At 39.3% G+C, this 72,089-nt stretch overlaps 2 protein-coding genes across 2 annotated transcripts; one reads left to right on the forward strand and one right to left on the reverse strand.

Annotated features, from left to right (window-relative positions):
* Positions 1–45,721: 45,721 nt before the first annotated feature.
* On the reverse strand, positions 45,722–53,527 carry LOC147619318 (fe(II)/2-oxoglutarate-dependent dioxygenase 4-like). Its single transcript, XM_086773428.1, has 5 exons — positions 53,275–53,527; positions 48,150–48,173; positions 46,797–46,998; positions 46,180–46,495; positions 45,722–46,011 (listed from the first exon to the last, which is right to left on the reverse strand). The coding sequence occupies exons 1-5, from the start codon at positions 53,525–53,527 to the stop codon at positions 45,748–45,750; spliced, it is 1,059 nt and encodes a 352-aa protein (XP_086629554.1). The 3' UTR covers positions 45,722–45,747.
* On the forward strand, positions 48,281–50,954 carry LOC147619319 (uncharacterized). The gene is made up of 5 exons (XM_086773508.1): positions 48,281–48,309; positions 48,392–49,199; positions 49,277–49,476; positions 49,569–49,837; positions 50,625–50,954. Exons 2-5 carry the CDS (start codon positions 48,657–48,659, stop codon positions 50,627–50,629), a joined length of 1,017 nt encoding a protein of 338 aa, XP_086629634.1. The 5' UTR covers positions 48,281–48,309; positions 48,392–48,656; the 3' UTR covers positions 50,630–50,954.
* Positions 53,528–72,089: the final 18,562 nt, after the last annotated feature.

Raw genomic sequence — 72,089 nt, forward strand, 5'->3', positions numbered from 1 at the left:
TCGTATGGGAAAGGCCCAGATTTTCCTTGGCCTCTTAAGCACCAAGAGACTTCAAAAACCCACACTGGGCGCTAATTACCAATCCAAACATGCTCCGATGGGGACCAAACTTTGCAAGCATGTGGGGGTGGGTTCCCACCCCCATGCTTGCAAAGTTTGGTCCCCATCGGAGCATGTTTGGGTACGATGGTATGGGGAAGGCCCGAATTTTCCATGGCCTCTTAAGCACCAAGAGACTTCAAAAAAATGGACTGGGCGCTAATTTCACTACAAGAGCTTGAGGGCATACTGACGCTAAAATACCAACGCAAATGTCGAACGTCGGTATGTCCGTCGTAATGTTGGAGGAGTATTGTAGGGCGGGGTTTTTTCAAATTTTCGTGTCCCGACGCGTATACCGACGACTATACCGACGCATATTCCGATGCGTATACCGACGCACATTCCGTGGCATATACGGACGTATATTCCGACGCATATTCCGTAGCATATACCGGCGCTAGTAAGTTTTTCACAGCCGAGAGCTTATTTTTTGATTTTTTCGCACAGGAGGGCGCGTTACAGCTAGAGAAGGTCTCTTTCTCTCCCTCTTCTCTTTCTCTCCCTCTCCTCTTTTTTCCTCTCTCCTCTTTTCTCCTTCTTTCTTCTTTTCTCCTCTTCTCCTTCTCTTAATATGTTCTTGCAATTGCTTTTACTTTTTAATTTAAGAATTAGGATGTTTAGGGTTTTGTGTTTTTTTGGCTCTCTATGCATGTTGAGAGCTCTCTATGTATGCATAGATCTCCTAATGTATGCATAGAGATTTTAGGGTTTTGTATTAGTTCTTTTTCTTGTATTTAATTTACTAATTAGTTTGTTTAATATTTTGTTTTGCAGCTCTTTCACCTCACCAATCTTTCACCAATCCTCTCCTTCAGCTTTGCAAAAAAGAGGTAGATCCTCTTTCGATTTTTCTTGTTTATGCTATTTTCTATGAATTATTGCATCCCTGTTTTATGGTTTAAGGTTAGTTTTGGGTTCTTGTAAGCTTACACATAGGATTAATTTAATATCTATGCATAAAACCTATCATAAGCTTGCAATCTCTATGCATAGCCTTCTTGCAAGCTTTATGCATAAGCTCTATTCATAGAGCTTGTGAGCTTGTGAAATCTCTATGCATAAGCTCTATGCATAGGCTTTATGCATAGAGTTTGCAAGCTTATAAAATCTCTATGCATAGGTTTCTTACAAGCTTATAAAATCTCTATGCATAGGTTTCTTGAAAGCTTGCATGGACATTGTACATAGAGCTTGCGTAGCCTTCTTGTTGAAATCTTTTTGAATGTTTTTACTCTCTTATACATATAACATATAAGTCTTATGCTCTGTTTTTCTATGCATAAGGTATTCTCTTTATTCATAGAGTTTATATATGTTATCAAGGTAAGATCTATTATCCATGTAAAACAAGATCATGTTTATTACACCATTGGGTGATGGGATTAAGAGTTAGCATAGTGCATAAGGCATATAGCATAGAGCTTATGCATAAGTCTTGCATAGAGCGTATGCATAAGACTTATGCATATGGCTTATGCATAGAGCTTATGCATATAGCTTATGCATAGAGCGTACGCATAAGACTTATGCATATGGCTTATGCATAAGACTTATGCATATGGCTTATGCATAGAGCTTATGCATAAGGCTTATGCATAGAGCGTGTGCATATGGCTTATGCATAGAGCGTGTGCATAAGGCTTATGCATAGAGCGTAATTGCATAGAGCGTGTGCATAAGACTTATGGCTTAGGGATTGTTGGAATGCAATTGCAAATGCCTTGATTGTGGTTAACAAATGCTTATGCAAATGCCATGGTGAGGGCATTGTGAATTGTTGGTTTGTGTTGGAGCTTTTGGATGATGGATTGAGGCATGAGTCCATGCTTTATTGATGAGTTCTAAATTGTAAAAGGGCATGAGTCATGCTCAATACTTGTAAGCCAACAAACTTGTTCTATCATTTGATAGTATCCACATCATTTTGTACCTACACTCACCATTGCTACCACTTCAAGTTTCTATAGAATCTAGCAATGTGTGAGGGTACCTTGGCATTGGTTGGAGAGGCCAAGGGGAGAATGGCTTGAACTCTTTGTGCGGTGATTGCTTGGTAAAGCGGTACAAAGGGGGATTAGGTACACCGGTGTGAAGAAATGGCCTCAACCTTCACCTTGGAGGAAAACTCGGTGAAGGGGTGAGAAGAGCTTGGCCGGGAGATCGGCAAGCTTCAACGCGCGTCCTCAACAATCCTCACCATCAACTTTGTGGATGCATTTGGGCAATGGGGCCCCTTTTCCGTCATATTGTGTGGATATTGCAAATGCTTTGATGGACAAAGAGTGCATATGATCTTTCATGACATTGTGGGATACAAAGAGTATTGCATTGTGATTTGAGAAGTTGCATTTTCATTTGAGATTTGGTTCCAATTACAAAGGAGACTCTGGCGGAATTTTTCCAACAAGGGAGCCAAACAAGCTTATTGATTGGAGATTTACCCCATGGATACACTTGAAGAGTTATTCACAACTACCAAGGGGAGAAACACCAATCATTTGTAGCCGGATTGAGCTTTGGGACCGAATTTTGGGAATTTCTGGGATTTTACAAAACCCTAATTCAGTCCTAGGGTTTTTGGGATTAGGTCCGAGTGATTACACGACTCTATTCTACTCCTTGAGAGTTTTCAAATGAGCCATAGAACCCCTTAATCGGATATCACAATCTCGGTCAAAGTAGTCATGTTGACTTTCTGGTCAAAGTCAAACAGAATATACTTTCACTTTGACTGAATCAAAATGCTTTTAGGGGTAGGTTCTATCTTCCGTTAGCTTTCTATAGAGCCGTCAAAATCCTAATTCCGACATATATTTTGCGTTTTAGAGCCAAATTACTACTTTCAGCTGTCTCGCACAGAAAAGAATTATGGTGACTACGAGCAAAGAAAAGGCAAGGGCATCTTGAATGAGGGTTTAGGGTTTATGCATAGAGCTTATGGCTTATGCATAAGACTTATGCATAGAGCGTGTGCATATGGCTTATGCATAAGACTTATGCATAGAGCGTGTGCATAAGACTTATGCATATGGCTTATGCATAGAGCTTATGCATATGGCTTATGCATAAGACTTATGCATAAGGCTTATGCATAGAGCTTATGCATAAGTCTTGCAGCCTTATTACGTACAACCAAGCAAGTGTGTAGCCGCATCTTGATAACATTGTGCCTGTGAATTCTCGTCCCCAACAAAGGATGAGGATATCGCAGGAGGGAGTGACAGATGGAGCTCAATTAACAGCACCCGAGGGAATGGAAGAAGGTCAGGAAATGGAAGAAGGTCCAATGGAAGAAATGTTGGATGCCTTCATCGAGCAACAAGAAGCTCTCTTCGAGGAGCATGAACATGAAGATCATCAACCACGACATTCTCAACGGTCAAATTATGAACCAGAGGAAGAGGCCATGCGTAAACTTGCACGCCTTCCATTATACAATGGTGCCAACATATCTGTATTGCGTGCATCTCTTACGATGCTAAATTTGCAGTCAATTTTTGGATGGTCTAATACAAGTGTCACTAAACTATTCAAGTAAGGTCTTTTTTTGGAGATTACACCTACTGTTGAAATGATAAATTATCAACTTGTATTTGAGAAAATCTTAATAGTAACGATCAGATATTGCCATACTTGCAGGCTTTTGAAAGATCAGATATTGTCCCCTGGCAACGAGATGCCTCCATCTTGTGCAGATGCGAAGAAGTTATTGAAATCCATAGGCATGGATTACAATAATATTCATGCTTGTCGCAATGATTGTTGCCTCTTCCGCCATGAATATGAGCATTTGCAAGAATGTCCCCATTGTGGCTCTAACAGATATAGAGAAGATGTTCAGGGGAAAGCTGTCCCGGTAAAGGTTCTCAGGCACTTTCCAATCATCCCAAGGATAAAAAGCATGTTCAGGTGCAAATCAATAGCAAGCTTGATGACATGGCATGCCACAACTCGATCCACAGATGAAGTGATGCGTGTGCCTGCTGACTCACCCGCATGGAGACACATTGAAGAGAAATGGCCGGCTTTTAAGGAAGAACCTCGAAACCTCCGTCTTGGCCTGGTGTAAACCCTTTTGGTTTAAGGAGCTCTTCATGGAGCACATGGCCTGTTTGCCTTGTGAATTATAATCTTCCGCCATGGTTAGCAATAAAGAAAGGTCATCTGTTGCTCTCATTAATAGTTCCAGGAAAGTACAAGGTGAAGAACATGGATGTATATTTGGCACCACTTATTGATGAGTTACGCACCTTGTGGAACGGAATTGAAGTGAAGGACATGTCAAAGCAGCAGAGTGGCCAAAGACTTACAACTGTGCAAGGTATTCTCATGTGGACAATGCATGATTGGCCTGGCTATGGAGAATGCTCAGGTTTGTCTATATCGGGTTACAATGCATGTCCTGTATGTGGTCCTCGACTTGATTCAAGATACTCAAAAGCATTACGAAAGAATGTCTACCAAGGACATGTTAGGTATCTTCCAGAAAATCATGAATTGCGGGATGGTAATCTAGGAAGACCTCCTCCAAGTGCATTGAAGGCAAGCGATTGGAAGATCAAATGGGAAGAATGTGGCAACTCGGCATGTCCTGGGATGAAGAGGCTCTCTATCTTTCACCAACTCCCCTATTGGGGTGATCTCCTTATAAACCATTTGCTTGACCCGATGCATATTTTCAAGAATGTAGCTGACATTCTGTGGAAGACCATGACAGGAAAAAAGGATACTAAAGGCCAAAGGGATGACTTGGAAGAGATTGGTTGCATGCAAGAGTTGTGGGCTCGCACTAGACCCAATGGAAAGGTACTACTTCCAAGAGTCCCATGGGTTCTTAGCAAGATGGAGGAACAACAAGTCAAGAGGACAATTTCAGAGTTTCGGACTCCTACAGGTTGTATGCATTGCTTGAAAAGTGCATTTACAAAGGATGATGATCTTAGTGGTCTCAAGAGTCATGATTGGCACAAGTTTCTACAATTTGTGCTACCCATAGCAATAAAAGATTGCCTTACTGAAGACATTAGAGCTACTATCTATAAGATTGGCACATTGGTGCGCTGGATTTCTTCAAAAGAGATAAAGAGAGACACTTTGGAGACAGCGCGTTTAAACTCCATAGAGGCAGTTTGCATGGTAGAGAAGTTTTTCCCTACAAGTTTATTAACAATCCAGATGCATCTGCTAGTTCATGTTGTAGATGAGGTTGCAGTTGCTGGAACAGTCCATTCAAGATGGATGTTCTTTTTGGAGAGGTTTATGAAGACATTAAAGGGATTTGTTCGCCAAATGGCTCGCCCAGAGGGTAGTATGTCAGAAGGGTGGCTGATACAAGAGTCCCTTGTTTACATCACTGAATATTTAAGTTCCTCAGATCCAGAGATACCTCGACTATGGTCTCAAGAGTCCAATAGGCGAGTCATTGGTGAGGAACCTCAAGGCCAAGGCATTAAGAGAAAGATGGATAACACTTTGAGGAAAAAAATCAACAAATTTTGCATCTTGAACTCTCATGTAATGGAGAAGTGGATTGAGACATATGAAGCTCTCAAGCGACAGCGAGTACAAGATCGTTTAAGTTTCAGAAGGAATCGCACTACAAGAAATCTCCCATATCCAGAAGGTATGCAAGCTCTTCCGGACTTTCCCACAGGTAGATGGCTAGAAGCTACAATTTTAGAAGCCAAACGTGTTGGTTTACCTATAACAGAGGAGGAGGAGGAGCTTACAAAAGGATGCGATTGGCATGTAAGTGTTTAAGTTCTACATGTCTCTCTTTTTTTTCTCTACATGTCTCAGTGTTTGATTCTCCATCAACAAACTTTTTGTGCTATTTGTAGTATCACAAATATGGGGCGTTTTGGTCACATGGACGTCATTTTCGAGTAGAACGAATAGACCAAAGAAGAGCAACCTTTGATTGTGGTGTCACAGCACAGTTTGTTCAAGAAAGTCATGCAAGTGCAAGTGATGATAACACAATTACTGGAATGCTTGATTACTTTGGAACCATTCAAGATATATTAAAGGTTGGCTTCAGAAGTTTTGAGTTGTTTATCTTTGATGTGAAGTGGTTCAAGGTAATCATGAATGGGCCACATGCAACTGTACGTAGAGACAAGAGTGGCCTCATCTAAGTGGACTCCACAAAGGTATGGACCGATCAGCAAGATACTTTTGTGTGCCCAGAGCATTGTGAGCAGGTTGTCTTTAAAGCAGATCCAAAAGATCCACGCTGGCTGTTTGTGGTTCAAGTCGCCCCCCGCAGTAAGCAAATTTTTGAAGAATTTGAGCTACAACATGGTGATGTGGATGCACAGGGTAATGGAGAGTAGCAAGAACAAGCTGATATCAACAATGAAGAGGAGCAACTAGAGCAAGATCCAAATGAAGAGGTGCAAACCAAGGAAGCTGAAAAACAAGTTGAGGAAGAAGACATAGATGATGAAGACATCCTTCATCAAGGGACTTTTAATGATGAGGATGCTGAAATGTACATAGACATAGATCTCTTTGGGGCTACTGATCTTAATGAGGATGATAGAATAGATAATGATTTTTAAAATGATGTATCTTAATGATTATGCAAATAGTTATGACATATTTGTAATGGTTTTATGACATTGGAGGTCCTTTCATTGTTTACCATTGTTAATGTTTACCATCATAATCACTACTGTAGGAGCAAGTTGATATATTTTTACCAATGTTGTTTATCATTGTTAATGTTTGTCTTATGGTTCTTTCATTCATTGTTTACCGTGTAATTTTCATTTCGCACAAGTTTGTCATATGGTTTTTTGTCCAACAGGCCATGGGTGACTCACCGCCCTACGACTACAGTCCAGATTTCTCATTTAATCCTACACTGCAGGGCATGAGTCCCCAGCAGTTATATGGTTTTCTTTCGTCCATGACTCCAGAGCAGAGAGCCATGGCTCAGAGTTATTGGGGTTCTGGAGCAGGGACATCTGCCTCACCATCTGGCTTCCCGACGCCAGTTCCCACACCCGTGGGTACGACAGCAGCTCCCACACCTCATACCACACAGCCTTCCACTCCTCTTACAGCTCGATCTACCACCTCTTCACATAGACGGCGCTCACGTAGTAGGTCTTCAGGGGGAGGTTGTTGTGGTGGTAGTGCCACAGATGCTGTGACACCACCACCACGTGAGCGTCGTCCTTCACTCTCATCTGTTGATAGCACACCCATAGGGTCACCTTCCACTCCCTGGGGTGCACATGACCATGACAACAGCAAGATTTACACAATTAGGGATGGGGCACCAATAATGGATAGTGCAGGGAAGGCAATGAAGACACGCATTCGACAATTGTGCACTATACAGTTTCATGACTCTGTCATGACTAAATGGGATCAGCAAGACAAGGGGAAGAAAAATTATATAAACACAAAGATAAAGCAAGAGTTCCAGCCATCTGACCCTATGAATGTCGTCTCTAATGAGTGGATACAGTATACAGCTCGCATTTTGATGGGGCATCGTAGGTCAGAGGCGAGGGACGCATTTAAAGAGGGGAAGGAGAAACCTGTTTGGCTAGATGACAGGGAGTGGGCAGCCATTGCTCAGGAGCTCACCGAGACACCAGACAGGTTTCAACAACAAAGAGAGGCGGCAAGGGCAAGACTCCAAACAGTAGGGGCTTCTCATCTCGGGAGTGGTGGTTACGAAACCATGCGCCATGAATTCGTAAGTGTTTGTAGCAATTTTATTTATTTAAATGTATGTATGTGGGCTAAATGTTGATTTCTAAAAGTTATAATTGTTAATCGTGTGTACAGGAGTTGGCCATGAATCGCCCACCAAGTAGGCGAGAGGAGAAGTATGCTCACAAACATGGCCTTGTGGCCTTGTTTGAGATGCTTGAAGAAGAAGGAGAGACCGTCAATTGGGAGGCATTACCATGATGTAAGATGACCTTCAAACTAATGAAATATGATCAAAACATTCTTGAGTATTAATGTTTAATTTAATTTCTTGTTTGTCGATCAGGAAAATATGCAAACGAGCACGGTTGTTTTTGTGCTCTATTTTAGACAGAATGGTGCTGTCTGTTTGCTGTTGTTGATCCTGCTCATTGCAGGCAGCTAGGCAACAGCCAGGCAGCACTATTCTGCCCAAAAAAAAATTTCTGCTACAGCGTCGGTATATACCCCGGTACTGACGTCGGTATATACAGTGGTATTTTTCTCGGTATTAAAGTCGGTATACACCCCGGTATTGACCCCGGTATATAACACGGTATATGCACCGGTATAGACGCCGGTTTATGCGTCGGTACTACCCCCGGTGAGCGTCGGTATATTAACCGGTATAGGCGCCGGTATTACCACCCGACGCTTATACCGACGCTACTGTTCCGGCGCTTATACCGGCGCTTATACCGATGACGAGGCTTTTTTAGACCCCGTTAAATAGCGCCGGTATAAGCCCCGGTATTAGGCTAACATGTAGTAGTGTTTCCAATCCAAACATGCTCCGATGGGGACCAAACTTTGCAAGCATGTGGGGGGGACCCACATGCTTGCAAAGTTTGGTCCCCATCGGAGCATGTTTGGATTGGTAATTAGTGCCCAGTCTGGATTTTTGAAGTCTCTTGGTGCTTAAGAGGCCAAGGAAAATCCGGGCCTTCCCCATACCATACCCACCCCCACATGCTTGCAAAGTTTGGTCCCCATCGGAGTATGTTTGGGTACGATGGTATGGGGAAGGCCCGGATTTTCCATGGCCTCTTAAGCACCAAGAGACTTCAAAAATCCGGATTGGGCGCTAATTTCCAATCCAAACATGCTCCGATGGGGACCAAACTTTGCAAGCATGTGGGGGGGGGGTCCCCCCCACATGCTTGCAAAGACCCCCCCCATATGCTTGCAAAGTTTGGTCCCCATCGGAGCATGTTTGGATTGGAAATTAGCGCCCAATCCGGATTTTTGAAGTCTCTTGGTGCTTAAGAGGCCATGGAAAATCCGGGCCTTCCCCATACCATCGTACCCAAACATGCTCCGATGGTGGGGACCAAACTTTGCAAACATGTGGGGGTGGGTCCCCTCCACATGCTTGCAAAGTTTGGTTCCCATCGGAGCATGTTTGGATTGGTAATTAGTGCCCAGTCCGGATTTTTGAAGTCTCTTGGTGCTTAAGAGGCCAAGGAAAATCCGGGCCTTCCCCATACCATCGTACCCAAACATGCTCCGATGGGGACCAAACTTTGCAAGCATGTGGGGGTGGGTATGGTATGGGGAAGCTCGGATTTTCCTTGGCCTCTTAAGCACCAAGAGACTTCAAAAATCTGGACTGGGCACAATCCAAACATGCTCCGATGGGGACCAAACTTTGCAAGCATGTGGGTCCCCCCCACATGCTTGCAAAGTTTGGTCCCCATCGGAGCATGTTTGGATTGGAAATTAGCGCCCAGTCCATTTTTTTGAAGTCTCTTGGTGCTTAAGAGGCCATGGAAAATTCTGGCCTTCCCCATACCATCGTACCCAAACATGCTCCGATGGGGACCGAGAACTTTGCAAGCATGCGGGGAGGACCCACCCCCACATGCTTGCAAAGTTTGGTCCCCATCGGAGCATGTTTGATTGGTAATTAGCGCCCAGTGTGGGTTTTTGAAGTCTCTTGGTGCTTAAGAGGCCAAGGAAAATCCGGGCCTTTCCCATACGATCGTACCAAACATGCTCCGATGTGGGGACCAAACTTTGCAAGCATGGGGGGGGACCCACCCCCACATGCTTGCAAAGTTTGGTCCCCATCGGAGCATGTTTGGATTGGAAATTAGCGCCCAGTCTGGATTTTTGAAGTCTCTTGGTGCTTAAGAGGCCAAGGAAAATCCGGGCCTGTTGCATGCAAATGAAGATCAATACAAGGATGCAACAAAAAAAGACACTTAGGGCTCTTGAAAAGAGTTCAAAGTTGTAGATGAATGTGGGAGGGGGCTTGACAATAATCCCACATGGGAACTTTTGAGAGTTCTAGAATTTTTGTATAAAAGGTAGCTCTTTTGAGAGCTAGAGGACACTCTTTGGTCATTTGGTTGAGAGGCTCATAGAGAGAGCTTGCTCCATAGCTCCTTCTCAAGTGCTCTCCCAAGGCTCTCCATCTCCATTCTTGTTTCAATCATGTACTTTCTATTCTTTACATTTTCAATGATATGAGGTTTTGGTCTACACTCTTGCTAATCTAGATTTCTTAATGATGTTTTGATTTGTGAGTTATAGAGTGCTTGTGATGAAGCTTGTGCTTGAAATAATGTGTAGTTGAGGCTTGTGTGATAGCTCTTTGCATATTAGGTTCCTTGCATAAGTTGCATTTGTGTGCTTAAGTGTAGCCTAATCTTGATGCTTTGATTATGTAAGATTGATTGCTTGAGTGTTGAGAAGGATTGAGTAGGACTAGAGGTCATTAGTGTGTGGTTAACTCTTCTTCTCCCATTCGGGATAGCCTCTATGCGCTAACCGGGTTGCATTCACGGATTGACAAGTGTGTGGGTTGGAGTGTAGCCTCCGCTATGCTATGATGTCCCAAACAATGGCGCCGCTGCCGGGGAACGCACACCTAAGTTAGTGAAGGGTGTTAACCATTACTTCTTACTAAGTGCTCCATTGATTGCAAAATCGTGGATTAGGGTAGATTAGAGTAGAGTTTGCAAGGGCATTGAGTGTGTGATCTCAAGGGCACCTTGTGTGTTTTCATTTTTTTGATGAGAAGCAAGAAAAAAATTTAAACCCCATTGCGGTTGAGTAATCCCGCCATTAATCAGAATTTAAGTACTTTCTATTTTTGTATTTTTGCAAGTTGGCAAGAGGTAGGTTGAAAGCATAGGAGGCGACCTTTCTTTTGATGTTTTGTTGTGTTGTTATCGTGTGGGGAGGCATCTCCAGAATTGCAGCAAAGAAAAAATAAATAGATATATATATATATATATATATATATCTATTTATACACATATATATACATTGGAGAGGCTGTGGGCGGCCAGTTGGAGTGAAGGTGGCCGTGTGGCGTTGGAGATGGAGTGAGGGCGGCCTTGTGAAAACGAAGGCTGCATCGAAGGTGGCTTAAAATATATATATATATATATATATATATATATATATAATGCATTAATGTTGGCGTTGGCTGTGCAGAAGCGCTGAAGCGCTGTGGAAGAAAGAAAATATAAATCTATATATATATATATATATATATATTTCAACTGCATCAAAAGCTACAACGTGGAAAGGCTGCTGAAAGAAGACGAGAGGCGCTGGTCGTTTACATCGAAGGCATCGTCTGCAACCTTGGCCGGTGTGGAGCTGCATCGTGGAGGGGGTCGTCTGCCTTGAGCGTTGCATTGAGAGGCTGCAGGCTGTCGACAGTGTGGGGGCGGCCAGCTGGACGTGGAAGTGTGGTAAGCTGCTGGCGGGGGCTGCGGCTGTAGTAGCTGGCGAAGAAGCAGTGGCGAGGGTTAGCGTGGAGGTAAAGCGAGCGCAGAAAAAAAATAATAATAAAAAAACAGAAAAGGAATTGCTGCCGGCGAGAGTGCGTCGAACGTTGCATCGTGGAGGAAAGGCGGCGTACGGGAGCAACGTGCGTCTGCAGTGGGCGTAGACTGCTCATACGACGGCACAACAAAGGCGGCCGGCTGCGTACATCTGCGGTGTGCGCCTGCATTAGGAGTGAGACGGTGTGCGCCTGCATTAGGAGTGAGACGGGCGTCGCCTGCAGCCGACAGCAGAGGACGGGCAGACGGTAGAAAGTGCAGCGAGTAGAAGCACTGGTTGAAGGCGGTGAAGACGAAGCATTGAAGGCGCACCTGCAGCGAGAAAGTCGGCGAGCGGCGAGCGGCGAGCGGCGAGCGCCGAAGCGGCGGATAAGGTTAGTGGATTTTCCTTTTTTTTAAATTTATTTTTTTTATTTTTTTTCATGTTTTTTTTGTATTTTTAAATAAAAAACAAAAAAAATATATTTTTTATTTAAAAAAAAAGAAAAAGAGATTAAAAAAGAAAAAAAAGAAAAAAAAGAAAAACAATTAAATTGAGAAAAAGAAATTAAAAAAAATAAAAAAAATAAAAAAATAAAAATAAAAAAAATTAAATTATTTCTTTAGGAGTCCATATTGTTTGCATATTTTTTATTTTTCATTTCTGTAATTTTTAGCATAATTAGAGTGATTTGCATTGTTTTAACTTTTTGTTATAAAAAAAAGACAAAAACAAAAACAAAACAAAACAAAAACACATTAAAAAAAAAGAAGAAGAAAAAAATAATTTTTATTTTTTTGTATTTTGAAACCATTGTTCATCATTTAAATTTTTGCATAATTAAGGTAGCTTGCATTTTTTATTTTTTATTTTTTTAGAATTTTTGTAAATGATGCAGAATTAGTAAATTCATATTTTTTATATTTGGCACGAAATTTATAAGTTAAAAAAAAACACAAAAACAAAAACAGACAAAAACAAAAACAAAACAAAACAAAAGGAGAAAAAAACAAAAGAAAATTTAAAAAAAAAGATAAAATTGAGTGTTTTTTAGGAGTCTACTTTTTTGCATAATTTGTAATTCTTCATTCTTTAATTTTTTGCATAATTAGTTTAACTTGCATTTTTTAAATTTTTGTAACTTTGTGCATAATTAGTATTTTTTTAGTGTGATTCATAATTTTTGTGTTAAAAAAAAGTAAAAATCATAAAATCATAAAATCATTAAAAAAACATTTAAAAAAACAAATAATAAAAAAAAATAGGGTAGATAGTACACTACACATATTCTTTTTAGTTGCCTTTAGTGGTTAGGTAGGGTGAAAAATATATATATATATATTCATATATATATATATTTCTATTAAAAAAAAACAAAACACAAAAACCAAAACCAAAACAAAACAAAAACACATAAAAAAAAAAAACCAAAAAAATTTGACCTTATGCACTTGCGGTCGGGACGTCTTGTAGATTCTGCCATAGGGCCTACGGCACCTTCTAGAGTACCTACACAAGAAAGTGGGACCCAATCGGTAGGAAATTTGGCAGATATTGCTGAAACCCTATCTGAATCCCAATCCGATACCCTTTCCTCCAGAACAACTAGTTCATTGTCCATGGACAATCTAGGGCCGACAAATAGTCATCCCGTAGCCCCAAATAGGACACCCTCAAGATCCTTTAATCCATTTGAAGCCGACACCATGGGGTTAACATTTAATGTGAGACTCCAATATGTCTACACAAATGCTCAAGGAGCTGAGATCTTTAGGGACGCACAACAACGGTATCTTGTTAAGATCGCCGACATATTCTCAGAACTTGATAGAGCACCTCTAGTCAATGACCAGGGTAACATGTATATGGGTGGAGATGGTGTTCGCTATGAAGTCACCTACCATCCAGAAAAGGTAGACAAATTAGGGGAGCTCTCTAAAACCGAGTTCTTAGACTTATCAGAACTTTCCAGAGCAAGGGAGTCTAGAGATGACTGGCTCATCGAGCCGGACATGCCTGGACCATCCAATGCCCAGTCCTCAAAGCCATCCATAGATGATTTACTCCTTGTAGATCTAAATTTGGAAAGGGATAGGAAAGGCAAGAGTAAAATGGATCAGGGGGCTGAAAGCCAATGGGAGTTTGTACGACAAATTCCTGTGACAAAGGTCTTACAGGATGACCCACTTCAAGAGGTCTATAAGGACTCGTTAGAGGGATATTATGCCACGACTAAATTGCCACAGCTAGATCTTCCTCTAGCTCATGTGGTGGTAGTTGAGAAGCTTGCAGGACACATGAACAGAATAATTGATAAATGGGCCAATGAATACCGAACCTTAGATTGGAAGGAGATTCGGGAACTCACGTGGAAAGGACAACCATTATTTATGGAAGTGTTATCAACAAATACAACCAAACCAGGAGAGACAGCCTTTCTTGGAGAAACTGTTGCTCCTCCCCTACGAGAGTTCACTAGAGAGGGACCTTCAACATCTAAGTGGACCACTGCTAGTAGCCCAACTCTAGCACCAAGATATCGTCCTACACCAAATGTGCGACCTCAGGTCACACCACACCAACATCTTTCTCACTATAACAATCGGAGGATAGGGGAGCCAACTCGGCCTCCCATAAATGCACCTCCTGAAATGAGGGTGACAAGATCTTTGGAAGGGTTTGGTGAGGCTGGTAATAGGGTGCCCACACCAATTTTGGAAACATGTGGACGATCTTTCCAAAGAGAGGAACAATTTCCACTGAGAGTGAGAGGCCGTAGGCCCTATGATGAGTATTCACGACAAGTAAGGCCATCAACTCTTCAGAAATTGGTTAAGAAGTATGAAGGGTCGGGAGATCCATACGATCATGTAGCAGCTTTTAGGCAAGCAGTTCGAGCTGAGCAAGTTGCTGATAAGCATACTCAAATAGAAGGGTTTGGACTCACCCTTGAAGAAAAAGCCCTTGCTTGGTTTCAGGCATTAGAAGCTTCAGACAAAACTTCTTTACGAGTTTTGGAAGAGAGATTCATTGCTGCTTTTTCCTTGATGGGAATTCAACATGACACGGTAGCACACATCTACTCTTTCAAGCAAGGCGAGAATGAGAGTGTTAGAGACTGTGTAAATAGAATGAAGCAGTACATTAATCGTTGCCCAGAAGATGAGAAGCCCGCCCAAAGTCGATTAATTTCTCTCTTCTTAAAAGGCCTCAAAAATTCAACACTGCATACACATCTCTATGCAAAGAAGCATACAAGTTTCAATGAGCGTTGCCATGATGCTATGGATTTCACCGATAACTTCAAGTTCCAAGATGGTTCTGGCCCTGAGGTGAAACCTAGAAATCAGTGGGGTGATGACCAAAGTTCAGGGTCTAGCACGCTAGTAAATCCAGACCAGATAGCTAACCTAGTACTAAGGAGATTGGGACAGACCTATCGTCCACCCATGCAGCCACAATAACAGCAGCAGAGAATGAGGAGTATACTTCCTACAGGTCCTCATCTTTGTGGAGCATGTGGCGGTGACCATAAAACAGAGGACTGTAATACCTTTTCTCCTCTAGTCACAAACCAACCCACAAAGAAGTGGTGCCAAGCCTGTGCTTGGAACTTTACTCACACCACACAGGATTGTACTCGCATTGCGAGAATGAGACAGGAACGTGAGCAGCCGAGGGGTGGAGTGGCTCCACAAATGTATCAACAGTATACTAGTTTTGAACGTAAGCCACCGATGACACAAGAACAAGCACGACCTGTTCTTGGTGCTCAACCTCCTGCTCCAGGGACTGCTCCTGTGAGGGTTGTCGACTATGACAATTCAAATATGTGTAGAGACTTGGTAAACCCAGGCTATGTGGAAGAAGAATACGCATCATATTCATCCAAAGATAATCTCTTTGAAAGTCCCGCATACCCAAGCCCAGCACTGGACGTTCAACCAGGGGAACAAAACTCTTTAATGTTGCTAGGCGGCTACCAACCTAGGACTCCAGGCCCCTCAGGTCAATGGCAGCCAAGGAAAGTAGAAGCCAAACCAATGGGCCCCTGTTATGAGTGCGGAGAACCCCATTGGGCTCGTGATTGTCCACATCGCTCTAGGCAAGCATCTCGGTCCAATACAACAGTACAACAGTTTCCACCAATAGAAAGATATTGTCTAGGGTGTTGTGTTGAACACTTCCCAAAAGATTGTCTGCTGAAACCACATGAGGAAGGCACCTCTCAACCAAAGGTTTCACTTAACCTTGTAGGGGCAGTTCCATCGCCACCTTCATCTGAGAATGATGATGTCGTGCCACTTAGAGTCATGACTAGATCACAGACACGAAATGCCGAAATACAAACTGATGAGACACCTCGAACTAGGGATGCAAAGACAAATCTAGTGGACAAGACCCTACAGTCTAGTAGAAAAAAGACCACTCGGCGGAAGAAGAACCGAGGCAAACAAACTAAAAGTACATCCACTAGTTCTCAAGAAGCCTCTAAACAAAACATGCGGGATAAAACTTTTACATCCCAAGAAGTGCATGAGGAACATCAACCTCAACCTGAGCCTAGTGCTAAACAAAATGAGGCTAGTACGACTGAGGATAGTTCTGGGGGTTCTGTCTTTGTGGATAAAGTGAATGAGACTCTAGAGGCCATCATTGATGCTCATAGAAGTCGCATTGCAGCTTTATCTGAGCTACCCAAAAAGCTTCAAGAATACCCAAACCCTCGTGAGGAGAAGATCAATCTAGCTGTACATCAGCAACTCATTAGGGAAGCTCAGTCAATACTTGAGGGACCACCACCACCTATTCCTCGGGGCCCAACCTCTCTTAAGCCAACATTAGAAACTATACCAGAAGTGTCATCAAGTAGAGAAATGAAAAGTGAGCTCATTTCACAAGCTCAGAGCGAAAGGTCTGCACCAATTGACACTCCATTGAAAGATGACATTCTGCCATCACCTAGCCTTGTCTTCCCATGCAATGATGAAGTTATTGATGCTAATGAGGACATGGCAAATGACATGTGGGCCGCAGTAAATGAGAAAATTAATGGGAACATGTCTTCTGTTAGTTCGCCTCCATTCTCTGAGGTGGATTTTACCAGAGGCACGGAAAACAAATTTAGACACCCAAGCATCCCGGAGGAAGTTCAAACAATTGTTTCTCCTAGAAGTAAGCATACAATGAAAACCTTACCATCATATCTGGGAGAATATGAGAATTGTTCTCAAACCTTGAGGATACCCTCCATGCATAAAAGGTTGACAAAGGAGAAAGATATGAGTATGGTGTAGGCTATTTTGTCAGCACCAGTGGCTTGTACCTTACCTTTGCTTGAGTTGATAAAGCTTAAACCTGAGTTTTGGAATGATATTGCCACATGTTTGTCAGAGCAGGTATTGCTACAAAAGGGTCACCATGAGTGTACTATGCACCCTGAGACAAAGCATGTAATGCCAGTTCCTATCAACAAAGTAGGAAAATTTTGTGAAGACGATCAGGGAAATGCTACCCTCCCATTAGAAGTGCAAAAAGTATCTTCAATTGCAATACTTGATAGTGGTGCAGGAGTGGGCATTGTGACAAGGTCCATTTGGGAAAAGTGGGGCAAACCAGCTATTAGGAGTACAAGGATGCGCTTGCAGACAGCTAGCAGATGGAAGCTTAGAACATCCCCTTGGGCTGCTCGAGAACATATTGGTCACCACATGTGGGATTGAATATGAGCACACCTTTGCAGTAGTGGATTTTGGAAAACATCCAAACTACGAAGTGATATTGGGTAGACCATTCATGCGACAATTTCAAATGATTCAAGATTGGGGATACAATTATTTGTACCTCCGACATGATTCTGTCATCACAAGGGTCAACCTAAGGAATCACTCATATCGTGATGTAACAAGGTCTCCGATAGATGAGTTTGATTCTGCTTCATCTGAGGGCTCAAGAGTTACATTGTCCGATGGACGAGAAGATCTGTGGATGTGTGGAGCCTCATGTAGGGATTTCAACACTGAGAGACTTAAGGGTAATCGAAGTGTATCAGACGAGGCATACATTCCACAACCCTTCCCTGAGCATTTAATTGATCCATTAGAATGGAGTCATGTCCTTGCAACATTATCGACATGTGCTTTACCGAAGCCAATTCAATTTTGTGACTCAGATGGATATGATATTATTCCTATACGAATGGTACAACCACGTGCCCTTCTAGATGATTTGTACTATAGGAATGCATCCACAACACCATTGCATGTTAAGGAAGTCTCGGCTACTCCACGAGCTTTATCGTGTCAAAGGGGTAATGTTTCTACCTTACCCAACCCACACTCAAAATCTGCTCTTGAAGCTCCAAAACAAATGATGTGGATAATTGATGAGTACTCAAGTGAGGGCCATGGCTGGCATGTTCCAACTACTCTAGTTGCTGCTCAAAGAAGGCCGGGCAAGAAGGAATTATCAATGTGGCTACCCAAAGCTGCGTACAAACTTGTACCATCTAGTCCAGTTGCTAAGCCTCTTAAGAAGCACATCATTTCCAAGCTTAAACCTTGGATTGTCAATCGATGGGTCCCAAAACATGTGCTCAAAGCACAAGGCTATTATGAGGGTGCAACAACAATTTGGCTTCCAAAATGCCATGCTTTGCTAGGGGTAACAGAGTCTTTCAGAAAGATTCCAAAAACCACCCTTGATTGTCCATATCAGTGGGTGCAAAAGAAATCAACACAAACTCTTAAAGATAGGATAGGTGGCCGTGATAGCACCTACAAAACAACTTGTGTTGATCTTCCTAAAACATGTAATGAGTCACCAGTTGTCCCAAATTCTCCTTGTTACACAATTCCACCATCAACTGGTGTACCTAAGACACATCCAACTTCACATGGGTCTCATTTGAGCATAGATTCTAGCATTTCAAAGCCTAAAACCTCTTATCTTGCTCAAATTCCTCGACAATTGATAAAATTCCAACCCAAGAAGGACATACCTAAAACCAAAGATAAGGCATTAACACTACAAATGAAGCTCTTTGGTAGATCAATGTTTGAATAGTGTGGTGCCTTACGCCTTTAGAGAATTATGTTCTTTTTGAGATAATCTCCACCACCAGCGCAAGGGTAAGTTCAACGACTCCACAATAAGAGCGACAAGCCAGGGTACTTTTTTCCCACTGGGTTTTTCCCCTCGGCTATATTCGGTGTTTGGCACCAATGGCAAATGTTATTTTTTTCTTTTCTTTTTGTGTTTGTTAATAAAAATTTTACAGAAATCTCCGTAAAAAACAAGAGCATCAAACACGCCCCAATAGTCCACCTATCGTGCAAACAAATTAGGAAGGGGGGAGACATGCTACGCCTACAAAGATCAAGGAGGAGCAATCTGCACCAAAATCAGCAATTCATCAATGCAAATGAACAACATCAAAAGGGCACTACAACAGGTGTATTCAGATCTTAATCTTTATTTCTTTATGTGCTCTTATCTTTCGAATATATGGTTTGCATGTTCACACAATGTTGGCTGGTTTCAGTTTTTGATTAGTTGTTAAAATATGGTGAGTGAATTCTAGAGTCTTAGAAGACTTAGTAAAAGATATTTCTATCTAAAGACAGTGTAGGATATATACCAATGGAGTATGCCAAGTACTTATGTTTTCAAGGTATATTAGTTATCCCTAGTGGTAGTTACCTCTTAGATATGAGCTAGGTGCTAGGAGTCATAAAAATTTATGAAAATATACCCTAAAAAATATATATATATACAAAGTGAATTGAGACATGAAGTGTCTACCGCCATGTGAAATGCTTGGTAGGACCTGAGGTTGTCTTAGCACCTTGGGGGGGCCGATGCCTTGGTTTCCATGGGGAGAACACTGATGTCTAAGAACTTCAGAAGAAGAACTTTGAGGAATCTATCGCCTTGATAGATGTTGGTAGGACTCTGGGGTACACTATGGGCCCTTGAGACCGATGCCCTCATCTTCATGGGGTACTCCTTAGGTCATAAAAGAAAGAAAAAGGGTCTGTCGCCCTTGAGATACTTAGCGGTCTTTAGATTCTCTTGGCGGAGGTCTCTTGGCCATTGCTTGGGTCTCTTTGGGATAGAACCTTAATCTTCATCAACTTCTACACATATATCAAAAAAAAAAAAAAAAAACGAGAGTTCCAATCACCTTTGCTCATATTTAGGAGTAGGTATGCCATTTAGGAGTAACTTACATACTGGTAGGACATTGAGACTACGGTCATAACCGGCGGTGTACAAAGCACACTTGCCTTTGCATAGCATTATCTACTACTTAAGTCTCACTTTGACTAGTCTTTACTCACCTATTTTAGTACTCATTAAAACTTTAATCAGCCCTGCACTTGTATGCTCACGTGTGAAGTCATCATTGCTGATTTTTCTTTTCTTTTCTTTTCTTTTCAATAAAGGACTTTACTCGTATCAATTGTTTTTTTGTTGCAGCTCTTGCTCTACTACCGCGCTCGAGGACGTGCGCAAAATAGGAAGGGGGGAGTGTTGCATGCAAATGAAGATCAATACAAGGATGCAACAAAAAAAGACACTTAGGGCTCTTGAAAAGAGTTCAAAGTTGTAGATGAATGTGGGAGGGGGCTTGACAATAATCCCACATGGGAACTTTTGAGAGTTCTAGAATTTTTGTATAAAAGGTAGCTCTTTTGAGAGCTAGAGGACACTCTTTGGTCATTTGGTTGAGAGGCTCATAGAGAGAGCTTGCTCCATAGCTCCTTCTCAAGTGCTCTCCCAAGGCTCTCCATCTCCATTCTTGTTTCAATCATGTACTTTCTATTCTTTACATTTTCAATGATATGAGGTTTTGGTCTACACTCTTGCTAATCTAGATTTCTTAATGATGTTTTGATTTGTGAGTTATAGAGTGCTTGTGATGAAGCTTGTGCTTGAAATAATGTGTAGTTGAGGCTTGTGTGATAGCTCTTTGCATATTAGGTTCCTTGCATAAGTTGCATTTGTGTGCTTAAGTGTAGCCTAATCTTGATGCTTTGATTATGTAAGATTGATTGCTTGAGTGTTGAGAAGGATTGAGTAGGACTAGAGGTCATTAGTGTGTGGTTAACTCTTCTTCTCCCATTTGGGATAGCCTCTATGCGCTAACCGGGTTGCATTCACGGATTGACAAGTGTGTGGGTTGGAGTGTAGCCTCCGCTATGCTATGATGTCCCAAACAGGGCCTTCCCCATACCATCGTACCCAAACATGCTCCGCTGGGGACCAAACTTTGCAAGCATGTGGGGGGGGACCCACCCCCACATGCTTGCAAAGTCTGGTCACAAGCAGAGCATGTTTAGATTGGCAATTAGCGCCCAGTGTGGGTTTTCGAAGTCTCTTGGTGCTTAAGAGGCCAAGGAAAATCCGGGCCTTTCCCATACGATCGTACCCAAACATGCTCCGATGGGGACCAAACTTTGCAAGCATGGGGGGGACCCACCCCCACATGCTTGCAAAGTTTGGTCCCCATCGGAGCATGTTTGGATTGGTAATTAGCGCCGAGTGTGGGTTTTTGCACCAGTCTCTTGGTGCTTAAGAGGCTAAGGAAAATCCGGGCCTTCCCCATACGATCATACCCAAACATGCTCCGATGGGGACCAAACTTTGCAAGTATATGGGGATGGGTCCCCCTCGATGCTTGCAAAGTTTGGTCCCCATCGGAGCATGTTTCGATTGGCAATTAGCGCCCAGTCCGGATTTTTGAAGTCTCTTGGTGCTTAAGAGGCCAAGGAAAATTCAGGCCTTCCCCATACCATCGTACCCAAACATGCTCCGATGGGGACCAAACTTTTCATGCATGTGGGAGTGGGTCCCCCCCCTATGATTGCAAAGTTTGGTCCCCATCGGAGCATGTTTGGATTGGTAATTACTGCTCCGCCGATGGGGACCCACACCCACATGCTTGCAAAGTTTGGTCCCCATCGGAGCATGGAGATTTTCAACAAACAATATGATAGCCAAAGTGTTAAAAAATATAATAAAATCAAGAACATCAACTAAAATGTAATGATACTCAATAATGAGAGAACTCATAATGATATAAACATCAAATAAGTACATCAGAATGAAAATGAGCTACCCTAGCTAGTCTGAGGTTAGTCACTGCCCAAAAATCTAAGTACAATGTAAGTGAGCTAACCGAGCTAGTCTGAGTTTAGTCACTATCAAGATAGAGATCTAGTCAGCAGCACCCTCTCTAGCTCTCAACTGCTCTAGAATGCTCTCATGGTCATCCACTCAAAGCCGAAAATGAGGGTGAGAACTGTGTTTTCGGCTCTGTACTCGAACAAGAGTGAGCCTGGTAGCAACCACTAGATGAGAGAACTGAAATGCCTCTAACTCCCACTTCCACTGCTGGAACTCAAGACACCCCCGATGAAGTTGAATTTGCTGGTAGAACCGGCCTGCCACAATCATGCTATGGGCGTCATAAGAAAACCCATGATCATCCACTGTATCCTGGTCAAGGATGCACTTTGGCCTAGTGCAACTCATCAAATAGTAGTCTACTCCCTCGCTATTTTCCTCACTGGCAATAACAGCAAATACATCACCCTCCTGTAGCAAATCTGTGAGGTCATCATAACTGACCATGAACGCAGGACCTGTGTGCTCATCAGACAGCACTGGATGTGAAGGATGCTCGGGGGAGAGGAATGTCTGTATCCATGCATCTGCCCATCCTCTCGAGGCACAATGTGACCAATCGCCATTCATACATGCTCCATAGAAGCATGCAAACCGTCGTGTGTAAATAGTGGGGACTGCCATGCACGTGCTCTTGATGGAATGTAAGGCCAAGGTGCCAGGTACTGTGTCACAATCATGGGAGGCTCTACGGTCAATCATGCCACCATCCGAGCATCACGTTTGGGGTACGATGATGCTGCACTCCCACACAAATGTTGGGAGCACTACTCGACTACGTGGCCCGCATCTCTGAACCGCTGAGCATCCTGCCCGCACACCTGATGACGCCTCAAGGCATGTTTCACACACGCGCCTGCACCATCATGCTCTCCCTTCCCGTGACCAGTCTCAAAGAATGACCAAATCACTGGGATAATAGACTGCATATGCCACCTATAAATCCATAAAAAGATAGTCTTAGTTATTGTTTTCTTTAAGATGTTCTAGTGAATTTAGTTTAATTGTAAATGTAAGAAAACCATAAGTACTACCTGTAGAGCCAATAGAATTGTCGTGATGACTTGAACTGTGCGCCACAACCATCGACCAAACCCATCGCTGGACATGTCTGATCCCACAATCTCCTAAAAAATCGTCATGGAGACGAAAACAGTGTTGCACAAAATGTGCATCATGTGAACGATCATCACTGATATAGAAATGATACTCTCGAATAATGACACGGGTCTCGGGGATACTCGCTATCCCATCTACATGAGCCTCTGCATGTTATAGCTAATGTGGACCATAATAGCAACCTGGTGAGGTAAGCAATACATACGTTTAGGACACAAAAAATCAAATAAGTAATGTAGCTCAAACATAAAACAAATATTACAAAATATAACCATTACTTGCTCTGAGAAGTAATACTCAGATTGTATCTCCTGAAAAGGTGTGAAAGTGTAGTTCTCTGCAAAATCAATCACAGAGACGACCACACCAATAGGAAACTCTGCTAGGCATGCTCGGAACTGACGATCCTGCCACTTGGCACAATGACTGTGCCGTATGTAGGGGTAGATCTGCTCCCTAAATGTGGCTGTGAAGTGACAACGTGGTGTATGTTTGTCCACGAGCTGGAACTTCCTGGACTGTCCACCACTCTGGAGCTGGTGTGTCACATACTCATAACGTTGCCATGCCACTATCTCTTGGTCACTTGCATCAAGATCTGTAGATGTGCAAGTGAACCACATGATGTGCAATTGCTCTCCACACAAGGCATCCTATGGAACTGGGCATCCTCCGTGCGTTGTCGTGACGTGTGCGGTATAGCTGGGAAAGTATGAGACTTCTAGCTGTGAGAGTAGGTACCAAATCTAACAAGGAAATTTGCACACAAAATTTCCCAAGGAGTACTGGACATCTCCATTTTCCATGACATATACATGTGTCGAATCACCTCAATACATCCTTGAATTCATCCTGATGATTGCACATAATTGCGTATCAAGTGCTTGTCCCTTTATTCACTGACTCCTTTCTCCAAATCCTTTGAACCAATCACATGTAGGCATAACATAACCTTCAATTTTTTCCAACATACATGTGACCATTTACATTCTTTACATCCAATGCCATCGAAACCATTATATCAAGATGCTCTTTATCACCTGTAAACCTGCCTTAATATTCTAACATCTCACAAGCAAAAGATAGCATTCGGCATAGCTATAACATACTCATAATTTCCAAATTACAATCGAGTTGGAAGTAAGATCATTTTCCCTCGACTTAAATGTATTTTTGTTACCTTACAAATCTCCGAGCTCCAAATCCTTTAGATTTTTTCCCAAAATCTCTCTATTCATTTCCAAATTCCTTTTGATATATGGGATATACGATTCTCTCAAATCGTATAGAGTGAAAGTAATTTTAAAGGAAATAAAAAAAAGTCACTTAACTGAAGGTTTACAAGCATGGAATCTCTTGATTTATTTCACCAATCGCAAGGCTGTACGCCGCCGACTGTTCGATGAAAGTCGTGAAGGAAAAAAACGAAGAGCATCTCCCTTTATAGTACTCAAGATTTCCTTCAAATCTAACACCTACAAGGCACGAACAGTATATGTATTCTTGAAATAAAAATTACTGGTCGATTGGGCACTGGTTCCCCTTTTCTGCAGAAATTTTTCCTCTCTGGTCTTCGCCGCCTCCTACCTCTGGTTTTTCTCTCTTTTTCCCGCGGGGAAATCGTGCCTACACCACCTTTTGTAGCTTACAATCCGGAAATTTCCATTTCAAAAAGCTGCGCTCGTATCTATTTTACATATTATCTAGAAAATTCCAATAAAAAGAAATACATTTCTTTTCATTCCACGTGCGCTGCCACCCGCCATTTCCACCTTTAATACTTTCCATTGTTTTCCTTTTTAATGCCACGCAATCTGTCCCCTTAGTGTAAAGCACCTAACCTTGGCATTAAGGCAAGGTTTCCAATGTAAAATAGATCATCCAATTTTTATTCCCCGCATTCAATTAAGACTTCGGCACTCTAATGCCCATTGAATCTCCATTATTCTTGACACCTCCATAGTTTATAATGTCATCACATCGGCCATATGATTCATAGAATTCCCCAATTGTTTACTCAAATATTTTTCCATGTCTTCATAAATGCATTCCTTTGTACATTGGCATGCCCTCATGTTTGCATTCCATAAGAGGTGCTCACTGATTTGACCCAATCGATACCATTTAAAAGCTACCACACATTATGCATATGGGAAGCCATTAACATCATTAACCTATCCCTTTGGCGTGCCACTCATACCATCATATATAACTGGATGTTTCTAACTTACCCATGGGCTCTGAGTAACAGCAGAACCATCACCCTCCACACTCATATACAAAAACTCCTAGATCTGGCTCAGCCTCAGCTTGTCTTATTGAACCTCATATACAATATGAACATATGTACATGGCATCATATAATGACTCGTCATGGCACTTAACCCCATGCATCTGGATGTGTATTTGATGGCCTCACATGCACGGTTTCACACCATAGACGTGCCATGGCACGACATCCACCCCCTCTAAACCTGCACATCCTCTGGTATGTGCCAAATCATCATCAAGGTCCACATATAACTGGATGTCGTCTTCATCTTCTGCACTTCCAGGAAGATCATCCTCTTCCTCTTCAATCATATCCATACTACCACTGTCAAGCCTCTCATCCTGAGTCTCTTGTGAATCAAAAGGATCACTATCATACCTTCTTTTAAATATCTTGATTCTTTTGCCTGCCACAAGATTCTTTATTTCTGTTCCATCAAGCTCACACAAAGTATACGTGGCATTTCCATGCACATGCTTGACAATGTAAGGGCCAAACCATCTTTTGCAAATTTTCTTTGAACAGTGAATTGGTTGTCAAGGCTACTGTCATACATTAGAACCCAATCACCTTCTTCAATAGGTTTTGGCCGGAGTCTGTGTCTACTATCAAATTTTTCTTTATTTTTCAACCTTGCATCTTTCAAGCGAGCTTTAGCAAGCTCTACATCTCCAGGCCTCCTCTCCAACTGTCTTATTCGCAATGCAAGGAGGTCATCTCTGCTCAATCCTTCCACCCAGGGCAATACATTCCAAGTTAGAACTACTTCTTCAACTGGCATCACTGGCTTCTGACCATACATTAATTCTGCAGGCATGTATCCTGTCACTGAGCTATGAGTTGTACGGTCAGCCCACAAGGCATATGGTAGCAGCTTTGGCCACTCTCGCATTCTTTCTCTGCATGCCTTAGCCTGAGCTTTGATGATTGGAGGATGTCCTCGCTCACTTTTCCCATTGCCCTCAGGATTGTAAGCACATGTTAGGGACAGTTTGATACCAATTCTAGAGAAGAATTCCCTTGCTTCTTCAACATCTAGCTCACCCCTATCAGCTGTTATTTTCCCAACACAACCATGCCGGCAGATCACATCTTCCAAGAGAAATTTGCATACTGTTTCCGTACTCTTTGTTCTAAGAGCACGCCCTTCTACCTGATTTGTCAAATCTTCTCTTGCAAGTGCTATATACCGCATCTGCCAAATTCCCAAAGGCATTGTAACTAGATCCACTACCCATTTGTAGTGCATGGCAGGTGGGTAGGTTGGTTGCAAGCCATCACGATGCCGCACATTTGAGTACATTTGGCATACCATGCATGTTTCCACATATTGGGAAATATCCTTGTACATTCCTTTCCACCATTATTTTTTCTTTATTTTGGTAAAGGTGGCCCACACACTTCTATGTCCAGCCCAGAGACTCTCATGGAATTCTTTCACAAGCTTTCCTTGAGTCTCTTTATCACATATGACTCTCTGTGGCATAGCATTCCTCTGCTTAGGATGCTTCCAGAGATACCCATCCTTTAGGAAATAACCATATGCTTTTCTGCGGATCCTCTTAAATTCTGAGTCAGACCAATTTTCTTGCCTTGTCAGAGTACTCAAATATTGACCAATAAGCAACCAATCTCCTTCATATATTTCCTCAATAAAAGACTCAAGTGCATTTGATAGGCAAATATGATCCCCTTTTGCATATGCTGTAGTATAGAACTTTGTACCCACATCATCAATGTCACTAATCATCTCTTTCTCATCTTCATACCTGGCTCTTGATAGCATATCTGCAACTGGATTATCTTTTCCCGCAATATGCTCAAACTCAGGATTTAGTGACTTGATATAAGCAATCCACCTAAGCATAGCAATATCTCGAGTGGTACAACTTGCTATCATCCCAAGAAGTGGCAAGCAATCAGTTTCCACAAGTACAGATGCCCCAATAAGATATTCTTTTTCACATTTTAGAGCAGTGACTATCTCCCATAACTCTCTCTTGATCTGTGGATACTTTCGTTGCCGAAAGCTTAATACCTTTGCTCCAAATCTAATTACATACCTATGATCATCCTCATCATCTTGCCCTACTGCCCATCCTATCCCAGTAGGACTAGTATCAACTGTAACAATCACAGGCTTGCCACACTCATAGTCTACCTTTCTCAAAGTGGGTGATGATTGGAGCAAATATTTCAGCTTCCGCATAGCTTTAATATGTACTGCACTCCACAAAAATTTTTGATTTTTCCTCAAAAGTTGATAAAGAGGATCTGCTACATGTGCATAATGTGGGATCCAAATAACATAAAAGACACATGCTCCAAGAAATCTCCTTAGCTCTGTAACATTAATGCATGTTTCCTTCATTCTTTGTATTGCATCTATCTTGGCTGGACAAGGTCGGCGTCCACTAGTACTACAAAGATGTCCCACTATTAGCACTTCACCAACTCCAAACACTGATTTCAGCCCAGATAAAGTAAGATTCACTTCTTCAAGCCTGGATAGAATCATGTCACAATCCTTTATATGATTTGCCACAAACTTGCGGCACCCCTTTGAATCCAAATCCCCATCTTTGTCTTTCTCATCACAGCCCTTTATTGGCACATCATCCAAAAATGGCATAGTTTTTTGTGGTATGAAGTCTCGTAAGACTTTATTCATTCCATTCATCATATGTGCCACTGAGTTAGTGGCTCCCTGTGGTAAGGTACACATCCTTACTAATCCCAAAGGAGTTCTCATTGTGGTCAAGTCCCTGCTTTGTATATCCAGCTGGAACTGATCATATCCCGAATACAGATCACCCATAGAGTATATAGCTTTCCCTGCAAATGCTTCTGCAAACTCATCCACAATTGGACCTGCTCCCACATTCCTGATTGTGACTTTGTTTACAGGTTGCATGTCTTGAATAAAGCGCAATGTCCCATTTTTCTTTGGTACAGTAAACCATCTGTTGGAATATGGGGCACATGAAGGCTCCAAGATTCCCATCCTGATCTTTTCCTTTAGTAATTCCATCAACTTTGGCAAGAGAGCCTTTGGTACTGGAATTGGCCGCAGGTTCCAGGGCACATGTGGAACAGTAAAGATCACCATTGGTGCTGTTACACTTGGATCAACACAGCCTATCTCATGCGGCTGAAAAGCAAAGGCTTTCCCATGTTTTACAAGCATCTCCTCAAAGCATTCCCTTTCAACTGGCAACAGAAAATCCTTCTCACCAATCTTCAGCTCTTTTAGAGTTTCATGAGTAAATTTATGTCCAATTTTCTTCGGATCTCTAAGATTTGGTTGCATAGAAGCTTCATCTATCTTCTCCTTGCTTCCTGGTGGCAAGGGCAAGGCAACTGGTTTCACCTTCTTTGCAACCGTTTTGTACTTTGTATCAACATGAGCATCCATCTCACAATTCATGTTTTTACATTCCACCCCCTCAAATTCCTGGATTATATCATACATCTCCACAGATGACACCTCTATCATTTCATTTCCACCCTGTAAGCATGCTCTTCCCATATCAAAAAGCACATCCATAGTATCTACAAATGACACCTCATCAAGCACCCCTGAAATAAACTCATTCTTCCCCAAAAGACCACACTGCTCAAAACTTTTTTGTTCATTTTGTATATGTTTTCGCATGCCACGCTTCAAATCCTTGCTTTTTACAAAAACCAGTGACCCATAGTTGGAGAATCCCTGAAAATTTGCTGAAAAACTATTTACATTGATTGAGTCCTGCGAGAACTCATTTTTCCTTGTACCATTGGAATCCCGCCTTACAATGGCACCTGGCCAAAATCCCTCATCTCCCTGTAATTCATGAATTCTCTATTTATCTTTGGAAGTGACTGTGCTCGAAGAGACTCACGATTCCTTTCATGGTTAATACAAACTGTCAAAAACTAAACAGCTTTTTTGCCATCTTTACTCCTTATTCTTGCATATGCTGAACCATCATCCAAAACTTTCGTTTCCATCCTTACAGCTGTAATGTAGGGTTGCCCAAGAATGAGGGGATACGATGACATCTCCTGAACAAAGAAATTCTGATCATCCTTCACATCCCCTATAGTTACCCTTACATTTAGACATGCTGCATAAAGCTCTCCAGATGAGTTATTAGCTGCTTTAATCATCCACCCATGATCCACATCCATTGGCCACTTACATTTGTTGTAGAGATTTTTAGCCATAATATTTATTTCAGACCCATGATCAATTAGAGCGACATATGGCTCTTCCAAATCACCTATCTTGACAAGGGTTTCAGTGGTTGCTCTTGCCCAATGGCTCCTGGAGTAATGACTCTTTGTAAGAACTTCTTTTTCATCATCCTCTTCCACAAAGCGCACTTGTCGTGCCCCATCAGCAGAGTGATTACATTCCACCGCATTTTCTCTCTCTTCCTTTTTCTGTACCTGTACTCCATGAGTCTTGGAAGTGCTTGCCTCCCCTTGTGATGGAATCGATTCAATTATGGACTGCCTTTTTCTTCGTATAATATCAATTATCTCATCATGAAATTCTTTCTTTGCAATCCCCAAGACTTCCCCTAGTGTGAATTCCACCCTGCTATTTAGAATCCTCTCTTCAAGCACCTTTTTCAGATCTGTTGCAGCTTCAATATCAGATTGAAGCTTGTAAAGTGGACTTTTTCCTTTACCCTTCTCCTTCATTTTTGCTGGCACTTCTTCCATTGAAACATCCTGTGGGGGTCTGCTATGCTGTGGAGGCATATGTGATGGCCCAGGATCCTTCTTTTCACTTCCACGTGTAACTCTTTTTGATGGCCCTCCTTCCTCATTTTCCCTTTTATGCTTCTCCTCTACCTGTGCCTCATTATTTTGGCATTTGGCAATATAGGCATGAATAGATAAAGAATCCACAGGCTCCTCCCAGCCAGTCTCAAGACGTATACAATCACCTGCCTCATGCAAAGCTTGCTTTGACACTTTCTTTGACGCAATTAATTCCATTGTTGATGGCCAAAAATCCTCATTCTCATAATCCTCATCATTCTCAATTCCGTGCTTTAATTGACCAACCTTTAATCCATAGGTTGCTGCCTCAACCATAGAAATGGCATGACTAGCAGCCATATCCTCTACCAGCTTTTTCATCCCTCCTTTCCCAAAGTTTGTACTCAATGGAAGACTAGTCTCTGTAAGATGGATTTTCCCATCTTTGAAAAACACAAGTTGATTTTTAAGAGCTTCTTTATAGCTAGCACAATCCTTCTTTGCATGTTTTGGGTCATCACACCATATGCATCTATATGTAAACCCTTCTTTGCTTTGAGGTCTTTGCATAGTAGCCTGCCCCAATGGTAGACCTTTTTCTTCAATCCTGGACATCTTCAATTTTAGGTCACGCATACCCTTGATAAGCTCATCCATCGGCCCATCTACCTTTGGAATTGTAACAGCTGGTTTGGGTAGATTCTCAGGGGTAACAGCAGTTATTGGGGTTGCAGAGCCCATCACCATTTTATCCCTCCTCCGCTGCCGCTTTGCTAACATAGTGACTGCATCCTCAACATCATTCCAATCACTCTTTAATCCTTGCTCTGTATCCTTATCCTCAAGGAGGATTTCCAATTTCTCTTGGAGATCTTTCCCAGCTGCTTGTAAGAAGAGCTCTGTTTTTTCTCTGTCCAAAGTTGCACGCTCTATCCTTGACAACTGGGCATAGCGCTTCTCAAACTCTCTTAGCAATTCTGTGGCAGAAATTCCCACTTTAGGTTTTGTGACCCATTCCAAGAAAGTTCGTTTGGTCACTCGCTCAGAATCCTCCATGAAATATTCATCCTTTAAAGCAAGCTTGAACTCCTCCATGTGCTGTCTGCAATCCTCTTATGCGCTCTCTTATTTCAGGAACACATACCAGCTCGAAACTTCGAACCATATCCTCCTCAGTCACCCTGTTTAGCTCCATCTCCTTTATATAATTGCGCAGGTACTTTGTAATGTCCTTCCCATCAAATTGATCCATCTTTTTCACAATTGATTGTAATGCTTTGGTCGTGGAAATTTGTCCCCTTTCAGCAGCTTGTTGTTGTTGCATGTACATGGTAAACATCTGAAACATCTGCATGAACCCAGGGTCAACAAAATGAACCCCGTGATCCTCAGAATTCTCAGCCATAGCTTCCTTGTATATTTCACCACACTCTCACCCCAGCAGTTTCACGTCGGGTTCACCAAAGATCTGTCGTGACGTGTGCGGTATAGCTGGGAAAGTACGAGACTTCTAGCTGTGAGAGTAGGTACCAAATCTAACAAGGAAATTTGCACACAAAATTTCCCAAGGAGTACTGGACATCTCCATTTTCCATGACATATACATGTGTCGAATCACCTCAATACATCCTTGAATTCATCCTGATGATTGCACATAATTGCGTATCAAGTGCTTGTCCCTTTATTCACTGACTCCTTTCTCCAAATCCTTTGAACCAATCACATGTAGGCATAACATAACCTTCAATTTTTTCCAACATACATGTGACCATTTACATTCTTTACATCCAATGCCATCGAAACCATTATATCAAGATGCTCTTTATCACCTGTAAACCTGCCTTAATATTCTAACATCTCACAAGCAAAAGATAGCATTCGGCATAGCTATAATATACTCATAATTTCCAAATTACAATCGAGTTGGAAGTAAGATCATTTTCCCTCGACTTAAATGTATTTTTGTTACCTTACAAATCTCCGAGCTCCAAATCCTTTAGATTTTTTCCCAAAATCTCTCTATTCATTTCCAAATTCCTTTTGATATATGGGATATACGATTCTCTCAAATCGTATAGAGTGAAAGTAATTTTAAAGGAAATAAAAAAAAGTCACTTAACTGAAGGTTTACAAGCATGGAATCTCTTGATTTATTTCACCAATCGCAAGGCTGTACGCCGCCGACTGTTCGATGAAAGTCGTGAAGGAAAAAAACGAAGAGCATCTCCCTTTATAGTACTCAAGATTTCCTTCAAATCTAACACCTACAAGGCACGAACAGTATATGTATTCTTGAAATAAAAATTACTGGTCGATTGGGCACTGGTTCCCCTTTTCTGCAGAAATTTTTCCTCTCTGGTCTTCGCCGCCTCCTACCTCTGGTTTTTCTCTCTTTTTCCCGCGGGGAAATTGTGCCTACACCACCTTTTGCAGCTTACAATCCGGAAATTTCCATTTCAAAAAGCTGCGCTCGTATCTATTTTACATATTATCTAGAAAATTCCAATAAAAAGAAATACATTTCTTTTCATTCCACGTGCGCTGCCACCCGCCATTTCCACCTTTAATACTTTCCATTGTTTTCCTTTTTAATGCCACGCAATCTGTCCCCTTAGTGTAAAGCACCTAACCTTGGCATTAAGGCAAGGTTTCCAATGTAAAATAGATCATCCAATTTTTATTCCCCGCATTCAATTAAGACTTCGGCACTCTAATGCCCATTGAATCTCCATTATTCTTGACACCTCCATAGTTTATAATGTCATCACATCGGCCATATGATTCATAGAATTCCCCAATTGTTTACTCAATTATTTTTTCATGTCTTCATAAATGCATTCCTTTGTACATTGGCATGCCCTCATGTTTGCATTCCATAAGAGGTGCTCACTGATTTGACCCAATCGATACCATTTAAAAGCTACCACACATTATGCATATGGGAAGCCATTAACATCATTAACCTATCCCTTTGGCGTGCCACTCATACCATCATATATAACTGGATGTTTCTAACTTACCCATGGGCTCTGAGTAACAGCAGAACCATCACCCTCCACACTCATATACAAAAACTCCTAGATCTGGCTCAGCCTCAGCTTGTCTTATTGAACCTCATATACAATATGAACATATGTACATGGCATCATATAATGACTCGTCATGGCACTTAACCCCATGCATCTGGATGTGTATTTGATGGCCTCACATGCACGGTTTCACACCATAGACGTGCCATGGCACGACAGCGTGCACACAAAAGAGAGTGGATGAAATCACGTGGACTACGAGGCAACTCTCTATGCCCACTAAGAGAACGGAACACATCATAAAAAAGTTTGAACTCAACATGGTAGCGACAACAACATGTGTCACGCTGACGTGAGTACCTCACAAACCAAGGCTTACACCCCTCAAATGACCTTTGCCCAATTTTAAGCTCTGGATACGAAGCAACAAACTGAGAATACAACTCAGTTTGGGTCATTTCAAGAAAGCAAGCATCGTGCTCAATGAACACTTCTCTTGTCACTCTCTTACGCAAAGCTTTCTTGAAAACTGGCGAGGCACGACAATTCTCCTCCCAAAAACTTTCTATCAAGGTTCTAGTGGTTTCATCTAGTAGGCGATCATGCCTAGCTACACGACCACTACTCGCCCACAAAGCACCAATCTCATTGGCATCTAAACTTTGTCGTCTAATAGACCCAACTCTAAGTGCGTGTGGTGCTATGGAAAGGATGCGAGATGTGGCACTAACCTTACCCTTCATTTGGGAGCTACTTATAGCTGCCACAATAGCCCGTCGAGCAGCCAAAGCGTCCGCAGAGTTCCTCTTCTTGTTAACTATATAGGAATGACGAACACTTTGTAGCACCGCCATGCCAGCTCTCCTCTCTCTTCGACCTCCAATGTCGGAAAGCGCCCTGCAGTTGGCCATGTTGGGCAGATCAATCAAAGCATCAAGCACACATGCTTGTGATGAAGGCGTGAGGTCTTTGAAATAGGAATGGAAGATTGCATGGGCACAACGATGTGCCCCTGACTTTGATAGTTCTTTCCTATCCACATGAAGGGCGCCCAAAGGAGGGGGGTGGGTTCTTGTAGAAGAGAGGACTCAAGAAGGGCGGGTTCATGTGGATTATGTAAACTAAGGGGTAGTGGGGGGGAAGAGGGCGAAGGGTGAGGAAGTGGAAGAGGAGGAGCAAGGCTTGGATCATCGCCAACGGAAGGTGTTGCTCGTTGACGTGCTCTCCACTCTCTCTTTCTCTCACGAGCTACCCTTCTCCTCTCCTCCTCTTGAACTTTGAGAACCCATTCTCAAGGAAGCTAAGAGAGAAAATATTATAAAGGCTCAATGATGGGATAGTACTAGAGATAAGTGTGGGATAGTACTAGAGATGTGTGATTATATAGGAAAAATAGGTTATCCACTTCAAATCTCATTGGATTTCCTATCTAAGATTGATTGGATAACTAAGATAAACATAAAGATAATTAAAGATAATCTATTATCCACTTAAAAATCAATATTATTAATAATATTTATTAACAAGTCTAAATATCTATCATTACTAGATATATAAATATATCTTTAAAGATATCTTTTATTTTATAATTATGTAACTGCTTTTTTTTAATAAAGTATTTTTTTCAAATTTTATTCAAAGGTTTATTCTACATAAATTTTTTTTAAGAAATATTAAATTAAAAAATTTATTATTTTTAAATTAATAATATGATCTTTTATAATATTATTATTGATCTAATCCCAAAATATAATCCTTTAAAATTAGTGATTTTAAATTCTTTTATTTAATAAGTTACATATATTTTATTATTTTAATTTCTATATTCTATTTCTCTAAATTACTAAATTAACTTTTTCAAAAATATGTTTTTGAAAAAAGAGGGGAGGTGGGAAGGAGGTGCCACGTGTCACATGCATGCATGACACGTGGCATTCTCTTGACATGTGGCACTATTATGGTTGATGTGGTAATTCCATGATGTGGCATGCCATGTCACCAAGTGCGAGGTGGCATGCAAAGGTGGCAAGATGATGTGGCATTAATGATGACTAGGATGATGAGGTGGGGAGTCAACTAGGTTGACCATGTTGACATGGAGGGTGGAGGTGGCAAGCTGAGGTGGCAAGCTACTTATGTGGATCCTCTCGATGCTCATGTGGACATAAAGTGACATGCATATATAAGATTTATGCCTACCCAAGCCTCACACATGGAATGAAACCTAAGCTGTGAAGTTTACCAAGCCTAGATTTCCAAACCTAACTAGGATTGGCTTTAGACTTGAAAAGGGGACAGTGGACACAATATGGGAATTTTCACTTGGGAGGATTGAAAATGGACCTTCCCATACTCAAATTAAGCCAGATTTTTTTTAATAAATTCATGGCAACAAGAGTATTGATCCCTTGAGTTTTTAGATTGAAAGATTCAATATTTAATTTTCTAGAATTAAATTACTATTGATTTAATGGGCCTCTAACAGTCATAATAAATTTTCCAAAGTAAATCTACAAAAATCCAACCGTTAGATTTGTAATTTTACCTTATACCCACATTATACTAATCTTTCCCAATCTAATCATCACTAGATCCATACAATTTGAGCATTTTAAATGGTAGATGTGGTGGGAGGATAAAATAGTATATTTTTTAACAATTCTAATATCTTTTAAATAATATAGAAAATAGTAGAACACATCAAAAATTACTCGATAAATCAAGTTAAGCTCTATGTTATTTGTATTTGTGATATGCAAAGTGGGAACATCAAATGAATGTAAAAGTTATAGGCAATTTACTCACATGCACTGTACCTGTCTAAACCTACGACAGGGCCTGTATACAAACTTGGTTCCCAAAGAAAAGGGGATTTGCAATTATTGGATATTCGATCAGATTATAGTTTTAGGTGCCCAACTTTGTATATGATGTTTCATTAGAAGACCTTGAAGTGAAACTCCTTGGCTAACTATGAGAGATTGGCTATTCTTCTTGAAAAAATGCTTGTTTTCCAGCTAAAGCCAAGGGCGCCCATTACATGAAACTAGATAACCTCATCTTTCAACCACCTATACATATATGTGTGTGTGTGTATGCATATGTATGTATGTATACACATACATATATATGTATGTATGTGTGTGTGTGTGTGTGTGTGTGTGTGTATAATATAGAGAGAGGGAGAGAGAAACCCCATCCTGACAAGAAATTGGTTACGATCCTATTCTATCGTTAGAAAAGGCTATTCTCACCAATTGTTCCCAATTCACTTCGTGAAGTTACTTCCCTACCATTTTCTCATTCTTTAGCATGGATTATGATAAGATAAAGTTCCTTTGATTTTTTGTACTAGAGAGAGAGAGAGAGAGAGAGAGAGAGAACTCCTAAGGAGTCATCAAAGAAGGAGGGGGGGATCCATAAAGAGGGAGAATGAGAAGAATCATGGCAAATCTCTAGAAGAGGATGTAAATCCTGGGTAGCCTAACAGCATGATCTCTATTGTGTATTTTTCTCACATCGTGTCCTCTTCCAGTCCTCACAAAATTTAAAGGATATGGGGCTTCCCATTTTCGTTAACTAAATTCTTACTTTTTTGGATTTAGTTCTCTATAAATTCAAGGAGGTTATAAAAAATCAAAATATGAGTAGGCACCTTGCTATGATTGAATCAAATAAATAATTTTTAATGTCCATGATTTGAAGGCTACAATGTCCAAAAATGGGGCATTTCTCTTTCAACCTTGATGCCCTTTAAAATTTTTTTCAAACATTCACATTTCAACCTTAGAGCTCTCCAATCAAAACATTTTAACATACAAATTTAAGCATCCAAGAGACTCATAATACTATAATAAATCACCACTTATTATTACGAGATTCCCAAGGTATTAAATTTTTAGATATATCCATTAGAGCGCTAGGTGATTGGCTAGTGACCACTCTCAAACCCTTGACTGCTAATCTCTAACGCCTATACTTAAGCCATAAGCCCTAGTATTATAAAAAAAATACAAATTTTTATATAAAATTAAGAGAGCTTTTAAACCCTTCCAATAATGCTACCTGAGAAAAAACTATTTGGTCTTCTCTTTTAAGTCTAATTTGCAATTTACAAAAAAATTATCTTTTTATTGTTCAAGTTTGATTTTCAAAAAATTTCAGCGCTTACATTAATTAAGCTTGGATTTTTTCAACTCATACGATGAACATGATTTTTTCCCCTTTTTTTTTTAATAATTGTGAGGTTATTGCCACATGAGAAAAAACTGTTTGGTCTTCTCCTCTAAGTCTAATTTGCAATTTACAAAAATCTTCTCTTTTTATTGTTCCAGATCAATTTTCGAAAAATTGTAACACCTACATTAATTAAGCTTGGATTTTTCCAAGTCATGAGATGATTTCCTTGTACGAGTGTTTTCCTTGCCACCGCACTAACGCAATGGACATAGAAAGAAGCGCGCAGAGAGGGGGCTCCATGAACGACACGCGAGCGAATCGATCCATGAACGCCTTGGCTGCACATGCAGAATTGCGCAACCAATTGCTACACAAAGCCTCTCGCATACGCAACCGATTGCTTTGTCGCCGCATGCATTTTCTTCGTGCTTTAATTTCACATTCGACCCTATCCCTTTCTTGATCTTAATTGAGTTCAGGTTGCTTGCACTTCAAGTATACCTGGCCGAGTCAAGTGGATTAGATCAAGCTTTGGCCGAGTCAAGTGGATTAGATCAAGCCGAATGATTTAACGCAGGAAGAAGCACTCAATCCAGCATAAAAGTTGGGCGCAAGGCCACATGCTTTTCATCTTGTAAGGACTTGTGATGTAGGTAGATTATTCAACAAGTGAAGAGAGTAATGTTATTTAGAAAATGACAGAAGTGAGAGGTTAATGGAGTTGGTATTACAATATGACAATGAGAGGTCATGTTTTTTTTTCACCTTGTAAGGACTTTAGTGTGGATATATTTTTTAAGAATAGGAATAGTTTAGGAGTTATCCACAATGTTACATTATGATAATAAGATACGCATGGGCATCGAATCAAATCATGTGCGGTATCAAATCAAATCACGTGTTGCATTTTTACATACGCATGCTAAGATTTATATCATTTTTCTACAAGTCCATCATATTCAAGGATGTCAAACTAGATGCTGTCTAACATACACATGCTAAAATTTGCATCATTTTTCTACAAGTTCATCATATTCAAGGATATCAAACTAGATGCTATCTAACAAAAATCTCCACAAGAGGACAAATGGGAGTGGTAAGCAACTTGGTATAATAATACAAACTTGGCTTCTTAGAGACAAGTACTCCACTCTGGATGCAATCATATGTAGGCCTTGTGACTAGCACGTGTCCAACAACCAAATATAATAATATAAAGGCTTGTTAGAGAGACAAGTATTCCACTCTGGATGTAATAATATGCAGGCATTGCAACTAGCACATGTCCAACAAGTAAGGCTTATAGATTCTATGGTTGAGTAGCCTCTGCACGTTTTAATCACAACTTAATCTTTGTAGAAAAAATATGTTTGAGCAATCCAAGAAAAAATGGATAACTTATAGAAGGAATACAAAAAATGAACCCCTACATGGAACTCTATTTATATGTATGAAAAATGTTGTGAAATGACAATAAACTATTTAATTTTTCTAGAATATGCCATGTTGAAAAATAAGTTACATACTCTAAGTGACTAGTGCAAACAAACTATTTATTTTATAATATATGGAAAGGACTTAGCCTTAAAAACTTGCCACCAACAGGGAAATATAGTAATCTACGAGATATTTGAAAAATAATTATGCTTGCATTATTTGAAACTCCGAAAGTTTTTAAATGTTTTAGAAAAAGTTTGTAGTAGTAATGACAAAGAACTAGAAAAACTTTGTTCATTATCTTCAAAACACAAGAAAATATACTACAATATTTTTTTAGACACACGATTATTTAAAAAGCATTTGTGAATATTCCAAATGGAAGGAATATGGACATGAACACTACTAAGGAAGCCTTAATAATAGAGTTATCAATATCATTCATCTATGTTTCCATAAATGCTAACCACATAAGATTAAATAAAGTGAGAAATATGTAAATATGACATTTAAAAAATTGTAATTTAAACGAAAATAAAAATACACAATAAAGCTAAATTAAAAGACAATGGATCCTGATTGAAACCTAAAGAAAAACATAAGGGAATCGAAATGTATCAAAAGACAACGAGGTGATATTATTTCTTTGTTGAATTTTCTTGTCCCTGTATTTCGTTCATTTTGCGAGATGCTAACCATGAAACCTCAAACATAAGACTATAAAGATTGAAAGTGTAAAGGCCAAAGTCTAGAACCAAGACCCTAGGTTTATCATCCTTGAAGGAAAATTCAGGATAGCTTTACCTAAATTGAGACTCTTCTTTACACAAAGTATCTAGTTATGGAGTCTCGTGTGCAAGGAACTAGGGACTCTTAAAGATCATCTTAAAGAGAAATCTTAAAGAAACTAGAGACTTTTAACGAGAAGTCTTAAAGAAACTCGGGACTCTTAAAGAGCACTCTTAAAAATCTTGAGTTTTTTAATTCTCATTGATACTACTCCATGATCAAAGTGATATATCTCTTTCAAAATTTCTTTGAAAATATTACAAACCTATGGTTTAAAGATGCCTTTGGTTTAATAACATGAGACAATGGGTTGACATGGTAGTCTCTTGGGGGTTTTACAAATTTTAAATACTAAATATTTTGAGGAACTTCTTCCATAATTTTAGAGATAGGAATCCTACCCTTATTTTACTAAATGTATTTTTTTCTCGTTTAAGTTTTTGTACATTTTCTCTCCATGTACATCTTTTTGTAAATCCATAAAATATTATTTCACTTTGTTGATCTCACATGGTATTTTACATATTTCAATGACCATATCCCTAGCCCCAACCCCAACCCCAACCCCTCCTCCCTCTCCCCCCTTTCTCACCCCATGAGGATAGTTATAAGGTGAATCCAATGACATATGTAACTTTCTTAGATTCATAAAACAATCATAATATCTTAGTAAAAAAATGGTACACTATTCACTCTCTTCAAAGAAGGAGAAGTTTTTTTTTTAACTTTTTAGATTAAAGTCACTAATAACCTTAATTAATTACATTAATCAAGAAAATTTGGTACATTTCTCACTCTCTTCAAAGGGAGAACAAACATTTCTTGCATTTTAAATCAAGGTAATTAATCATGGCTTTAGAAAATTCTCAAAGTTCTTTGAAAAACCTAGTACTAGATCTTTGATGAGATGAAAACTAAGTTGGTAGACTTATGGTTCTTAAGCTACTAGGAATGAGACACAAAGCTCTCTACATATTGATTTGGTTGATTCGGTCTATATAGTGGTTGGCCTATGATATAATTTACCTTGGATACCATATATAGGCTAGTTTGGCATTCTACATATTGAGATCATTGAGTTTTCACTACATTTTATGTGCATGATATCCTTACCCTAGTCTTTCTAGATCACCATTAAGGCTCCTTGTCAAAGCATGTGGGTGGGGCAAACAATGCCATCTATTTGTAACCTCATTTTTTAGTACTCCCTTGCATCAAGTTTCTTTGTCTTAAGATCAAGTTTCACAAATTATATTTTCTACTTTTTTCCATTTACTTTAGCTCACCAAGAAATGCTCAAAGATGTTATTTATGCACTTTAGTAAAACTCTCTCAATTTAACCACTTATCCACATCTCAAGGTGAGTGACCAACTTCCAAAACACATGTTTCCAAACTTATCAGTCTTAGATCTCTATTTAACATACCAAACTTCTTAAAAGTATACATAAATGATATCTAAAACAAAGAACATTCAAAACCACGGGGGCTTCACGGCCTCTAAACTTTTTTATGTATCACGTGCATTGAAGGGGTATTAAAAAAACCCCTTACACATATATACTTTTATGAATAAAATGACCCCTTTTTCTTCATAAACTTGTGTTTTTTTTTTCAAAATTGGTTTAAGAAACCCTTCTTGTAAATGTATTTCTATAATGTTTTTGAATTAATATACCCCTCTCTTGATGAACTCACGTGCTACACTTGCATATTTTTAGACACCTCAAGTTTGAAACCCATGTAAACAAAACACATGAATAGAGAAGTTTGTAGCTTGTGGCTCTTTTACTTTCTCTTGACTAGGAATAAAGTGCACCAGCTTAGGCAATTTACTTGGTACTACTAAGTGTCCTTTTCCTTTCCTATCCATTACTAACTCCACATATATTACTTTTTGACATTTTTTTTCATAGGACTAAAAAACCTTGTAGCTTTTTTTTTCAAAATGAAAAACCTAGTACCAAAAATAACATGTTGAAACTTTGTTTGTATCTTTATTTCATTATTACCTCAAATAAGTATGTTTTTCAAGCTCCGTGGCTTTTTCCTTATTTTTTTACACAAGAACTATCATGAGATTAATTTATTACTTTCTTTATTAGATCTCATAAGTTCATGTAATAAGCTCTGTGGACATTCTTCTTGAGAATTCAATTCCTTATAATAAAAGTTTCTCAATATCTATGTGGAATTAATAATTAGTTGGATGGCGATCTCACTGTTTTCTTTGTTTCATATACCATACTTACACCTCATAGATTGAATGTTACAATAATGGGTTCAAGATTCCTTAATATCTTGCAATGTTTTCTTATCTTAATCATTAAAACTTTTTTTAATGCAATATCAAAGGTAATTCCTTATCCATTATAATTTCTTTTCCTTTATAATTAGTTTTCAAATGCACTTCTATTTTCATTATCTCTTCCCACCTAGCCTCGTAAACCATTGAGATCAAGTTATAAAAATAGTTCAAAGTTTCATGGTCCATATAAACTCAAACATAATAACAACACATGTAATGCTTATAAACCTTCAAACAGAGTATAACTTACAACCAGGACTCATAAGTCAAGTGACACTTTGCTCGAGACTACAAGTAGACCACGGGTCATGAGGAAACATGCAAAAAGCCCTTTTTGTTCATATTTTTGAGATGAAATGATTTTATTTTTGCAAAGGCTATCAATTCCTCTCATGACAACCATTAACAATGACGAAGTAGGCCAAAAAAATCCATTTTGGTTCATTTGAGAAAAAATGTTTTTTTCTTGCAAAGGCTATCAATTTGTTTAAAAGATAGAGGAAAACCAACATACATCTTTGTGATTATTTGTTTCCTATTTTACATAGAGAAAGGCTTGATGATTTTGACCATAATCTACTACCTATATAGGACAAAGGATGGCCTAACATAAACCTCTATATAGAACAAACGATGGCCTAACATAAACCTCTATATGATTATTTTTTCCCTATTTTACAAAGAGAAAGGCATGATGAGTTTGATCATAAAGTACTACCATATGTACATTCGTAAGACAATGGAATTCTTTGTTACTTGGGGGGAATGGATTGATGATCCCTACTAAATTCGAGATTGGACTTGCCATTTAGTCCTTTACTGAATCCATTCTTAAGATAGTCACTAAAAATAGTTTCTTTGTATGTAGTTGGACTTTCATCACTCACAAACTTGTCTAAACCTTTTCATGCTCACTTGGACCATAGAAACAAGCAATGGACATTCTTGGCTTCTTTAGATTTGTGACAACTCGATGTTCGACACTCTTATAGTGTCCATTTGTTAATATCTGTGAAAGAAGATAAGTATAAGAACATCATTACATCACAAATGTCTTGTTGTGTTAAAGTGGTTGTAATACATGCAATAGAATGCCATTCACCCACGTACAATATATCTACAAAATCTTATTTAAGTGGCTTTTAATCCTTCTTGCATGGCATGCATCAAAACGAACCTCAATTTGGTCTTCCAAAAAGACAACAAATGAATTTGATATACGATTCACATCGACGCTTTTCTAACTTGCAATCCTGGCACTTTATCTTGCATCAAGATTGTGAGTGGTCCAAAATCCGAATGGGAACTCAACCCAAGTGTAAGCTCTGGCTTTGGACAAGCAGGGTAGTAATTGCATTCCACCAACAAGGGGGTACAAGAAGCCATAATAAGGAAACCTTCAAGACTCTTCTATTGGTCCTTGAAAATTCATTCACGTGAAAAATTAAGCTATCAAAATGGAATAAATGAAATGCTAAAGATGTAACAATGTATATTGGAAGGGAGGATCTTTTTTTGTGTTCGAAAACTCACCTTAGAAAGTCTGGTAGCAGCTTGACATCTATGGTAGGGGAAGGTTTGAATCCTAAGGTGTCCTTCCATTCATCTATTTTTCTAGCTTGCAATCCTACCACTTCATGTTGCATTAAGATTGTGAGTAACCCAAAATCTGAATGGGAACTGAACCCAAATGTAAGCTCTAGCCCTAGACAATTGAATCCCATGGTTTGTCGATAGAATATTCTTATAAAAGGCCTTAGCCTTCAATGCCAAACTTGCAAAAAAAAAATCACATAGGATGTATGCAATGGTAGCCATTTGTTTATGAAAGTCTAATATAGGAGCCCTGGGAGTATGTACAAATGATGATTCAAACAACATTTAAATGTATAACATAATATAAGACCACCAAAGGAATTCGAAAGACATAAAAGGCATAATTGTAAAGATGAGTCAACAACTTGAACGTATAACATGATATAAGAACACCAAGAGGATACAAGCCATAATCAAGTAAACCTTCAAGACTCTTGTATTGATCCTTGAAAATTCATTCACGTGTATCACAATGAAAAATTAAGACGGAAGAGATGAAATGCTACAAAGATGTGTTAATTAGAAGTTGTAACAATATTGGAAGGGAGGGAGCTTTGATGTACAATGCACAAAGGCAAAATCATAATCATCACCATTATCACCATCGTCATCAACATTGCATTGGCAAATGTGAGCACAATGTGTAAAGCATAGCCTAAGGGAGAAGGCATTGTATATCATCATTGATTTCCTCCATAAACATGTAGTTTGCATGTGGCTCCTTGGCCGATGAAAGAGCTTGAGAGCTAGTATGTGCCTTGGCTCGAACCATGCCACCCTACTGTGCTTTTATGGTGTGGTGTTCACACCATGGTTGTTAAAACATGAGTACCAAAAATGCATGGCTATGGTGAAGATGCCCTAATCCTACACTAATCATAGTTATTAGGTGTTTAAACTAAGGTGGGGGAGCCTAATCAACCACCATTTTATTTTTAAATTTCACCTTATGAAAAAACTATTTTTCTAAAAAGAAAAAAATCAAAAGCTCCATCTATCTTCCAAAATTCCAAAAATCCTCCCATGAGGGGATTGTTGTTTTTGGAGGAATTTTAATCGGTGACAATGACCTTTCTTTAAAGTGTGTTCATGCATTCTTTGTACTCTTACGTGCAAGCTTCTCGACAGTGCTTTTGGCAGGGACTATTAAAGGACATGACACTATTAATGATGGTGTGCATGCAAACTAGTCAGGAAAGCACCCTGTTGACACTTCCATGAGCACAAATTGATGCACACAAATCCTTAAACGCATCATGGTATGTGTGTGTGTTTTTGTGTGTGTACATACACACATGCGCGTGCACACACACACACATACACACATATATGTATGTATGTATGTATGTATGTACATACATACATACATAGAGTTGTATATACTATATATATGTATATATGTATGTACATATATATGTATATGTATATATGTAGGTAAGTAGGTATATATGTGTATACGTGTGTATGTGTGTATGTATGTGTATATATATATATACATAGGGGTACACATATATATATACACTACATACATGCATACATATATGTAGGTATGTATGTATATGTATTTTCTATAGATTTATACATATATATACACTACAAACATACATACATATATACATATGCACACACACACATACACACACACGAACACGAAAACGAGACACACACACCCACATCTATATTTATGTATATGTGTAATGTGTGTGTATGTATATATTTACATATATACACTACATACATGCATACATATATGTAGGTATGTATGTATATATGTATTTTATATAAATTTATACATATATATACACTACAAACATACATACATATATACATATGCACACACACATACACGAACACGAAGACGAGACACACACGCCCACATCTATATTTATGTATATGTGTATGTATGTTATGTTTACATATATACATATATAATACACACACACACACACACACATACATATAGACATGTCTATATGTATGTATGTATATACATATACATATAGACATATATATGTGTGTGTGTGCGTGTGTGTGTGTGTGTGTGAGAGAGAGAGAGAGAGAGAGAGAGAGAGAGAGTCACTTCACTACTGATTTAAGTTCAAATTTAGGGGGCAAAGAGTGTTTTTTTTTCATCGTTCCTTTGAAAAAATAGAGGAAAACTAACATAAACCTCTATGTGCTTTTTTTAAACTATTTTACATAGAGAGTCTTCATGCTTTTGGCAATGTTTTTTTAACATTCTTCCTTTCAAAAGATAAAGGAAAACAACATACATCTTTGTGATTATTTGTTTCCTATTTTACATAGAGAAAGGCTTGATGATTTCAACCATAATCTACTACCTATATAGGACAAAGGATGGCCTAACATAAAACTCTATATGATTATTTTTTCCCTATTTTACAAAGAGAAAGGCATGATGAGTTTGATCATAATTAAGTACTACTATGTGTACATTCGTAAGAAAATGGAATTCTTTGTTACTTGGGGGGAATGGATTGATGATCCCTACTAAATTCGAGATTGGACTTGCCATTTAGTCCTTTACTTAATCCATTCTTAAGATAGTCACTAAAAATAGTTTCTTTGTATGTAGTTGGACTTTCATCACTCACAAACTTGTCTAAAGGTCCCACCTTTTCATGCTCACTTGGACCATAGAAACAAGCAATGGATATTCTTGGTTTCTTTAGGTTTGTGACAACTCGATGTTCGACACTCTTATAGTGTGCATTTGTTAATATCTGTGAAAGAAGATAAGTATAAGAACATCATTACATCACAAATGTCTTGTTGTGTTAAAGTGGTTGTAATACATGCAATAGAATGCCATTCACCCACGTAAAATATGTCTACAAAATCTTATTTAAGTGGCTTTTAATGCTTATTGCATGGCATGCATCAAAACGTACCTCAATTTGGTCTCCCAAAAAGACAACAAATGAATTTGATATACGATTCACATTGACCCATTCATCTCCTTTTCTAACTTGCAATCCTGGCACTTCATCTTGCATCAAGATTGTGAGTGATCCAAAATCCGAATGGGAACTCAACCCAAGTGTAAGCTCTGGCTTCGGACAAGCAGGGTAGTAATTGCATCCCATGGTTTGTCGATAAATATGCTTATAAAAGGCCTTGGCCTCCAATGCCAAACTTGCAAAAATTGCTCCACATAGGATGTGTGCAACGGTAGCCATTTGTTTATGAAAGTCTAATATAGGGGCCCTGGGAGTATGAACAAATGATGATTCAACAACGTCCACCAAGGGAGTTCCGAAGACATTATAAAGGGCGTAATTGTAAGTACATATGATGATTCAACAACTTTAACGTGTAACATGATACAGGAACACCGACAAGGGGGTACAAGCCATAATAAGGAAACCTTCAAGACTCTTATATTGATCCTTGAAAATTCGTTTACGTGAAAAATTAAGCTATCAAAATGGAATAGATGAAATGCTAAAGACAAGCTGTAACAATGTATATTGGAAGAGAGGATCTTTTTTTGTGTCCAAAAACTCACCTTAGAAAGTCTGGTAGCAACTTGACATCCATGGTAGGGGAAGGTTTGAATCCTAAGGTGTCCTTCCACTCTCGAATTCTTTCGTGGGTAACAAAGCCAGTGACGAAGCTCAATGGACAAGATGGGTCTTCCGAGATTAATCGCATTTTGTCCTCGGTTGGCAATGCAAAGAAGTCGGCAACAGCACCCCAAAGTTGGCTGACTGTAGTTAGATAACGGGGTGATTGCCAGCGTGGAGGTTTTTTCCAGCTTATGTGGCAAAAACGAGCGTGGCCACGCTGGCAGCTACCACGCTGGCAGCGTCCAATTCCTGCTTTGAATGCGCCGCATAAGCTGGACGCTACCACCAACTTCCTCCTGCGCACCATGAATCATGGCGATAACCCCCAAATCTAACTACTGAGGGTGAAATGGTCGACTCTCTGCCGTATCTCCTGGATACCGGCCTCCATTTCCACAGACATGGTTCTTTCGAGTGATGGGCCTTTCTCCAGGTCTTCCCCTTCGTCCCGCTGAAGAAGAAACTGCCACTGCTGATCGCTGTCTTCTGTTTCATGATTCTCAGTGCTCTCTTCTACAACGGCCAGACCATGATGTGCTGAGCTCTTCTCTTGTTGCAGCACTGAGACAGGCACCACTGCCTTTGTCTTCATCTTCCCCAAAGGACTTGTGCACTTCCAGCTCAACGTGGGCGGCAACGAGCCCGCCGTGGCTATTTCCGCCCTCACCAGCCAGAACCCCGGCACCTCGCAGGTCGCCAAGGCCGCCTTCGCATCCAACCCGGCCATCGATGATGCGGTCCTGGCCAAGGCCTTCCAGATCAGCGACGACGAGGAGGTGGAGCATTTGAGGGACGTCATTCGCAAGACCTAGATTAATATAATAGGTACTGATCGAATAAGCATTCGCTAAACCGTTACTAACAGAAGTTATATCAATTAGCTACTAACAGAGCAATGCTTGGCCACGACGGCAGCTTGCAGCACCCGCCACACAGCCTGCACAGCGGCTGCCAAATTGTAACTAAAATGTATATAAATTTGAAGGTTTTGAAAATCGATACTTAAATATATACACGTAAAACTGCAAATTTTGCAGTAATTCATTGTAACTGTTCACAGGTTTTCGTGAAGACTGCGAAGGTCGCCTGCGAAAATTGCTGTGAAGGTACTGGAGTTCCTGTTGAAAGAAGCAGTTCCTGGCTGAAGTGACCAGCATAGGTCGCACCAGCTGGTTTATTTTAGCTCATTTAGCAACAATCGATGGGCACCCCTGTTCCCACGCATGGTCTTTTTGATGTTTCCGGAATACAATGGAGACTGGTACACAATGAAAGGTCGAAGTACAAAGTGCAAAGGGAAGCTCGTATTCCATGGGCTGATGTTGGCGAGTTTGTGAACAGAGAAGCACAAAATCCTGACTTCCCTACAACGTTTACGAGGTACTCCCACCATCATCGCACACCAGGCTCGCTAAAACGGCCATTCAAGGATTCATGGCTTGAGAGCACCATGTAAGTGTTTATTTTCCATTACCTTATTTAAATGATTAGCATGCAAGGCTTTAGACTTATACCCAATTATCATTGCCAATAGATATTGGTGTGCTTTTGGGACACGTTGTGCTTCCAAACGTGTATGCCATGTGCATGAACAATCGGGTGGAAAAGATGTAGAGTGCAAGAGTAATGTGCATGAAAATGAGCTTGACGATGGGGAGTTACATGGTTGTCCTACCATCAATGAAGACACCGTAAAAGCCCCTACCAAATTTAATGCCAATTTGATCAAGAAAGAGACTAAGCCAAGGCGGCCACCCAAGGCAGCAGGACAGCGCATTCGAGGGTGTCAATGCCATTTCATGGTGAATCGTCTATACTTGGATCCTAGCATGGCAGTTATATCTTATATTAATCCCTTTCACACAAATAAAGAAGATATCATCTGCCATGGGGAGCCTTGTAAGAATGAGGGAAACACCCTTCTTCTCCTCTCTCCATGGATTTCATTGGAAAAAAAAGTTTGGGTTTCTAACTTGTTGTTCAAGGGCTTTACTCCACAACAAGTTTTCGATGCACACATTCAAAGTTTGCATATACGACAAAGCAAAGAGCCCAAATGTCCAATGGTGAGGGATGACTACTTATTGCTCCAAGATATACTCAATATTGAAAGGAAACATGCTATGGAGACATATCAACTACATGATGATGATGCAGAGAGTACAAGGCGATGGTGTACACAAAATGCGGATATGATATTTGTTTACCAGGAGCAAAATCTTCAAGTACAGAAGGAATTCTTTTTAGGGATCCAAACCCCATGGCAAAGAGAGATTTGTGACAAGTTCGGAAATGGAAATTTGTTGGCTATGGACTCCACATTTGGAACGAACAAGTACAAGGTATGCTTCAATTCTTGTCTGTTTTTTGCCATGTTCAAGTCAAGGTACTTGTACTTACTATACCATTAATGATGTAGTTCCATTTGTATACAATTCTCGTATTTGACACACATCGCAATGGCATCCCAATTGCGTGGGTTCTTGCCTCAAGTGCCACCTTTGAGGCTGTGCGATATTGGTTGACAAAGTTTCGAGATCGCATGCTTGATCACCATAAATCGTGGCAGCCAAATGCTTTCATGGTGGATGATGCGGAGAGAGAAATTGATGCACTAAGGTAATTTTCCTAACATAATGCATGGTGCTTGCACAATGCTTTATGACCATTGCTTGGATTTATACCCTCAATACTTGGATTTGAACTCGTAGGGTCGTTTTCAATTTGCCGGTGTACTTGTGCTTATGGCATGTACGTAGGTGTTGGCTAAAACACCTCATTCGAAAGGTGAAAGATTGGCCGACACGTGCAGCCATGTTTCGGATGCTTGGTAACATCATGAATATGCGGGGAGGGTCCTCGTCTTCATATGAGCTCACCAAGGATGAAGCTAGGGAAATGATATGCAAGTTCAAGGAAGATTTTCAAAGTGAGAAGGAGTTCCTCCACTACTTTGAAATGCAGTGGCAGCCTAAAATAGGTGACTATGAGCTATTTTTCTTGCTTCAATGTGTTCCCAATGTGTTATGTTCTCTTATGGTCATATATGCTTACAAGTCTTCATTATGTTAGACATGTGGGTGCGTGCGACAAGGACATTGCCACATTCCAATCAAGACACGAATGGTGCAATCGAGGCGTACCATGGAGTTTTGAAGTACAGATTTCTAGGATCTTCTAGGAAAATGGTGGGGCGTCGAGTGGATTGGCTTCTTTACAAGCTAACCACAGCTTGTGTACCTCATTATTGGTACATACAAGTTGTGAAGGAAGGGGGATTTAAGAGAAACAATGCCATTGAGAAGATAGTGGAGAGCTCGCGTGAACGAGCTCTCAAAATTCCAGATGATTATGTGTCATTCATTGGTAGCAACATGAAGGCATATGCTTATGTTCGAAGCCTCTCCAATCCAAACCAAGTGTACACTGTCTACAACTCAGATTGTCAATGGGCATGTTGTACATGCCATTGGTCCGAGCTTGGCAACATATGCAAGCATCAAATCAAGGTGATGCTCATGGCCGGTGTTCAGGAGCAAGGTATGGTGTCACATTGTGTGAGCATGTATGAAGATAGTGCCTTGGAGATGGTCCCGAGGAGACTGCTTGAGATTAAGCCTGATGACCTCAACATCGGAGTGCCACTTGAGGATGATGCGAGCTTGGAGGAAGGGCACAATTGTGAGGCTGCATCTTCAAAGTCTACGAAGAGGTCAAGCTTGAATCATTTACATGACACTTTCCAACAACTTGTGGATTTTGTGCAGGATGATGCCGAGCTTATTCATGAGGCTACCACTAGCATGAAGAAGACACTTGGGCAACTACATACATTGAAAGCACAAAGAGAGGAGGGCATTGAGCTTGCAAAGTCTTTTGTACGAACTAGAGATGGCTTTGGGAATAGCTTGAAGAGAGCAAAGTCTTTCATTGAGAAAGGGATCAACAGGAAGAAGCGCAAAACAATGGATGGCAATCAAGTTGGCACCTCCTTCATTGCTACAGTTAAGGGTAGACGCCCCTCCATGCAAGCCAAATTGGATGCACGTGCAGTTAAAGAGTCGATGCAAGCAACAATCGAGCTAGAGGGCAATGACGCCCAGATTACATGATAACCATTGTATCATGAAGCCCATATTACATGAAGGTGGATTTTCAAATCTATATAGGCTCTCTATTGTGATTTACAAATTGTTGTTCTAAGGTTTGGTAATGTACAATGTAGGCTCTCTCTATCTCCCTTGTCTACATTCTGAAAATTGAAAACTGATCTGAACCATAAAAATGAAAACTCAAAATGTCAAAATGTCATCAAAAAAGTAGGGTCTTCAAAATGTCATCCAAAACGTAAACCCCATGGCAAAAAGTACATAATGTCATCATAATGTCAAAATGCCATAAATGGAGATAGGCAGCCCTTAAGCTCATGTGTTCTTCCCTAGAATAGTCTCCACAAAAGCGTCGTCGTTCAAATCCAAGCCTTCATTCACATGAGGTTGTGAATTTCAATATAAGTAAATTTAAATTTCAATATAAGTAAATTTGAATTTCAATATAAGTAAATTTGAATTTCTCCTTTAATTATAGTAATTATAGGCATATGCTTAACATATACATATGTTTTTTAAGTTTGTTTGGTGGTAGTATAAAAAGTGCATGGTTGAAAAGAAAGACCCTTTTGCACTGAGTCATTGACCTAGTAGATGGGATACCAATATTGTAGTTGACAAACTTGATTATTACGAAACTATTCAAAAAACGTCTTAGGGGTTGGAGTTAGAACATTCAGCTAATCTACCTTTGATGTCAAATGGTTCAAAGGGGTTGGAGTTAGAACATTCAGCTTATTTACCTTTGATGTCAAATGGTTCAAAGGTGGTGTGTGGAGGTGTTGAATATCAAAATGGTGGTATGTTATACAAGTGACTCCTCTATCAAATGGTGGTATTTTATATAAGTCATTCTTTTATCAAAATGGTGGTATATCTATCAAAATGTGTCTTTCAAGGTCAAGATGTTGAGGAGACATTGGAGGACGTAGAAGTGAACCATGACACATCATCAACCATTCAACATGACAATGAGAATGGCCATGTTTAAGATAAATAAGAACCATAGTGGAGCATAAGCAAGCTTGCACCAATATTGCATCATCTAGTAGTGAAATAAAACTTTTATAGACATCGATGATTAGTCAGGTGTTGAAAATAATCAATTAAATTCCTTTATTTGATTATTAATTAAATTCCTTTAATTCACTCACTGCCACGTGTCAAACCATATCCACTCTAAGGTTTTGGCCCCCATGTATGCACTTTAGTTTTTTTCTAAGGTTCTTTTCTCTCAATAATTAATTAATGGGAAATAGAAATTTTGGTCCCATATTGGCTTAACAATGGTTCTATTGATGGGACAAGTTCACATAGCCCTTTCACAACCTTTTGTTGAAAATCAACAAAAAGAACAATCTAATGGCAAATTTTGTAGTTTTTTAAAACTACTTCTGATATCATTTAAACTTTGAGTTTTTCACTTGTGTTGTAACATTTAACCCCATGATGACCCCTTTATTTCTAACTTTTTACTTTAGTTGATTTTATTTCTAAATCTTCTTTTGTTATTTACTCTTCCCACTAACCACTCTTATTAATTAAATGTTTTATTTTATTTTTCATTGATCTCTCTTATTTATTAACCATTTTATTTTACATATTTTTTTAAAAGGGTGCATACTGCTTACATTGCTGTTTTTTTCTTACTACAAATAATTTAATGTTTTTTAATTCCTCAAACTAGTAGATTGCTTTTTTTTAAACAAAATTCCTTGAGAAGAAAAAAGACAAAAGAGCTAATTAGAAAAAAAAAAAGGGGTAAAAAGAAAAACCAAGAAGGAAAAGAAAAAGAAAAAGAAGAAAGAAAAAATGAAATAAAGCTAAAAGAAATTGCAAGCGGTCGGCAGCAAGCTTAGCAGCAGTGATGGCCGGCGTAGCTGAGCAAGCAAGGCAGCGCTAACAAGCAAGGGAGGTGTGGTGGCGTGTAGGGGTTTAGCATGAAGAGAAACGGCGGTGCGGCTGACCGGAGAGGAGGAGTGTGAAGACACGGCTGTGTGGCGGGTGCTGCAAGCTGCCGTCGTGGCCAAGCAAAGGCAGTGGTGCGCAGGAGGAAGTTGGTGGCAGCGTCCAGCTTATGCGGCGCGACACCATGATTAATCACCTTAATTACATCAAAATGTAATTCAAAAGTTGGTTTTCTAAGGTAGTCTCCTGCAGCTTACTGTTGCAGAATTTAATGCAAAACGTTGGTTGTGCAAGGTTGGCTCTTTGATACTATGAAAGCAAGCTCCTGCAGCTTACCGTCACAGAAAGCCAATATTTTGGGCTCTTAATGAATGCAACGTATGGGCAGTTGCAGGGATACTGGTGCTTTTCAGTACCTGAAAGATGCCCCACTCGACGCAGGCGAGCCCAATTTCTTTTGTAATTTGGGCCCTGGCTTGTCCATGGAAGTTTGCAAGGTTAATAATTGGCACTTGAAGGGTGCAGTTAGCAGTCTCGGAGAGGCAAGGCCTCTCCTCGGGTGGGCGTATATACTGGGCAGGCACATGCCGAAGTCCCGAATCTACAAGCTCCTTGATGCTTCGAATCTGAGGTGGCTCTATATATTCAACCATTGTGTGTGTGAGAGAGAGAGAGAGAGCGCGAGCGAGCGAGAGCGAGCCAGCTAAAAGGAAGGATTAATATGTGCGAGACACAGAGAAGAACAGAAGCCATCCAGATACTTCAAATTTACACATGATGAAGTACGTTTAAATACTATGAACGGCTTTGTTCTTAACTGCATTAGTATTGGACATGTGCAAATAGACCTAATAAATTACTATGAACGGCTTTGTTCTTTATTGCATTAGTATTGGACATGTGCAAATAGACCTAATAAATTACTCGCGTACAAAAATCAATAAACAGTAGGATATAATTGGAGAACAAAATGCTTCTAGAAAGGGTAGATATAAGTATTATGAGAACCAATCATAATTTATGCTGGAAATTTTAGGAATGCTTGATCTTAATCATGAAATAAAGTCATTTTCATTTCCAATTGTCAAAGATGCTGAAACCCATTTATAAAACCTTTTGAAAAATGGAACACACAAACATGCACCTTTGTTTCAAGCAAAACATACTTTTCGTGCTACTATCTAGAATAAAAGATGTATTAACTTAAGAAACTAAACAAGTTTGTATTTAGAAGAAATTCACAGTATACTAGGAGCAATCCAAAAATCATATACTTTTCATGCTACTATCTAGAATAAACGATGTATTAACTTAAGAAACTAAACAAGTTTGTATTTAGAAGAAATTCACAGTATACTAGGAGCAATCCAAAAATCATATATTGACTTACAATACAACACATCACAAACTATTTAAAACATTAAGGAGGTTTAAAGCAACAATAAATCTAATAGACTTAAAATACAACACATCATAAACTATTTATTTCACTATAAGAGACGGGGCCATTATCCACTCTTTTTTTGACGCTTTAGAACTAAGCTTAAAATCTTAGATACGTCGAAATACGCGTCGAAATAAAAACGTGGAAATAAGCACCGATATATACGTCAAAATAAGGATGGTAATAATGATATTTTCCATACTTTTTTTGACGCTTTCTCCTATTTTGACGCTTTTTTCGATGGTTATTTTTATGCTTGCAAGTATTAATTTTTTTTTGGCATAATGGTGCATCCAGCTGCAGTCTTGTAGCTGGATGCACCATTATGCCAAACTTATAGAGTACCAAAGGCAACTGTACTCTAATTTGAAGAACGAAGCAAATTTATTGGAAAAGTTGGAGTGCCATAACGTTTTCAAAATTACAAAGTAGGTACACTATTCACATAAAGTGCAAACAATGGCCAAATTATATTGCAAGAAGTAAAATTAACATATCAAGCTCTGACGAGATAAGCCAAAATTGCATAAAGTAGTTGCATAAAATTGCATACAAGCTCTACAAGCTATACTCGATGACCAAAATTGCATAAAGTAGTTGCATACAAGCTATACAAGCTCAAACAAAGATGTGAGCTGACCAAAATATGTATGTACAAGAGGAAAGACATGGGCAAGGCCACTCTATGTGGAGAACTCACTCAGGGTCAGGCATTGGTCCCTGAAAAAACCATACAAGACGCTTTTTTTGGTATACAAAACAACGATCTAACATGACATGGTAAAACAAGTATACAAATCATAAGGTTAAGGCTTGCCGCACTTAACATATCTACAATGCACCCCCAATTGAGGTTGGCGCCTTCTCCCTTAAGCTTCTCCAAAAGAAAGTACGTGTTATGGCGAGCAATGTCCTCCTCTTCTCCCGTTGCAAGCCGACCAACCACTTGATTCTAAAAGTACCAAAACAACAAGATAGGCGTTGATACTTACAAGGTAGACATAATATCAAACGAAACATACAAGATAAGCGTTGATACTTACAAAGTAGACATGGAATGCACCCCAATCACCACTTCCAAGGTGAGAGCTTCCTACGCTCTCCATTCGGGCTTTGGCTACATCCTCTTGTTGCTTGTAGCATTGGGGATTTCTTGCATGCTTTTGCTTCTCCTCACTCCAATCCTCAATGCTCATGTACCAAGGCTTCTCACCCCCTGCCTTCACTCTCCTAGTCACATCTCCCTGCCAATGTTTCATGACGTCCACCATGTGGTCCTTTATCCACGTTATGGGGACGACATCACTACCGACGGCGGTCGGCTTGTACTCATCCTTGATTTGATTTATGACTCTATCTTTCTTATCTTTAACCAACTTTGGCCATAAATTCAAAAAGTCATTTGCAAGACAATGTGGCAAAGCCCGCGGATGCAACTCTTCATCTCTTGCCCGACATTATCCAAAACCACATTGCCATTGACAATTGTGTAATATTTTTTCCCATTGACGAGTGTGGGTTGTGTGTCGAAACATCGCAAGCGATGATCGCGAGCGATGATCGCGAGCGTGGAGTGCTTCTGGCACTAGATGGGGAAGGATGCTCACGTGGGGGTGTAGACCCATCTGTGCCCCCACTTGAACAACAACCGCCTCCATCTCCACTATTCGAGCGTTCTCCTCACAGCGAGTGGTCGAGCGTTCTCCTCCACTATTCGAGCGTTCTCCTCACAGCGAGTGGTCGAGCGACCTGAGGGGGCAGGGGTTCTGGCGGCTCTTTGTGGGGTTTGTACACATGAACTAGGGTTAGCGGTGGTGGTGCCCGATGGTGCGGCCGAAGTGCCCGCCCCTCTCCCAAAATGTTGTTGTGCCATCACTCTTTACTCGAGTGTGGCTTGTGCTACAAAACCCATAAATTGGTCAGGCAACATGGCACATGGAGAGAAGGATGGAGAGTAAGACGGTGTCTCATCTGGAGTGCGAGACATGTTTCTACACACACATAACACAGCCCACATGGACACTTTAATAAGAGCATACACATGAATTATCCCTCAACATTCATTCATTTATGCATGAGGCCTTATGCATAAAGCTACGTAGTATGAGGCCTTATACATGAGGCCCTATGCATAAAGCTTTGCATGAGTCTTATGCATAAAGCATACATGAGAATTATACATAAAGCTTATGCATAAAACATTATGTATAAGGCTTATGCGCAAACTTACAAAGCTATGCAACATGAGGCATTATGCATAAAGCTATGCATGAGGCCTTATGCATAAAGCATTATGCATAAGGCTTATGCATAAAACACTATGCATAAGGTCTTAATCATGAGGCCTTAAGCATAAAACTATGCATGAGGCCTTATACATAAAGCATGCATGAGGCCTTATGCATAAAGCTATGCATGAGGCTAATATACATAAAGCTATGCATGAGGCTAATATACATAAAGCATGCATGAGGCCTTATGCATAAAGCTATGCATGAGGCTAATATACATAAAGCTTATGCATAAAGCATGAATGTGCATTATGCATAATGCTTATGTGCAAACCTACAAAAAAAATCCCCAGAACCCAAGGGTGCATTAATAGTAGAGGAAAGATAGAAAAGCACTTACCTCTTTTTCGTGATGTTGAAAGAGAGGATTAGAGGACCTACAAAACCAACAGAAGGGTGAGGAAAGGATTAGTAATGCATACATACAAAAACCTATGCAAACTATGCCGCTATGCAAGCTATGCTAAAGCTTATGCATAAAGCTTTAAGCATAAAGTTATGCATGAGACCTTATGCATAAAGCATTATGCATGAGGCTTATGCATAAAGCACTATGCAAGCCACACTATCCTAAACATAGAGCTTTATCTATGCAGGCTTATGCATAAAGCACTATGCAAGCCACACTATCCTAAACATAGAGCTTTATCTATGCCATTAAGCTCTATGAATAGAGCTTAATGTATAGATTAAGCTCTATGATTAGAGCTCTATTCTATGCATAGAGGACCTACAAAACAAAACCCCTCTTTTTGGTAGATACAAATAGAGGAAAGAGAGGATAAAAAGATAGGAAAGAGAGGAAAGCACTTACCTCTTTTTGGTGATAATAAAAGAGAATATTAGAAGACCTACAAAACCAACAAAAGGGTGAGGAAAGGATTAGTAATGCATACATACAAAAGCCCTAAGAACCTAATGTATACATACAAAATCAAAAAGAGAGGAAAGAGAGAAAAGAATTTACCTTTTTTTGGTGAAGTTGAAAGAGAGGATTAGAAGACCTACAAAATAAAACAAAAAGTTGAGAAAAGAATTAGTAATACAAAACCCTAAAAGTGTGCATATCATGGATACACAAGGAGGTTTATCCTTCAAAAAACACACACCAATTTAACAACTAAGGGGAGAGGAGAGGGGAGGGGAGGGGAGAGGAGAGGGGAGGGAGGGCAAAGAAGGAGGTGGAGAAGAACTTGGGAGAGAGAAAGAACCTACAAAACAAGTGAGAAAGAAAAAAAAACAAGAAAATTACCCATAATTACACACACAGACATTTTGTATCACATGTACATGTAACCAAGAGAAGATGGGAGTGAGAAAAAAAGAGGCATACCTAGTGAGGAAGCAAAACACACGCGCATGAAAAAAAAACGTAAAAAAAAGAGAGATTCTGTTTTACTTTAAAAACTTGTGCCGTCAGTAAATGCTTTGAAATAACCGTGGAAAAAAGCATCCAAATTAGGGTGGAAAAAAGCGTCGAAAAGTCCGTGGAAAATAGTGTGGAAATAAGTGTCGAAAAAATAAATTTCCCACGCTATTTTCGACGAATATTTTGATGTTCTTTTCGACGCTTATTTCGATGATCGCTACTTTTCATTCAAATTCAAAATCTTTCCAGATGTTGCGCACCCCCCTGACATTTCAAATTACCTATCATTGACTACCACCCTCCACAAATACTGAAGGGAGGATTCCCCTCCAAAAATAAGCATTCATTCCCATTTTGCAAATTAAATGGAAACCATGGATGACGCCACACCCTCAAATTTTGGTGATTCAGAAGAGAAGACACTCTACCCATGTACTCGCTGCAAATACCAAGTGGCTCGACGTCGATGAATTTGCAATGATCATACAAAAAAATGGAAAATATTTTTGGTGGAGTGATTTGAACATCTAATTAGTGGCAATGCATGCTTCAACAATGACGAACCAGTGGATATCCGGCCTGAACGATGGGAGACCAACAAGAGTAGCCACAAACGAGGTGATCCAACAACCCGAGGAACTTGAGGTAGATTCGGAGCAAATACTAGAACATGACATGGATGACAACATAAATGCCTTACACGATGGAACAGAAGATCAAGGTTTGGAACACGAAGGGGTAGAAGAAAACACACGACATGTGGAATACGCTTGCCAAGAAGAGAAACAGCTATGCAAGCTTGCTCGTCTTCCACTATATCGTGGAGCATGCGTGTCTGTTTTACGTGCTTGCCTATCCATATTGAACTTTCAATCAATTTTTGGTGGATGGTTTGATATGAGTGTATCAAAACTTTTTGGATGATGTGTCTGTTTTATGCGCTTGCCTATCCATATTGAACTTGTAATCAATTTTTGGATGGTTTGATATGAGTGTATCAAAATTTTTTGCATAAGTGATGATATCATATGCAATTAGTGAGTTATGTACCTTTATATGCATTTTCTTAGCCTAAATATTTTGTGTAATAGCTTATTGAAACATCAAATATTGCCAAAAGATAATGAGATGCGAGTGGACCATAGTCAAGCAAAAGCAATGTTGCACTCGATTGGCATGGACTCAACACACACCATGCTTGTCCAAATGATTGTATTCTTTATTGACAAGAATATGACAACGCAGTACAATGTCCACATAATGGTACATCGAGATATAGACAAGATGTGTAAGGAGAAAGGGTACCAGCAAAAGTTTTATGACACTTTCCCATCATCCCACGGATTAAAACAATGTTCAAGTGTAGATCCATTGCAGGATTAATAACTTGGCACCGTAACACTAGGTCCATGGATGGTGTTATGCGTGTGCCCGCAGATTCATCTGCATGGAAGCACATTGAAGAGAACTGGGTAGCCTTTCAAGAGGAGGCTCACCATATTCGACTTGGTCTAGCGATGGTTGGAGTGAATCGATTTGGTCTACGAAGTTCATCATGGAGTACATGGCCTGTTTGTCTAGTTAACTATAATCTTCCACCATGGCTAGCGATAAAAACAGGGCATCTTTTCTTTGATAGTTCCTGGAAAGTACAAGGTGAAGAACATGGATGTGTATTTAGCCCCTTTAATTGAGGAGCTTCGTGTTCTATGGGAGGGCATTGAAGTGCATGATATTTCCAAGAGGTGTGGACAACGTGCGCTAACATTAAGAGGAATACTTATGTGGACTATGCATGATTGGCCTGGCTATGGAGAGTGCTCAGGTAGTAATACTGTAGCTTGTTAACATATTATGTTAAGTCATGATTGTCATCCAAACTTACCTGCTACAATCTTTTTTGATGTTCTACAAGTCTTTCAGTGTCGGGGTATAATGGATGTCCATTATGTGGGCCGCAACTTAAGGCTCGATACTCAAAGTCTATGAAGAAGATAGTATACGAGGGCCACAAGAAGTATCTCCCATTGGACCATCCTTTGCATGAGGGATTTCTAGGGAGATCTCCTTGCATATGGAAGCCACTAGTTGAGCTTGATATCTCAACATTCCCCCTTGAGCTGAACTCCACACATTGCACTCCAAGTAAGCTCCTAGAGATAATCCAGAAGAAGAAGAGATTAAAGCTTAGTATGATCATGATGCATCGACAGCTCTCATTCTAGAGCTAGAAGTGGATGACGACATGGATAAATTACCTTCTACTACTACAAGACAACTGGTTCCACCAATTGACACCAATGATGGAGTATTTCTAGAAATAGATTTATTTCGAGCCATGGATCTCGCTGAGGACAAGCAAGTTGATGATGAACTTTAATTTCATTGTAAAACATAGCACTTTCTTAATTGCACCTTAGTGATAAGGAGGAGGAACTAGCATTTTTTCTCCTTCAAAGAGCATGATGGAAGTTATACCCTCCTTTCTCCCTCGGCCCCCTCCCCCTCTCTCTCTCTCTGTCTCTCTCTCTCTCTCTCATTCTCTTTGATCTCTCCCTCTCTCTCTCTCTCTCTCTCTCTCTCTCTCTCTCTCTCTCTCATAGTAGACACATATGCTTGCACAGAGGTAGAAAGAGACGGCTAAAACACACCCCTGGATGGGAACTAGAAAATATTATATATAAATTCAATTTTTTTTAACATTTTGACTGTTATTTTGATGCTTGTTTCCACGTATATTTCGACGGATATTTCCATGCATATTTCGATGGATTTTTTGATGCAGACACGACCAGGCATGGAAACTAAGCGTCAAAAAGCAATGATTCTCTTGTAGTGTTTGAGAGGTATAAAACAAATCTAGATATTTACATAAATTAGATGGTTCTTTGATTATGCCCATGGGTTTTCTAGAGAAACTAAATAACATACATATATGTTATGAATCACACATCACAAACTCATTATTATTATTGAAATACTCGGGCCATCTACAAAGAAATATGTTTCTTTACTTCTTTGATGATGCCACCACGATAATAATTGACGATGAGTGTGGCCTTGATTACATCATGTGTCTTAGAATGAATGGGGAAAATAAAAAAACTCCTTAATGTTGTGCAACATCAATGTGCCTTAGAATGAATCCATTTATGCCATCCACTAGAATCCTAATAGCAAGCAAAGCTAAGAAATAGCAAGCATAAGCGTAATCCATTAAAATTAAGGAAAAGGTTATGTAATAAATAAAAGATCTAAGAAACAACTAGAGAGGTAACTTTAGATAATGAGTGTGTCTGCTCATCATAATAAAAAAACTCATTGACAAGAGAGTGGTAAATTATTCATAATATTAAAAGTTGCAAAGCATGATACACAAAATAGGACAAAAAAAAAGAAACATACTTTAGAGCTTCATCATGAATGCTATAGCCTCTATTGCCTACATCCATCCAAAGGCAAACAACCATTGAGTTAGAATAGCCAAAGGGACTACAAGTGCCAAGGAGGTAAACTAGATTTTATCCATGTCCCATGAAATCTGAGTAAGGATACATGTTCCTTTCTTGGCCATGGAGTGCCTAGCATAGTAACAGCACAGTAGGGAGTGAACATCAATAGTGTATGTCCATGCAAGAGAGTTTTTAAAGCTTCATTGTTGAGATGATGTATGTTATTTTCAAAGACATTCTTCTACATAGTGGGCGGTTGCATTTGAATGACCATGTTGGAGTTGCACTTAATCAAATCTATTGCGGTCATTTTTTTGGATTTGTAACAGTTGCTTTGAGGTGTATGACCAATGCATGTAAACTAGGCCATAGTTATTTATGAATTTATGTGGGCTTCATGCATATATGCCACCGTAGAGAGTATTTCTAAGATTACAATGTGCACATGAAAGCAAGGTAATTAATAGGATTGGTGTATAAGGCCCTACCTTAATTTTGCAAAAATGGATCATAAAGAAAACAAACTTGCATTAAGATAAAAGTATGAAGTGAGTGTTTTTGGAAGGTAGACCATCTCATGGGCTTGCAATTGGGGTAAAACATCAATAATTCAGCATGTGTATGCAACACAATACCTAGCAAGAGGAGGATTTGATGTGTGTACTAGTAATTTAATTTCATGTATGTATCTTTTAAATCCGTTGATACTTGCATGTCAATGTTATTAGAGAGACCTTTGAATAAACAAAAAAATTAAATACAATTTGAGCAGATTAATAAGATTGCAATGTTAAGTGCATACTTAGTTGCTATAGTAGGCATTGACAAAATAACAACTACTTTAACAAAATCAAACCTTTTGGTCATGTTAAACATATAGAGACTAAACCCACCCCTGTCAGTTACTTGCTTGTGTTGGGAATTTATCCAATTCTATTGTGAAAACGACAGTAAAGTGATGTATCTTACATCCAGCAAACTACATAAAATCTCAAGATATTTCCCATTATGGTGGCATATTGGATTCAAGGATTACTTTCAAGGATCGTGATAACCTCATAGGTTAGGGATGTTATCAAACCATGTATAACAAAAACTTTGTGTCACTACTTTAAGCAAAGTAGGGTAGGATTCTTGTTTCTTCATGTCCTAAAAGTATATGATAGTATCAGAGTATTAATATTCATAGAAAAAAAAATGTGTTGGTGGTTTTAAAGTAAAATTTTGACTTCTTGTAAGTGTGGGTTTTTCTTCGAGATAAAGATAACAAAGTTTCCCTTTGGTGCCAAGAAGGTGATGCAAGACTTTCTATGATACTTTATACATGGATTGTGCATTAAGGTGGCTAAAATGCTACTCCTAACTTTTCTTATCCTCTAATATAAAAGTACTAAAAGTTTGTTTTTTTTTAATTTAGATAAAGTTAAGGAATCCTGGATACTAGTATGATGTGTGGAAAAATGTATACAATCGTAAAGATGATGTTGCATATGGTAGCTAGGGCTTTCAACTAGTCCTCTTGACCAAAAAGAAAAAGTCAAAGAATAGATTCTATTTTTCAATTGTATGAGAAAAAAGGAATAGATGGATTTTCCTTGAAATAAATTTAAAGTGTGGCCGTGAATCTTATGCCTTTTAGTCTTACAAATGCACTTGCCACTTTCATGATGTCTGTTAGTGGTTTGTTAGTGATGAACTTATATTATATGTGAGAATTTTACTATCAATTCAGAGATGCCTTTTAGTCTTACAAATGCAGTTGTCACTTTCATGATGTTTGTTATTGGTTTGTTAGTGATGCATTTATATTATATATGAGAGTTCAACTATCAATTTGGAGATGATCTAGAGATAATATTTTGGTGTATAGAAAAATGTGAGGAGCCTGAGCTCAAATGTTTTGGGAGACACAATATCTATGCTATGTTAATGGAGCTAAACTCACACACACACAATGTTCAATGAGAAGAACACAAGGGTGTAAAAAGTGAGAGAGAATGCTAGCTCAAAGGGAAAAGAGATGAAGCTCTCTACAAGTACAAAGGAGAAAGCATAAATAAGTAGCAACCCTAAACAATGGATGTGGCTACTTATATACTAGCTAACCTTAAGGTGTTCGTTCACACCTAAGTGGCCATGGGGAAAAACTCAGTGAGATAAAAGTGTCCACGACATCAATACATGGCGTGATTGTAGTACCACTATAAATATCTAACAAACCCCCCTATAGTATAAATGCGTGGTTTATAGAGATTGTAGATAAGTATTTGAAAGGGATGAGGCCCAAATCTTTGCTTAAGGCCTTAAACTTTTCAAGGCGTTAGTGAAAAGATCTGCCACATTGTCATGTGTACTGTAATAGATCAGACTGATCTCACTTGCATGGAGTATCCCTCTCACATAGTGGTAGTGCACTTTATTATGCTTAGTCTTGGCATGAAAGACAAGAGTCTTGGCTACTACCATTACACTTTAACAATTAGTGAGATGGAGTAGTGGTATCTATTGAGGCACAAAGATCCTCTATGGATCTTCTCAACTATACCCATTCAACTATCATTATGAATGCTAGCATGTATTCACCTTCGAAGGATGAGATTGCCATAGTTTGTTGCTTCTTACTTAATTGGAGATGAATGAGTGTCCAAGAAAGAAAAAATAAATAAATGTGGACTATCATGTATCATATTCATGTCCAAAATCAGACAAGGTATGCAGTTCTAAATCACCCCCCTTGGCATAGAACAATCTAAGGTCTTGCGTGCCATTTTGTAAGTATCGAAAGATACGTTAACTGCCTATCAATGCTTAGTACTTGGGTAATGCATAAACTTACAAGCTGTGGCACATCAAAAACTGAATATCTCGACATGAGTTTCTCAAATATATAAGGCACCCAATATATTGATTATAAGTGGTTATCTCAATGAATCAACTTTTTATCCTATAAAGTTCTTCTAACCCATTTAGGAATAAGCCTAGACTAATTGATTGTTGATATTTTAGAATTTAAAGTATTTTTGAGTTAATCAAAAGTTAGTGCATTAGTTTCTTGAGAATTCCCCCGTTGCACCAAATAAGGTCAAAATCTATTGAGTGTAGTATCAAAAGACATTGACACTAAAAACAAACCATCAAACATGTATGGGTAATTGACATAAGTATGTTCATAAGATCCTCAATAACGAGAATATTCATACTGACAATGATTTTCTTGGTAAGAGGATTGTAGATAAAATAGCCTTTGGTTTTTGAACAATAGCCCAGAAAAATGCATTTAATTTTCTTATCATCAAGCTTAGTCTTCCTTTATTTTGGCACATGGGTAAACAACGAAAAGCATGCATGTGTTTAAGCTTAGGTTTTCTATTGAACCAAGCTTCATAAGGATTGATTGCTTCCATCCAAAACTTGTAGGAAAGTTTATATTAACCATGTATCTAACCATCTCCATGAGAGTCTAGTTTCTTCTCTCACTAACACCATTTTTAAATGATGTATAAGGAGTTGTGCATTGATGGGTAATACCAAAAGCATTAGACAAATATGAGCCCCCTTGTCTATATGGAGGGTTTGGCATTTTAAACCAATTTCATTCTCAACCAAAGTAACAAATTGTATAAATGAGAAAATACCTCTGATTTTTCTTTCATGGGGTAAATTAACCAACCGAATTTGTTGTAATCATCAATGAAGGTCACACAGTAAAGATTTCCTCCCAAAGATGAAGTCCATATTAGACCACACAAATCACTCTATATGAGCTACAATTTGTGGTTAGCTCTATCCATTTGCATTCTTTGGGAAAGGTTGGCAAGAGATTTTGCCAAGGATACATCCTTCACAAACATATACATGTGGGGGATCAAGTTGAGTTGGGTCCTCTAACATCCCATGTTTCTATAAAAACATTGATCCACCAATAATCAATGTATGGCCGAGCCTAGCATGCCACAATTCTGAATATTTCATTGCATTTGAAGTGTGTGCTAGACAACCGTCATCACATACATGTCTAATATATATAAAACATGGCTTAGACTTCCAATAAGGCCACTATGCTTGTCCTTTTCTCTATCATCAGAGATAATGCATTTATCATCTATAAATTCAACATTAAGATCCCCCTTGCTAGAGTGGGAACTAAAAGCAGATTCTTCTTTATATATAGAATAAAAACTTTATTTTAAAGGAAAAGATCCTTACCACTAGTAGTAGTAAGGACAATCTCACCAATACCTTTAATTGGATAGGGGCATTATTGGCACACGTAACAGTGTGCCCATCTTGCATAAATTTCATATTATTGTGACCAAACCTCAGTGTGAGAAATAGTGTGCGTAAAAGAACCACTATCAAGATACTAATTGTCTGAAGCATTTGCACTAAGACATGAATCTTGAGAAGTAAAGATGCAAATAACCATATTAAGTAAGAAGTCTTCAAGGGTAGTCCTCTTTCTTTTGGCACTTTGGTTGTCTTGGGCAGAACTCATAGAATATTTGTTAGAATCCTTTTTTCTTCTTTTCTTTAGCCTTCAATTTTTAGCACTATTCAAGTGCAAGTGCATGGCAAAGCTTCTTACAATACCAACAAGTAAACTTCTTTGGCTTATTGGAATCATCCTCCTGTAACGTATTCATATGTATCTATTTTTGGGTCCGGTTAACTTATTGATTTTAGCATCTCTATTTAATGTTTATAAGTGGGAAATACTTGGAGGACATAAAAGATTAATTTTGGTCACAAACTGAGTGTTTTTTTTAGAATTACTTTCTTTATCTTTTTCATGCATGGTAATCTAACTAATTTTCATGGGATGTTTTTGGGCTATCTTTTCAGAGCCTTGATGTGATTCTTTGTAGGAAGAGAGAGAGAGATTTTGCTTATAGACCTATTCGAGATTGGACTAGTGGAGGGCATTGTTTACTCGCTGGACAATGAACAGGATTCAAGCCCTCTAGGAGCCTTGTGGTGGAACCCAAAGAGGACAAGATTGAGAAGAAGACATACACGGGATATCCATGATGTCTAGTGTGGAGGTTGGGTGGATGGGCATCGGAGAAAGCCCTCGATTCGCTAGATTTTTGTTGGTGAATATCTCTCTAGATTTACTTAATTTTATGTGCGAATTTTATTATTTTTGGATTGATCAAACTTGGAAATGATTATAGTTATTAGATAAATCTCTTAATATTCATGTATTAGATTTGGTCAAGTGCTGTGACTTTTGAATATCTAAGAAGTATTATGAGTTTTAATGATTAAGGGGTACGTTACACATCCTTAGTTGTACAATTTTGGTTTGAATTGTTCTTCTATTGGAACCTCTTTCCTTTGTCCTGGTTGAGCCTGATCACTACTAGAACTAATAGATACATTCTTTCTAGACTTCTCCTCCTGTAGACAATAAGCTAACAAGCCCCTTGAAAGTAAGAGAGACTATGTTGTGCCTATTGAAATTCATGCAAAGAGTTAAGGGTGATATTGACCATTTCCTTGTAAGGGATGATTTCATCAATGTTGAGAACTTGTTCTCTTAAGTCTTGTAACTTGGTTAAATATTCATTCATCGATCCCTTCTCCTATATTATCAAGCTACCTTTTGATAAAAGCATATTGTTCATCATTTTTAGCTTGATACATAGTCTCTAAAGTGTCCCAAGTAAGTTTAGATGTTTTGTAAGAATGAATATATGAAACAATTGACCTTTTGACAGTCAAAGCAATCAATGGCGAGCCTTATGCATCATGAGAATCTCATCTTCCTTGATCAACACTAATATGAGGGACATGTGTCCGCATCTTTTGGCCTCTGACACCTTTGAGGAGTGCCTACAGTAGTTGTGCCAATGTGGGGCTTGACAGAGCCCATAAACCCTCGGTAATAAGGATATTTATGAACATGAAACTCCAGAGGGAGTAACTTCACCCATCTAACTTACCTTCTTGATGAGCCTTGGTTTGATTTAAATGGTGAGCTTCTGGTACGGAGGATGAGGGACCAAGGAAGCGGACAAACAATGGACCCCTACATAGAACTCTATTTATATGTATGAAAAATGTTATGAAACGACAATAAATTATTGCACAACCCAAATACCCAAAATCAAGCAGAACCAATCTAAAATGATGCCTCTCAAGAACGTCTACAAAAATCTTGCGGTACCCGAAACATGCCCGAATCACGTCGCAAACCCCAAAAATCCTTTATAGTTTGTATACAGCACACTATAGTATATACCTTTTTCTCCTAAGAGGGTATCTCAATCGGAGACAAAAAAAACAGGGTTGTTGAGGAGGGAGGAAGACTACTAGATCAAGTGTCAAGGAAGCTAGCTCTGATACCAATTGTTGTAATTAGGGCTAAGGTTGCAACAATGCACACACACGAGATAGAGAAGCTTGAGAGCACACAAAATACCTAGATTAGAATAAACAAATGTGTGCTAGATACAAAAGATAAGTACACACCCCAAAAATGAGTAGATAAGAGGGTGTACATACGCACATGGAAAAAAACCTCCTAGTGAGGGAAAAAGTGCCCTGATTGTCCTAAGTGTGTTCACACATCACTACCATATAATGCTACACATATCACATTGTTGTGGTTGTTTTTTTGCTTTAAGAGTATCTTCCAAATCTAAACGCTCAATTGGCATTAATCTTAGAACTATGGAAAAATGAACTAATGTTGTAAAATATCACAAAAATCAAATCAATCAAGGAAAGACTGCAACAATGTGATATGAGACATAAACTAACATAGAATGCCCCAAATCGCTTTGTTGTGATTGTTTCTCACATGATAAAATCTTGCAAACTTTAATAACTAACTATAATTTTTAAGGTTTACTTAATAGAGGCCACTTACATGTTAGGGTCACTTTTTTTCTTGTAGCTCTTTGCATGATACACATTTTATATGCCCTGATGATACCTATGCAGCAAAGAGAATCATATCAGAAGCTATATGTAGGTCAACTAGGTGACTCCTTAATTTTAGCCACCATCACCTTTTAGGTGAGTCATGTGAGAGATCTTGAGGGAGTTAGAGTGATTCTACACCTTTAGATGCCTCCTCCTCTCATGAATCTTTATAAATAGGCACTACTACAACACATTAATGAGCTCTGTGGAGAGAGTAGAGTGCATACTTTGTGTACTTGCTTAGTGCTTAATATGCTAGGTGGTCCTTTGTGGTGCATGCTCTCTACTTTGCATGGGATTGTGTCCATCTTACATTGATTTCATGTGTATGTGTATGTGGTGACTCTTGATCACATTCCATTGCTCTTGAGTCTCATTCATTTAAACTTGTGTAGCTTGGTTACATTGTGAGAGGCATTTGTGTGATGGATACAGATGAGACATGGATAAACCCAAAGGAAGAGAAGGCAAAGTGTAGAGAGTGGATGTGGTTTTTATAGTTCATGGAATGAAACATGGGAAAAGGATAGGGGATGATATATGGAACCATGTGGAGTGGATAAGGATGACATAATGATGATGCGGTGCATCATGTTGTTGAATAGTCGGGTGTTTCTCAATTGCAGTTAACATGGAAATCAAAGTGGTAGGAGAATAGTGGTTAGCCGACAACAAAATGCTTCTTACACCCAAAAAGAGAGAAAGTTATTAGCCATTAGTTCATATGCAAGTTTTTCTATAAATTTCATTTAAGAGGCAGTAGAGAAGCGATTAGGGGAGTTCTTTGGAAAGAGTTCAGGTTAGAGTTGCATTTTTTTGGAGAGCTTGAGAGTTTAAGAGTTTGAGAGTTTTGAGGCTTTGGGGTCCTACTGTGTGTTGCTAGTTTTTGTGAGTCGAGAATTGTGGAGGCAATAAAGAGGTCATTTGGAAGAATACATGGGAGCGTAAATAAGCTGCAGTTAGAGAAGATTTGGGTTAATCCAGGGTTTACAAGGGAGCAGACGATCATCTAGGATGTGGAGATGCCCTAGGATCTCTGTGAAGGGAACTCTGTTGGAACTTGGATTCATCTGTAACTTGGCTCAACTCTTCCTTTGAGTTTGAAGATGAAGGTCCCCAAAGAAGACTCCAGATTACATCATTAAGGCTTGATGTTGTGGGAATGAAGATAAAGTTGTGAAGATTGTTCTTCTTGCTGGGTTCAAGTTGTGAATGTTCCCCTCTTTTTATGTTTTTGTTTTCCTTTTTGATCCCATGTCTTAGGGATGTTGATACTTGTCTTGTTGTAAAAGTTTAGAGATACCAAAGAGTTTGGCTTGAGTCTACTGTGTATGGGATGATAAATAATTTTTATGTGATGCTTTATTTGGCCTAGGTATGTTGTCTTTGGTACAATTTGTTGAGATAAATTGAGGATGAAGCTTTGAGGTATGGGAGTCAAGGCTGAGTTAAACTAAAAATGGGATTTTAAAGAGATATGATTTTGGTTGAGATTGTTGAGGAGAGCCCATCTGTTTGTGAGGATGTGAAGATTTCTATGTTAGTTTTGAGACAAATAGAGCCAATTGGGAGATATAAAGGCATTGATGATCAGCTAAGCATTGGGTCAAAGTAGCCTAAGAAGCATTAAGGATAGATTTCACTGAACTGTTGTTGGTAGGGATTTCATTTGGGTCAAAGTTGATACTCAAAGGATTGTGAAATAGCTCAAAGATTGTCAATATGTGAGTTGTTAGGTTGGGTTCCCACCATGAAGTTTGAGGTGAGTGAGCGTTTATGGACTTTAGAGGCTAGTGAGGTGCAATAGTCTAGATAAGCCTATTCAAAGGGACAAGAGCAATTAGTTTAGGCCTGTTTTGATCAGCAAAGGATCAGAGGGAATCATTTAACCATCACCCAGTACCTTCACAACATACGCTTAGCACATTGATGATAGCTTAAGGTAATGTTAATCACTCATAATTGATTGTCCTACACAGACACACACACACACACACACACACACACTTTAGCTCTGCTTATGTTGAAACAAGAGATCACCATATTGTTCCTTAGCTAGCAATGTCCATGACTAATCTACACACACACACACACACACACACACACATACACATGTATATACATATGTGTGTGTGTGTGTGTGCATACATACATACATACATAGATATACATATACATACATATAAATATGTGTGTGTGTTTGTGTGTGTATACATACATACACACACACACACACACACACACACACACACACACACACATATATCTGTATATACATACATATACATATATGTGTGTGTGTGTGTGTGTGCATATTATGTATGTATGTATGCACATACATATATATGTAGGTATGTATATATATATATGTGTGTGTGTGTGTGTGTGTGTATAATAGAGAGAGAGAGAGAGAGAGAGGAACCCCATCCTGACAAGAAATTGGTTACGATCCTATTCCATCATTAGAAAAGGCTATTCTCACCAATTGTTCCTAGTTCACTTTGTGAGGTTACTTCCGTACCATTTTCTCATTCTTTAGCATGGATTATGATAAGATAAACTTCCTTTGATTTTTTGTTACTAGAGAGAGAGAGAGAGAGAGAGAGAGAGAGAGAGAGAGAGAACTCATAAGGAGTCATCAAAGAAGGAGGGGGGATCCATAAAGAGGGAGAATGAGAAGAATCATGGCAAATCTCTAGAAGAGGATGTAAATCCTGGGTAGCCTAAAACAGCATGATCTCTATTGTGTATTTTTCTCACATCGTGTCCTCTTCCACTCCTCACAAGATTTAAAGGATATGGGGCTTTCCATTTTCATTCTTGCTATGATTGAATCAAATAAATAATTTTTAATGTCCATGATTTGAAGGCTACAATGCCCAAAAATGGGGCATTTCTCTTTCAACCTTGATGTCCTTTTAAAAAAATTTCAAACCTTCACATTTCAACCTTAGAGCTCTCCAATCAAAACATTTTAACATACAAATTTAAGCATCCAAGAGACTCATAATACTATAATAAATCACCACTTATTATTACGAGACTCACAAGGTATTAAATTTTTAGACATATCCATTTTAGCACTAGGTGATTGGCTAGTGACCACTCTCAAACCCCTGACTGCTAATCTCTACCGCCTATACTTAAGCCATAAGCCCTAGTATTATAAAAAAAATACAAATTTTTATATAAAATTAAGAGAGCTTTTAAACCCTTCCAATAATGCTACATGAGAAAAAACTATTTGGTCTTCTCTTTTAAGTCTAATTTGCAATTTACAAAAACCTTCTCTTTTTATTGTTCAAGTTTGATTTTTAAAAAAATTCAGCACCTTAAGCTTGGATTTTTTCAACTCATACGATGAACATGATTTTTTTCCCTTTTTTTTAAATAATTGTGAGGTTATTGCCACATGAGAAAAAACTGTTTGGTCTTGTCTTCTAAGTCTTATTTGCAGTTTACAAAAACCTTCTCTTTTTATTGTTCCAGATCAATTTTCGAAAAATTGTAACACCTACATTAATTAAGCTTGGATTTTTCCAAGTCATGAGATGATTTCCTTGTACGAGTGTTTTCCTTGAAAGAAGCGCGCATGTGCGAGCGAATCGATCCATGAACTCCTTGGCTGCATTTTTCTTTATGCACATGCAGAATTGCGCAGCTCATTGTGTCAGGTTTTTTTCTGTAAAACTGTTTTGAGTCAGTGTACATATGGTGTGGATGGTTTGC

Source organism: Cibotium barometz, chromosome 33, assembly GCF_041138505.1.
Source record: "Cibotium barometz isolate CiBa-2024 chromosome 33, ASM4113850v1, whole genome shotgun sequence".
Taxonomy (NCBI): Eukaryota; Viridiplantae; Streptophyta; class Polypodiopsida; order Cyatheales; family Cibotiaceae; genus Cibotium; species Cibotium barometz.

Bases quoted from the DNA above. Each gene is read 5' to 3' on its own strand.
- LOC147619319 (XM_086773508.1), top strand. From the start codon at position 48,657: ATGGTGAATCGTCTATACTTGGATCCTAGCATGGCAGTTATATCTTAT. The intron at 49,200-49,276 runs GTATGCTTCAAT...TTAATGATGTAG, and splicing joins TTGGAACGAACAAGTACAAG to TTCCATTTGTATACAATTCT. The intron at 49,477-49,568 runs GTAATTTTCCTA...TTGAACTCGTAG, and splicing joins AGAGAAATTGATGCACTAAG to GGTCGTTTTCAATTTGCCGG.
- LOC147619318 (XM_086773428.1), bottom strand. From the start codon at position 53,527: ATGGTTGAATATATAGAGCCACCTCAGATTCGAAGCATCAAGGAGCTT. The intron at 48,174-53,274 runs GTATCCCTGCAA...CGCCAACATCAG, and splicing joins TCAGGTACTGAAAAGCACCA to CCCATGGAATACGAGCTTCC. The intron at 46,012-46,179 runs GTACGTTTTGAT...CTTCTTTCACAG, and splicing joins TTTTGGGAGACCAAATTGAG to ATATTAACAAATGCACACTA.